Source organism: Gouania willdenowi, chromosome 16 (genome assembly GCF_900634775.1).
Source record: "Gouania willdenowi chromosome 16, fGouWil2.1, whole genome shotgun sequence".
NCBI classification, from domain to species: domain Eukaryota; kingdom Metazoa; phylum Chordata; class Actinopteri; order Blenniiformes; family Gobiesocidae; genus Gouania; species Gouania willdenowi.
In genome coordinates, this window is record NC_041059.1 from 37,510,583 (window position 1) to 37,582,671 (window position 72,089).

At 38.7% G+C, this 72,089-nt stretch overlaps 2 protein-coding genes across 4 annotated transcripts; both read right to left on the reverse strand.

Moving 5' to 3' along the window:
* Positions 1-2,366: 2,366 nt before the first annotated feature.
* thbs3a (thrombospondin 3a) lies at positions 2,367-39,838 on the reverse strand. Of its 2 annotated transcripts, XM_028470597.1 has the most exons (23): positions 39,399-39,838; positions 37,392-37,598; positions 30,526-30,779; positions 26,054-26,156; positions 25,943-25,969; positions 25,799-25,881; positions 25,197-25,248; positions 24,902-25,050; positions 23,865-24,002; positions 22,860-22,934; positions 20,729-20,881; positions 19,457-19,567; positions 18,116-18,223; positions 15,488-15,647; positions 12,825-12,943; positions 10,260-10,312; positions 9,730-9,911; positions 9,158-9,336; positions 9,030-9,078; positions 8,756-8,952; positions 8,060-8,232; positions 4,242-4,381; positions 2,367-2,865 (listed from the first exon to the last, which is right to left on the reverse strand). In XM_028470597.1, exons 1-23 carry the CDS (start codon positions 39,478-39,480, stop codon positions 2,804-2,806), a joined length of 2,856 nt encoding a protein of 951 aa, XP_028326398.1. In that variant the 5' UTR covers positions 39,481-39,838; the 3' UTR covers positions 2,367-2,803. The 2 variants fall into 2 exon arrangements, with proteins under 2 accessions (XP_028326398.1, XP_028326399.1); XM_028470598.1 differs by lacking the exon at positions 25,943-25,969.
* Positions 39,839-46,154: 6,316 nt separating this feature from the next.
* mtx1a (metaxin 1a) lies at positions 46,155-69,980 on the reverse strand. Of its 2 annotated transcripts, none has more exons than XM_028470772.1 (8): positions 69,872-69,980; positions 60,844-60,913; positions 60,695-60,774; positions 53,040-53,129; positions 52,134-52,316; positions 48,683-48,759; positions 48,391-48,548; positions 46,155-47,243 (listed from the first exon to the last, which is right to left on the reverse strand). In XM_028470772.1, exons 1-8 carry the CDS (start codon positions 69,950-69,952, stop codon positions 47,026-47,028), a joined length of 957 nt encoding a protein of 318 aa, XP_028326573.1. In that variant the 5' UTR covers positions 69,953-69,980; the 3' UTR covers positions 46,155-47,025. The 2 variants fall into 2 exon arrangements, with proteins under 2 accessions (XP_028326573.1, XP_028326572.1); XM_028470771.1 differs by having other exon boundaries at positions 53,040-53,132.
* Positions 69,981-72,089: the final 2,109 nt, after the last annotated feature.

Below are 72,089 nucleotides of genomic sequence, written 5' to 3' on the forward strand. Positions count from 1 at the left end.
GCGTAACAGGTCTGTTTACATTGTGGAAAGTGTAGTTTTCCTTTGATTTTCGGCCCCTTTCAGTGATAAAGTGCAGCATCCAGGTTGTATGATGGGAGAGGATTAAAGATCACGTTTCTCAGCACCCACTCAGCATCAGAATTAGCCTAACAGACAGAGATGTTGTTACCAGGAGAAACGAGCCATGGCTGAGTAGTTAGGTGTTGGAAGTGCAAAAATATGGCTAGCAACTGCGTGAAATGATATGTTGACGGGATGATGCATTGAGGATCAACACCTGATGGCGCCCTAACAAACCAGTACGTTCTCCAGTTCATCATTTAGCCACGAGGAAATAAGAGGGAACAATCTGGTGGGGATGTGGTTAGTGCCATGACACCCCCAATGTATCCCCTGTAAGCAGAAACGTAGTAGTGCTCTGAACACGTACGTTTACAAGCTGCATTGAAGGATTTTCTGTGAAGGAATTCTGTCGGGATCATGTTTGGTTTCAGACGTAACTTTGGCTTCGTGCCCTTTAGCTTAGCCTATTAGCTTAGCTCATTAGCTTAGCCCACAGATCCCTCTATTAGCAACTTGGCTTGAAGCGGTCCTCGTATATCACTGAATTTCGATCAAGCAGAAATGTTTTAAGTGTGTATCCCGTACCGATATTATGGAGCCAACTTCTGGATAACTTAATTGCCATAGGGACGCAAAATAAATGTTTCTGTGGATTTGTTCTGTTGTTGTTTTAACATCCATTGGCTTTAGATTCCATTGTTCAGACAAAATGGTGACTCTCCATAGTTTATGCTCGAAGGTATAAAATCATTCTAAAAAGTCCTTTTAATGTGTTTAAATAAAAAGGTGCACACATTTTGTTTATTGGTAATTCATTAAACACATTTTTGGTCATATACATTTCTACCACAGGTACTCTTTAAAGCTGGAACAGATAAGATCAAAGTCAGAACCCAGATAATCTCTATTTTCAAAAAATGGGAAAATAAAATTAAAATAACAATAATTATGAAAGTGAAAGATAAGAAATATAGTGATTAGGGACTTCCTGTTTGTACTCATTAAAGAACTAGCTTCACTAACAAACGTTACAATGGTCACCATTTAAGCCATAACACCAGCTGGGTCTCACACATACTGTTTGTGTTGTGAACCTCACAATGACATTCCCTGAGTGCTGATATAGAGCAACAGCACTGGGGATTCTTACAGACATTATCACGCCTCTGTTCAGGCGTTCTAATAGTCAATAGTCTAATTAGTCAACTTTCAGTTATGAAATGTTTACTGTATGTGTTGTCTGGCAACAGCCTCGTCTTCCTTCCAGATGAGGACCTATTTGTTTTGGCGAAGCAAAATAATTGATAAAATAAACAAGTCAATAATCTTTTGTAGCTCAATACTATTGACTAATAAATTGCGCTTGTAGAACTGTTGTATAAAAGCAATATTACAGTGCTGTTGTGTTGAATATCAGCACTGGTGTGATTATCTACGGCACAAGTCACACCGTTGCTGATATTTCATTGATATTGCTTAAATATCTGTGATTGTGTGCGTGTTTAGCTAGTGTGACCATTGTTTGATTTCCCAAAAAAAGGACACTTGGGCTGAACTCGGCAGTACGCGACATATTCTTGAATCTACCTTGTAATGGCAAAATACAATAAGTTGTTATTGTCCATAAGGCTTAAGAATGAATTTCTCTCTTTATAACAAAGACATAAAAACAATCGGAAATCAGTAGCGACTCAAGTCAATCACCTCTATTAAGATTCTAACAATCTGTCCTTCAAAAATCTCATAGAAACCTTCTTAAAATCTCTATCATTGAAACCATGAGAAAAGTCTCCTATAAACTAAAACTTTAACAAAAAACCTTTTAGAAAATTAAATAATCATTAAATATACACTTGAATACATAACTGTAGCTTTAATTCCTATAGGATAAGTTTCTCTGAACATCTATGGAGGTTTTTTATCATCCAGGAGGGTTTCCTGCTAACATTTTTAAACTATATTCACTGGTATTTGGTCTCTTTCAGTCTTTCTTTTCTCCCCGCGCGTGTGTGACAATGTCGTCAAAACAAAGTGGCATCTTCAATAATTCCATCACGTGTGAGGAAATCTTATTGTAATGAACCATATTGGCTGTAAAGAGCAAATATTGGCAGAGTTACAGAGTTTTAAATGAACTCCGAGACGCATTCAGGGTCCCTAGGAAACCCGGACATTTTCATCTATTTATAAAATCTGTGTCGTAGACGTGAAAAGAGGACGTGTCCGGGTAAATGTGGACGTATGGTCACAAAAGTTTTAGCATTTCAATAAATAAAATAGGACACGTCAATTGAAAATCAAAGCAAGTTGAAAACAAAACTTCATCTTTATTAAGTTTGAAGGAGAAGAATCCGACTGATGGAGAACATTCATTTAGGAGAACGCTACGATCAGGAATGAACTCTGGAATCAAAGCCCCGTCGTTTTATCTCCTGAGGAAGTGTTTGAGAAACGTCTCTGATGAAGGAGGGTTGGGATGCCTCATTCCTATTGGTCGTCCCTCAGTGAGGGGGCGGAGCCAACACGCAACAGGTGCATTGAGAAAGTGGACCAAAGGCAGTTCAACAGAGTGACGGTGCGTTTAGGGGCTGATGCAGTATGTCTACTCTCTCTCTCTCACACACACACACACACACAGACACACACACACACACACACACACACACACACACACACACACACACACACACACACACACACACACACACACACACACACACACACAGTCCGTCTACAGCCCTCAAACCTGAATGTGCATTAAAACTTGTTTACGGTGGATCTGGAAGTCTTCAGGCACGGTGTCTGAAACAAACAAACAAACAAAATAAAAACAACCGTTATGTTTTTTACATCGTGATGAGGAACTGAGATCCTCAACAATCGACAAACAATTACAACAAGAATATTTGCATTTCCTGAAGAAAATGCAAGTGAGGGTGCAGGTGATGGTCCGTGTCGCACTGCATTAGCTTAGCATTAGCTAGCATTAACGTTAACTAACAATAGCTAGTATTAGCATTAGTCTAGCATTAGCACCAACAAAGCATTAGCATTCGACTAGCAATAGCCTAGCATTAGCATTCACATATCAATATCATTAGCCTAGCATTAGCATTCACATATCAATATAATTAGCCTAGCTGAGCATTTGCCTAGCATTAGCATTCACCTAGCGATAGCATTAGCCTAGCATTAGCATTCACTTATCAATAGCATTAGCGCACATTAGCATTAGTCTAGCAATAGCATCAACCTAACAATAGCTGAATATTAGCAATAAGGTTGAAATGTGTTGAAGCTAGTAGCTGAACACATTAAAGGTTGAAGAATGGCTGGGGATGAAGGGGTTAAAAGTTAGAAATGCTCAAATTTCCAGTTGAAAAGAATGGTAAAGAAAAAATGTAATAAGTCAAAAAGTTTAAATGTTATAAATAATAAAAGTACAAGCATAAATCTCAGGAACTTTTTTGATAACTTATTGGTCAAAATCCTCACTCAAAGAATTACCAGTAAAACGTCTCATACATTTTATAACTGTTAATTTACCATGTTATAAATGCTTAATAACTGTTAATTTGTGCTTATTAAGCATTAATTAACTGTTACTACAGTACATTTATAAAAACTTACATAGTTTTTTGTTTTTAAAAAAACATTTCATAGCATCTTATAATTCCATATTAACAGATGATTTGTGTTTATTGAGCATTAATTTACAGTTATTACAGCACCTTAATAAACACTCAGTCTTTATTATTTTAATAAACATTTTATATCATCTAACAAGTATGGAAGCGTATTGCATTCACTGAAGAAAAGAAAGTTTTGTTTTTTCTGAATTGACGAGCTAAAAATGTTTTTCGGTTTTTATGAATTAATGAGATAATTTCACAAGGTGAAAACCCAAAAAATATTTAGCATAAAAACTTATCTCATCAACTCAGAAAAACTGAAAAATATTTCCTATAAAAACCAAAAAACAGGGACACATATTTTTATTTACTTATTTTTATCAAAAACCTAGACTTTTTTTCTTCTATGAATGCAATACGCTTCTGCTTAGGAGTTATTGATTCATTAGTAGGCCTTTAGTCATTGGAAATGTTCAAATCTGTACTAAATGTTCTGTTAACTCTGAAGGTGGGCGTGGCTTGTGTAATGGAAGTCAAAGGTCGTACCGTTACATCTGTAGCGCAGGTTGGACCAGATGATGTTTTCTTGTGAGAAGCAGAAAACGCCGAGTCGTCCTCCTCTCATGGTGGTGTCGATGACTACACCGGTGTCGGCAACCATGTCCACGCCCTCAAACAGCCGCACCCTGAGGTCACATGACCATAGAAAGCCATGAGTTAGACTGGTGATCTTAATGTTATGGCTCCTCCCTTTATCGACACTTTAAAGAAGTTGTTGGAACTTTCTTTGAATTTGAACAAATCACAGTTTCCCTCTGATCATTCTGTTTGTTTGTCGTCAATACACATAGGGACAAACATGTAGTGGGAGGATCACTGGCTGAAGCCCCACCCCCTTGGTTATGGGGCACCAATTGTAAAGTGGCTAAAAACAAAAACCACAAACCACGTTTAAAAAAACGTGAATTTTTTTAATGTTACTTTTCACCAGATTTACAGCAATATTTGTGAAATGTGTGATATTTTTTTCCTTGTAAAAATACAATTAATGTTAAATTTATTTATTTAAATCTGAATGTTCCATTTAAATTAAAATGTTAAATCTAAATCTAAATCTGAAATCTAAATGTCAAATCTAAATGCTACATTTAAATCTAAATGTTACATTTAAATCTAAATGTTACATTTAAATCTAAATGTTAAATCTAAATTTTAATCTAAATGTTACATTTAAATCTACATGTTACATTTAAATCTACATGTTACATTTAAATCTAATTGTTAAATCTAAATTTTAATCTAAATGTTACATTTAAATCTAAATTTTAAATCTAAATGTTACATTTAAATCTAAATGTTAAATCTAGATGTTAAATCTAGATGTTAAATCTAGATGTTAAATCTAAATGTTAAATGCTAATTCTAAATGTAAATTTGCAAAATAGCTCAATATTTAGTTTCACCAGTGACATAGATTTAACATTTAGATTTAGATGCATTAGTTAACATTTAGATTTATCGTTTAACATTTAACCATAACCCATTGACATATTTTTATAAGAACTAAAACTTCACACATTTCACAAATAACAATGTATATCTGGTCAAAAGTAACATTAAAAACATTTACATATGTTTTTTTAAACGTGGTTTGTTGCTAAATGTTGCAAAAACTTGCTGTTTATTTTATCATTGACAACTTTACAATCGGCACCCAGTACATGCCGCACGACACCTGCTGTTGAGTACTGACTAGTTTACTGAAGCATTCATAAAGTATTTGAGAGAGTAACACTGAGTCACTGTGTGATGTTGTGGTAAAACACCGAGTGATGTTTTTAATCATCTGGTGGCGCTGGGTGTTAGCTAGTTGTGCTAACATGCTAACGTGTCTGAGCCCTGTAACTAAGCTTTGATTCTCTTGTTGGTGGTCTGACAAATCCACAGACCACCTGCCCTTAGGAGCCTCACACTCATCTCTCTGTCTCATCTGCATATCAACAGATTCCTGCCCGGGGCTTTGGTCGCCATGGAGAGCAGGACAATGGAAACCTAGGGGGCGGAGCAACAAAAGAGGTCGAGAGAGAGAAGGAATGCAGTGAAAAACAAAGAGAACGAGTGCAAAGACGAGTGACACTGCACTACAGTATTACACAACAACAACAACACTGTACTACAGTATTACACAACAACAACAACAACAACAACAGTATTATACAACAACACTGCACTACAGTATTACACAACAACAACACTGTACTACAGTATTAGACAACAACAACAACAACAACAACAACAACAACAACAATAACAACAACAACAACACTGTACTACAGTATTACACAACAACAACAACAACAACAACAACACTGTACTACAGTATTACACAACAACAACAACAACAGTATTATACAACAACACTGCACTACAGTATTACACAACAACAACACTGTACTACGGTATTACACAACAACAACAACAACAACAACAACAACAACAACAACAACAACAACAACAACAACAACAACAACACTGCACTACAGTATTACACAACAACAACACTGTACTACAGTATTACACAACAACAACACTGTACTAAAGTATTACACAACAACAACAAAAACAACACTGTACTACAGTATTACACAACAACACTGTACTTAAGTATTACACAACAACAACAACAACAACAACACTGTACTACAGTATTACACAATGACACTGTACTAAAGTATTACACAACAACAACAAAAACAACACTGTACTAAAGTATTACACAACAACAACAAAAACAACACTGTACTAAAGTATTACACAACAACAACAAAAACAACACTGTACTAAAGTAGTACACAACAACAACACTGTACTAAAGTATTACACAACAACAACAACACTGTACTGCAGTATTACACAACAACAACACCGTACTACAGTATTACACAACAACAACAACAACAACAACAACACTGTTCTACAGTATTACACAACAACAACACTGTACTAAAATATTACACAACAACAACACTGTACTACAGTATTACACAACAACAACACTGTACAACAGTATTACACAACAACCTCAACACTGTACTACATTATTACACAACAACAACACTGTACTGAAGTATTACACAACAACAACAACAACAACAACAACAACAACAACAACAACAACAACAACAACAACAACACTGTACTACAGTATTACACAACAACAACAACAACAACAACAACATCAACACTGCACTACAGTATTACACAACATCAACAACACTGTACTACAGTATTACACAACATCAACAACACTGTACTACAGTATTACACAACAACCTCAACACTGTACTACAGTATTACTCAACAACAACAACACTGTACTAAAGTATTACACATCAACAACAACAACACTGTACTACAGTATCACACAACAGCAACAACACTGTACTACAGTATTACACAACAACCTCAACACTGTACTACAGTATTACACAACAACAACAACAACAACAACAACAACAACAACAACAACAACAACAACAACAACAACAACAACAACAACAACAACAACAACACTGTACTAAAGTATTACACAACATCAACAACAACACTTTACTACAGTATTACACAACAACAACAACAACAACAACAACACTACAGTATTACACAACAACAAAAACAAAACTGTACAACAATATTACACAACAACAGCACTGGACAACAGTATTAGACAACAACAACACTGTAATACAGCATTACAACAAGAACAACACTGTACCACAGTATAACATATAACAAACACACTGTATTACAGTAAACTGTACTACATAAACTGTAGTACAGAACTAATAAGTACTAATAAGCAATAAGTATAAGTACTGACTCTGTACTACAGTAACACACTGAATCGACAGATACTTCAGATAAATGAATTGCTTGGAAAAAGTAACAATTATTGACACACCTGGACATTGATCTCTGATTTTGTATGTGTGAATAAATAAAAGTTAATAATAATAATAATATATAAAAAACTTAATAAATAATACCCCTTTGTTCCCAGCTAAGATTATTCCCTAGAAAGCAGTTAATTCATGTATTGTTTGTACTGATCAAGCTAATAGCTCAGTTTCAAGTTTGATATACTGTATTTATTTTGATCACAAATCATATCTGTAAATATTTGTCATTTTAAAATGCATCTGATTCAGTGACCCTCCTTTGTCTTCTTAGGGTTAAAGTTTTTAGTCTGATGTTTTTGGTGGCCTTGGTTGAGATCCCCAAGTGTTCTTGATTGAATAGATTTGGTTTAGTTCCAACCCTTCAGTGCAGTCCTTGTTGATTCCTTCAACCCGCTCATGTCTTACCTGATGTATCCAACCTGTGGCCGGTGGCTCAGCTGCCAGCGGTACGAGGTCTTGTCCTGCCAGCCGATGTTTCGTGGATCTTTCCAGAGCAGTTTGACCTCTCCGTTTGTGTCGCCGGTGTGCCAGAGAGCGTTCCTCAGAAATTCACCTGGTCCGGTTCGAGACTTCACCGCCTTGGAGACAAAACAAAGTGTAACAGCTTCTATAGACCTCAGGTGAAATAATAACAAAATGTACGTTTGTTTTCTCTCAGACTTGGACGTCTCCCTTCTTGTTTTCGACAGATAGCCTGAACAGAACTTTGTGAGAACTGGATCAATCAGTATACTCTGTGTGTGTGTGTGTGTGTGTGTGTGTGTGTGCTGAATGAAGAGCTATGATCTGACACAGTCATCACAACAACTGAAACATTCTGAAATATTTCAAATGTGTCCCCACGTCCTGCTGAACTTTGATCATACTGAGTACTCGTAGTTTGTGTTTTACAGTTTAAGTTGCTATAATCTTATATTGTAACTGTGCATGAAAAGCCCATTAGAACTTTGTTCCTGTTATTTCCACCTTGAGAACAAAACCACAGTTCTCTGATGTTGTGAAGAATGTATATTTTTTTAAGAACAGCAGAGTAAAGAGTAGTTGTCTAGCTCTTAGAAGTAGAATTCCAGGCGGTAGAAACCAGGGGAGAAAACTAGAAACCTTGAGCTGCAGAGCTGGCAGTGCCGTGGCTCTGAAAGGCAGCGACTGCCAGTACGCCTGCTCCGTCTGCTTCCACATCACCACGTAGAAACTAGATGAATCCTGGTAACCAAAGATGAAGCCGGCATAGTCATCATCAGTCACTGTGTTGACATGGAACGTTCCCTCGAAGTCCACACCATTGAACGCGGTGTATCCTGCAAAAAAGGAAGGTAGAGGCAGTGAATTCCTGGGGACCAGCACCAGAGATGCAGGTTCTCAGAATATGACGTACCAACAGCTAAACCAGGGTCACTGTTCATGGTCTGGACGATCTCCATGCCCTGAGGAGTTCAGTTGGAAGAGATTAGGATTTATTCCCTTTAACTCGGCAAATGTTTAGCAGGAAAAGCTCAATGTCACCTGGTTCAGCACCACCCAGTTAGGGTCGATCTGGGCATCGCCCTCAGGGTCCAGGATGACCGTTTGATAGGCTCTAAAATCTGTTAGAGTGACCTCAGCGCTTTCCGGACACGCGTCGACCCAATCCATTACAGCGTCATTGTCAAAGTCGTTCTCACAGACGTCTCCGACGCCATTCACTGAGGGAGGACAGACACGGTCAGACCAAAAGGAGCCACGGCCCGACTGACGCTACATTAACAGTTAACCAGGACACCAGATAATCTTCCTGAACAAGTCTGCATGGAAGCTGTACTGTCTGGGTTAAAGATTCAGTTCTTACTGTCAATCTTATGTTAAGTGGTTAACGATTCCATTCCTACTATCTGAGTCTTTCTGGAAGGAGTTAGGAATTAAGCTCTGACTGTCAGAGTATTTCTAAAAGAGAGTAAAGTTTCACTTGTTATTGTCAGAGTCTTTCGAAAAAAGGTTAACGAATCAGTTCATACTGTCGAAGTCTTTTGTTAAGGGGTTAAAGATTTAGTTCCTATTGTCACAGTCTTTCGTTATGTGGTTGATGATTCAGTTTTTACTGTCTGAGTCTTTCTGGAAGGGGTTGACGATGAGTCTGCAGTTGTCTATGTCGTCCAGGACGCCATCGTTGTCGTCGTCGTGGTCGCAGTCGTCTCCAAGGCCGTCATTGTCGGAGTCCAGCTGGGAGCTGTTCGGAATGTCGGGACAATTGTCTCTGCTGTCCTGGAGACCGTCTCCGTCTCTATGGGAACCAAAGAGATGCACCATGTTTGAACTCATCCTCCATGACTCTCTACCTCTAGGGTACTGTGTGTTGTTGTTCTGGTTTGTTTAGTGATGCACATGTAGTGTTACTACGGAAGGTTGTGGGTTTTTGTTTTGTTTGAGATTTCTTTTGTTGTTAACCTGTTTGGTTTTCTCCCTGTGTCTGCGTGTGCCTTAAAGTCCCTTTTCGTGTATTGCACCCCCTGTGATGTCAGTGGTTGTTTGTATGTGTGTGTGTGTTTAGACCCCTCCCTCGATTCTCCACTCAGGTGTGACCGTCCTCCTTGCTGGTTTGTATTTATGTGTATTGGGGTGTCAAACGTACGTGTCCTGGTTTGTGTCACAAACGTCTCCAACGAGGTCGTTGTCCACGTCCGTCTGAAAATGAAGACATGATGTGATGGACAATAGACATATTGGCTGTATTTGCATTCATTGCTCAGTGTAAACTGTGAAGCTGTTTTTATAATTTAAAGTGCCTGAACCCTTCTATTATCCATGGGGTCAATTTGACCCCATTCATTGTTTATCATTCAAAACATAATTGGTGACCATGTTTTGTTTTTTTTGCGTCACAGTTCATGACTTTTTATAATTTGATGGGTACAAGTGATTAACCATAAAATTATCATGGTGAGAGTTTATCAAAGTGCTGAACACATATTGCTTGCATTGTTGTTCCTCTGGGGTCAGTTTGACCCCAAGCTGTTTTAGCGGTGTAAAACCTGTCTGTGTGTATGTGTGTGTGACTCATGTGTGACATTTTCCTCCCAACACCTGCAGGTACAGACATAACATGGGGGGGACCCTGATGAGTAGGACCCTGATTTTTATATCGTAAATGAGAGGAAAGGGGGGTCACCAATATCAATCAATACGATTCATTCCTTGGGAGTGATGAATGTGAACCCCAAATGAGAAAAGATTTGGATGAAAGATTTTCAAGATCCTCTAACTCTAAAACTGAAAGTTTGAGCGGATGGTGGAGCTGCAAGAAATGTCATATCACCACCACAACCAACAGGGTTCATACTCTTGTGGTCATTAATGTTTAATAATTCATGTTGAAGATTTGGATGAAAACTATTTAAAATAAAAAAATTATTCTAATCTAAATATTTGTCCTGATGGTGGCGCTAGAGAACAGGTCATGGTTTCATTATCAATAATTTATTTATGTATTCAACAAATAAACAAAGTGCCTGACACACAAATTTGGTCAATAATTTTTTTTAAATAATTTTCTGGGGGCAAATATCCCTGGGGTCAGATTGACCCCAAGGGTAAAATGTGTTAGTAATATTTGAGGATAATAGGAGGGTTAAGTCAATAAGCCCCGCCCACATTGTGTCAATAACTGTTCAAACGGCACTGATGCACCGTGAAATGGTCACGGTAGAAATGTGATGTACATGCTTGTAATCACAGTATTGTGAGGAGAATATGTGATCCAATGTTTGTATTGTGTATGTTCCACAGCTTTGTTGTATTTATGTTTAGCAGTTAACATTTGCTCTTACTTTGAAAGGACAATCGCCCACTTTTGGTCTCAGGCTGCAAACCAACGCCTTCATCCTTTGACTTTACACACACTCTAAGCCTTTGTTATTTACACAATTATTTTAACTGCTGCACCTTCCAGTGCTTTAAAGCACTGATAGTTTGGATTTCTCTCGTGTCTGTCATTTTTCGTACACGTTTTTGTTACTGTGACTTTTGACCCAATCCCACAATTTTATATCTAACAACAGACATGGCAACTGGAGGCTTATAATTCCCCAAACAAATTTTAAGTGAAGAACTTGGTTTGACGTGAACAGTTCTCACCACATACTGTATATTGTGCTGTTACACAGTCTGTCTGCAGGGGGCGCCACTAAACTGTATAACAAACCAACTGTGAGCTTCAGAAAGAAAATCATAAGTGATATTTACACTTTTCTCCTGCTCTCTCGAAGTCATTGTTCTTGTGAATTTTATCACTTCAAGTCTATTAAATATGAATTACATGAAAAAAAAGAAGGAATACGAAATAATACTACACATCATGACTTCAAAAATACACAAGATAAGTCTAACAGCACATTTAAAAAAATCACTAAATGACTTTACAGACAGAAGACGAAAGAAAAAATACACAAACTGACGCAAAAAAACACAAAACAACAACAAAAAAGTCACAGAATTACTCAAAAAACACACAAAACGACAAGATACACAAATGACTCCAAAAACATAACACGGCAATAAAAGAACAAGCACAAAATCCTGAGCTTTTTTCCTGTACTATTGTTCAGATTAGATTGTAAATACACAATCACCTTTTGTTGTCCCCTATGTGATCTCATTATTATTGTCTAACTGTCATGTGATTCTACTATGAACAGTAACTCAATAGTTAAAGAAGAACTAAATAACTTTCGCTTAGTGCTCCCCCTAAAGGTCCCTTTTGGTTATGTCACTGTCGTAAAAACTCAGCATCCCTGAGGCAGCAACTCCTCTCTCCTCCCTCTTCAGTGAGACGAGCAGCGAGAGGCTTCCTAAACGTACCGAGGCAAAATGAAAGCGCTTAATAAGAGTATGCACTCTGAGTGTATCCATCCTTTAGTAACTCAGTAAGTAAAACGGTGCCGTTTATGATAAGGGAAGTGATCAGCCAGTGGTCTGCCCTGTAACCCTGCTGCGCAGACGCACGCAGGCACGCACCCACGCGCACGTTCCCTGGTCATGACGTCACTGGAGCGATGAAGTGACCAAAAAGCACCGCTGTGTTTTTAGAAACGCTGCAGAATGGTCAGTGTTCTCTAACAGTGACGGTGTCACCGTTAGTGTTCAAACCCTGGAGATGCCACGGGTTCCACAAACACCTGGATCAGGATCAGGATTTTACCTGCATGGGGTTACTGAGTTCAGGACAGCTGTCACAGGCGTCTCCGACTCCGTCTCTGTCCAGGTCCGTCTGCATTGGGTTTGGGACCTTGGGACAGTTATCCAGGACATTTGGAATGCCTGAGGACAGAAATGTGATTTTTCAGCCAATGAAAAAGAACAACAAACTAGAGGCATCGCTCCTGTAACATGTGATGGAATATCATCATAGAGGCCACGGTTACGTGATGTTTTTTTTTAATTCGGAATAAAAGTATTCTGTTTCGTTTTTACATGGAAATAGTAATTCACAGTTTATGTATTCAATTCTGCTTTAGGTCAGGAGGGTTGGGAAGGGTTCTGATTGGACAGGGGGTGAACATGAGTATCAGGGACTGAAAAGCGCGTCATCATGACAGGACGAGCATGCGCAGAACGACCAGAATGATTTAAAAACGGAATTAAACATACACAAGGTCAAGGAATTATTCCATTCAAAATTTAAATCAGAATAAACCAGGCACTTAATTTGCATTTAAGTTTAATTCGGAATGGCCATTTTCATTCGGAATTTGGTGTTTACAAAGTCAGTTTAAAGATGATTTATTTTCATTCTGAATTAAAGGGAAATTAAAGTTCTCAGAATCAGAATCAGAATCAACTTTATTGACCAAGTAATGTATGTTATACACACGAGGAATTTGTCTTGGTGAACTGTGCTCTCTCTGATAGTGTAAACATTAAATAATCACCTAGAATAAAGAAAAATAAATAAAAAAGAAGTATAACATAAATATAAAGAGTAGTTAGACTAATATGTGCAAACTAAATAAAATAACAAGATAATAATAATAATAATAATAATAATAATAATAATAATAATAATATTAATAATAATAATAATAATAATAATAATAATAATAATAATAATAATAATAATAATAATAATAATAATGAAATTAAATAAAAATTTCTCCTGAAGTCCACTGTCATCTCCACAGTCTTGAGTGGGTTCAGTTCCAGATGGTTCTGACTGCACCAGAGAGCCAGCTGTTCCACCTCCCGTCTGAAGGCAGACTCGTCCCCATCCCTGATGAGACCGATGACGGTGGTGTCGTCTGCAATCTTCAGGAGTTTCACAGAGGGGTCCCCTGAGGTGCAGTCATTGGTGTAGAGGGAGAATAGAAGTGGGGAGAGAACACACCCCTGTGGGGCGCCAGTGCTGAGTGACCGGGTGCTGGATGTGATGCTTCCCAGCCTTACTTGCTGCTTCCTGTCAGACAGAAAGTTGGTGATCCACTGACAGGTGGAGGCCGGCACTGTGAGCTGGGTGAGTTTCTGGTGAAGGATGTTCGGGATGATGGTGTTGAACGCAGAGCTGAAATCCACAAACAGGATCCTAGCGGAGGTCCCTGGGGAGTCGAGGTGATGCAGGATGTAGTTCAGCCCCATGTTGACTGCATCCTCGACAGACCTGTTTGCCCGATAGGCAAACTGCAGGGGGTCCAGAAGGGGTCTTGTGATGTCCTTCAGGTGGCTCAATACCAGCCTCTCAAAGGACTTCATGACTACGGACGTCAGAGCAATGGGTTGATAGTCATTGAGTCCTGTGATGGCAGGTTTCTTTGGGACTGGGATGATGCTGGAACTTTTGAAGCAGGAAGGTACTTCACACAGCTCCAGTGATGTATTGAAGATCCGTGTGAAGATGGGGGCCAGCTGCTCAGCACAGGCTTTCAGGCAGGAGGGAGGGAAAAGTAAAAGTGGCCAATGAGGGCGTTTGGAGGGAACATAAAAACGGCCCCTGCACAGAGCGTCAAAAAAAGCCCTGAAATCTGTTACTGTTGTAATCTTAATTAATTGTAATTGTAGATTTTAACGCAAAACTGGGGAACCATGTTACAGTTCTATGTACAGATCTACACATATGTAATTAACAATTATTAAATTATGTTGTCAAGCTTTACCACATTTTATTATTTAAAAAAAATTTAATCTAGGGCTATACTAACACAAAAAAGGCTCAGATGTCCACATCAAAAATATTAAAACCTATATTTTCATTGATTAGGAAGCCTAACAAGGTAACCAATAGATATGAAATAAATTAGATGAAAGATATTTGTTTTTAGTGTATTTTACAGCTGATTTAGGACACGTTATCATCAGATATGCTAACAGAAAGCTAACACAAGAGGAAGGTTCACTTTTATTAGGTTATTAATTTCAGGCTCAGTAATAGTGATTAATTCTAATTGAACTTTAGTAATTGAGAACGTAATTGTAATTGACTTTCTGAGGATAAAAAACAATTGTAATTTAATTGTAATTGGAAAAAATGCCGGTAACTGTAATCGTAATTGAATTACAATTGAACATGGGTAATTGAAAACTTAATTGTAACTGAAAAATGTAATTGACCCCAACCCTGGCGCCTGTGTTACCCGTGCCAGTAGTTTAAAAGCTCAAACTAGTCCAGTCCAGTGAAGCGGTTGGCAGGGCAAAGGTGGGAGTAGCAATTTTGAAAATGAAAATGACCGGAACACACTTGAAATAAAATGACTTTCTTCTTTCTTTTTTTTTTAACTTATTTCCAGGATCTGATGGTTGGGAACTACTGTCCGACTCGCTGATAACTTCTCTATCCCACCTGCAGTTTCTGCGTGTGCCTGTGGGGGGCGTTACCGTCTCCGTCGATGTCCAGGTCGCAGGCGTCTCCCTTCCCGTTGTTGTCCGTGTCCTTCTGGTCGCTGTTTGGGACGTTGGGACAGTTGTCACAGGCGTCACCGAACGAGTCGCTGTCCGAGTTCTGCTGGTCTTTGTTGGGAACCAGGCGACAGTTGTCCTGAAGGAAGGACAATACGTCACATGATTGTGATCAAGGGCGTCAGATTGTTTTGAAAAGTGTGTGTGTGTGTGTGTGTGTGGGGGGGGGGGGGGGGGGGCATTTACTATTAGTAAAAGTGACTTTTGAGAAGTGCTGGTTTTACTTTAAGTAAGGCTACTATAAAATGCATCTTATTTTATGCTTCATGTGACTGTATTGTATGTATTAAATAAAAACCTGGGCTTTAAATGATTCCCACCCAGGGGCGGTGCCAGGGTTTTTGGGCCCCATGAAAAGAAGTGTTAATGCAGAGATGGGCAACTTCTATCACAGTGAATGTCTGATCCAAGGGCCACATTATCAACATTCATGTCAGCATTTGAAATAATGACCAATCTGAGCATGAATACAGGAAACAACCAAGGGTTTGTTGTTGTACTCCTTTTTTTGTCTTGGTGGTTTTGGTGACATTTCATGTGTTTTTCAATTCATTTTGTAGATTTTCTTCTAAATATGTCAATTTTTGTTTTGTTTTTGAAGTCATTATGTGTGTTTTTGTTATATTTTTGTGTTATTTTTGTCATTTTGTGCAATTTTGTTGGCATTTTGTGTGTCTTTGAAGTCCATCTGTATATGTTGTTGTTTTGTACAATTTTGTATGAGGGCCACACAGTATTGGACTGATGTCTGTCTTGCTGGGTCCCCACATTTTCATTATGATACTGTTTTACTTAAAACTATGCATTTTAATGATTATTTTTATCATATATTATTTTTGACTGTCATTAATTGGTAAGGGAAGCACTGAAAATACAATGAAATTCATTTAGATTCAATTATCTCTTTCTTTAAAAACAAAAAATGAATTTTATGGAAATACTGATTTATTTTTTGGATTTCAGTAGAAAGTGAAACATTTCAATTAAAAAAAAGAGACATTTTTGGCTATATTTAGTGTTTTCAGACTTTAGGGGTTTAAATCATTCTAAAATAAATACAGACTGACAGCTTTTTTTAAATTTCAGAATTTTTTTTTTATTCTTTAATGGGTTTTTTCTCCCTAATAATTGATTATTTTAACACAGCTGCTCACCTCCATCCTACTTGGACTTGTTCATGTGGGGCAGGGGGCTGACAGACAGCTGCTGCTACTTTTGACTGATTGAATGTGAGCAGCAGGGTTGGGGTCAATTACATTTTTAAATTACAATTACGTCTTAAATTATCCGTGTTCAATTACAACTCAATTATAATTATAATTAAAATGATTATTTTCCCCATAGTATTTGAGGTTAATTTCCCCAAACTCGCCTGTTTTCCAGAGTTTTAGCCTCTGAAAAGTCACTTTATGACCGCTCCTAAAAATCGTCTGTTTTGGGGCCTTCATGCATATGTATGAGTGGGCGTGTCTGTAGACGCTGACTTCATGCCTCGCTCTGAGATGGTGATCACTATAGTGATTTTCATTTGCTATCCACACACTCTTGTTATTGTTTTCAGCCAAAAAACTGCACATTACAGTAAAACACATGAATATTTAAGTGGCTATTGTGATTGTGAGTCTGACAAATGCTGCTTCTTCAGGGTGTGTTTATCACAGCAGCAGCAGCAGTCAGTCAGCTGTTCCAGCTGTTCCAAACACTCACCAGAGCTGCTGAGTCACTTTCTTCTCCTCCTCACCTCTTCTAACACAGGAATAGTCCATTTAAGATGATATTCATTTGTTTTGTCCTATGGCTGCGTCACAATGGCTCACAAACATGTCAGGTAATGTTAAAGGTGATATGAGGCCATATAACAGCTACTAAAACTGAAACTGATTGTGAGTGCTCATGCTTCGCTTCAGATTATCTATATACTGGATTATTTATATACTGAATGTAAATATATTATCTGTAGATAAAGGGACTAGTGGTTAAGGGAGCAGGCTTGTAATCGTAAGGTCACTAGTTCTAATCTCACTGGTCCATCACTGTGGGATGTTGAGTGTCCCTTATATTAACCCTAACTGCTCACTGGGTTCTACACCATGGCGGCCCACTGCTCCTCAGGGAGGGGTTAAATGCAGAGAACACATTTCATGTATGTAGCTTTATGACAATAAAGTATAATATATATTCTATATTAAACCACAGTGTGAGGTAGTTTGAGAGGGAGGAGCTCATATTCTTATAGGGTAGGAGGAGCCAGGATTGTCAGGAGGAGGAGTTTCCGCCTTATGAGTCATAAGGGGACAAAAATCCAACTCGCCCGTTTAAAGCTGACTTTTTACAAAATGTAGAACAACAAGGGAGGGAGGAAATAGAACTTTTTCAACTTTATCCCTCTGAATGAGGCTAAAGGGATGTTTATCACTGTAGCAAAACCATTATAAAGTGATTTATTCATAAAACTGCTGTTCTCATACGTTACTCTTACTGACACGTGAAATGTTGCCCCCTGCAGTCAGAATCGGACAGATTACAGATTATTCCTCTGACTCTCACCTCCACGTTCTTGATGCCGTCTCCGTCTGCGTCCTCGTCGCACTGATCTCCGATCCCGTCGTTGTCCGCGTCCTCCTGACCGGAGTTTGGAGTGTTGATACAGTTGTCCTTTTTTTCCATGAAGAAATAACAACTCAAATTAGGGGTGGGACGAAGCGGATACACCGAGTTATGATACGATGCATTACATCATATTGGTGATATGATGAGAGACAGTACTTTGAAAAGAGAAAAATATGAAAATCTAACAATATTAATGTACAGTTGAATGGCGCCAGATTAAAATAAAATAAAAATCAGGGCACCATGAGATTAAAGTTCGAGAATAAAGTTGTAATTTTACAAGATTAAAGTCATAATATTTCTAGATTAAAGTCGCAATATTTTGAGAATAAAGTCGTGAGAATAAAATTTAAATACAAACACGTCACTGGTGCGTTATGTGTTTCACACATGGTGAATTGCTGAGCCTTTTGGTTCATCATCACCACAATGTTATCATTACACTTTGCAGACATTTGCGTTTGTTCTAAAGAAAGAACCAGACTGATTGGGAGCAAATAACCTCTTTTATTGTGGAGGAGGAAGTGGCTGAAAGAGGTCGATTTAAGGGCTACCAGTGTTATGTTGCGTTCACTTCAACAGGGAATTCTGAGCGCTGTACCATCAATCAATCAATCAATCTTTATTTGTATAGCGCCAAATCATAACCAATGGTATCTCAAGGCACTTTACAGTAGAGCAGTCTTAAGGACGGACTCTTCATTTTATGGATACACACATATGCATATATACGTATATACACATACATATGTATCCCACACCCAACATACCATTGTTTTTATTTTTTAAGATACTGCTTTAGTCTCATAAAATTACAGCTCTATTCTCAAAATATGACGAGTTTAATCTCAAAATATTACCATTTTAATCTAATAAAATTTTTGACTCTATTTTCATAAAGATATGACTTTATTCTTGAAATATTACGACTTCAACCGTAAAATATTACAACTTTAATATTGCAGTGCTAATATGTATTTTTATTTTTATGTGGCCCTAATACACAGTCGTACTATTGTTATCAAACACATACATATATTACAACTTTCCAACTGAATATAAAAAACAAAAAAACAATAAAAGAAATAAAAGTTTTACTTTTTGAAGTGCATAGTAATGAATTAGAAATGATTAAAGCCAGAAAACACTAATTTCATCTAAAGTTTTAAAAAGAGAAGTTTTAAAAACACACATTTATTAGACCAGATTGATGTAATAAATACACACCTAAAGTCTTATATGTGTGAATATGTAAATATGTGGAGGATCTGCTCAGACCTGTTTGCAGTGTTTGTTGTTGTCCATGCAGGGCAGAGAGCGATCAGGATATCCATCAATGTCCGTATCCATCCCACACGTGTTCCCGTTCCCAGCCCAGCCCACGTTACACTGGAAACACACAAAATAATAACACAACTAATCATAACAACCTTTCCGTTCATTTCTGACTGATGTTTCCTGGTGGCACGACGTGTCCAAGATAAGAAGTGGAAAAAACCACACTCGCTTTAGTAAAACTGTGATCGTACGATGACAAAATCTCTTTATACTCAGACGATGCCATCCTCGATGCTGGGGTTCTCAACCTTGGCATCAGTACCCCATTTGGGGTCGTGAGACACTGGGAGGGGGTCGACAGATGCCTTCAAGAAACTAAGAATAATTTTTGAACAATTTGAGCCCATTTTTGGTTCTTTTTACCATTTTTCTGCAACTAAACCAAATTTTCCATATTTGAAGCTGACTTCATAACTTTTTCTTGACATATTTTTGTTCCTTTTAAGGCATTTTTGCTGCATTACTTCCATTTCTGCCACTTCTCCATCAAATTTCAATGCCTTTACTGCACATTTTTTTTCACTTTTAACACATTTTCAGTGCCTATAAGCCTTTCCACCACTTTTCCACCAATGTCACATATGTTGACCCTTTATTGTCACTTTTAAGTAAGTAATTTATTTATAAAGCGCTTTTTGCAGATAAAATCACAAAGTGCTCTACAGAGCTGTAGTGAAAATACAAGTGCAACATCAAAATAGAATAATAAAACATGGGTGCATATACATCATAAGAGCAGCAACATCAATAATCCGTAATAAATCCAGTTAACTTTTCACTATATTTCATGCTTATTTTTTTGCTAATGTAACAACATTTAACGATTAGTCATGCCCATTATTTGCCAGTTTCAAATAATTGTTCCTACTTTTAAGCCAACATTGACACTTTGAACCCTTTTTACCACTTTTCTTGTCTGTGTTTGGCCACTCTAATTCAGAAATTTAAACCAATTTCTGGTGATTTTTAAAATCCCATTTCACCAACTTTTCCGCCATTTTTGGTCACTTTTAACCCATTTTATTTCTGAGTAAAACAATGATTTACATCTTTAAGATGACTATATACTACGGCCCAAATAATAGTAAACTTCCTGGATAACAGTGGATATTATTCAAATCAATAAATAAATGTGTTTATAACATATTGTGTGTGTGTGTGTGTGTGTGTGTGTGTGTGTGTGTGTGTGTGTGTGTGTGTGTGTGTCCTCACCCTGCAGGACACGTCTCCGCTTCTCTCCATGGCACAGTGAGCGTTCACGTCACATGGGTTAAAGGTCAACGCTGCGCACGACTTCCTGGGAAAGCAACCTGCCGTCTGGTTACCATGGTAACCAGGTTTACAGCCTCCACACTTGTAGGAACCCTGAGAAAGAGAGAGTAAGCACAATTCAGCAAAAAACAAAAAACTCAGAATCATGACTCAGCAACAAATCTACTCTGGAACATGACTCAGCAAAACAGACATGGTATTAGATAGATCAGTGTTGATTTCATAGACCAATTTTTGATGACACAACAAAAAAAGTAAACTGTTACTCAGTAAAAAGCCTGTAATTATGACTCGGAAACTATACTTACGTTTGGTCAACTGCGTAAAAACAATGACTCAGCTAAAATACTATACCACAGCCAAAAATAATCAAACTATGACAAAGCAAAAAATACTCATGCTATGACCCAGCAAAAAATACTCAAACTATGACTCTGCAACAATACTTACTTATTTTGTAAGCATTGGAAACTTTGAATCTGACAGATTATTAATATCCTGTGGAGTTCCTCAGGGCTCTGTTCTTGTACCCCTTCTGTTTAGCCTTTATATGCTTCATTTAGGACAAATTTGACTTCTACTGTGCAGATGATACACAACTATATCTATCACTGAACCCAGATGACTATGGTCCCATTGAGGTGTTGTGTGACTGCTTAGAAAAAGTAAACTGCTGGATGAATGAAAACTTCCTTCAATTAAACCATGAGAAGATGGAGGTGATTGTCTTTGGTAACAAGGAAAAAAGGACTGCTGTCAGCAATTATCTTGAGTCTCGATCTTTAAAAGCTAAAGACCAAGTCAAAAACCTTGGTGTTGTGATTGACTCAGATCTTACATTCAGCATCAGATCAAATCTATCATAAAAACATCTTCTACCACCTAAAGAACATCTCCAGAGTGAAAGGTTTAATGGCTCAGAAAGATCAGGAGAAACTGGTCCATGCTTTTATCTCCAGCAGACTGGACTATTGTAATGGTCTTCTGACAGGAATCCCCCAAAAGATCATCAAACATCTACAGCTGGTTCAGAACGCTGCAGCTCAGGTCTGAACCAGAACAAAGAGGTCATTTTGTGTGTTTTTGGAGCATTTTTATGTATATGAACAGTAACTTTGCTGTCGTTTTGTGTACTTTTTGTATAAAGATTGTTAAGGATTTCTATTCTATTTTACTCATTTTGTATATTTATATTATAAATACCTTTAACAACTTTATGCTGTTTATCCTTCTATTACAAACTCTCTCCGACCGCAGACTTCATGCTGCGGACAACATTGCATTGGCACTTGTAGCACGTCTCGGTTCTAGTCCGTCTCGGTCCGCGGGTCTGCGCGTGCACGTGACTGCTCCAGCTCTTAGTGATTGATTGGCTGTGGTGAACACACGTGACTACGGTGTGCAGTGATTGACTCTATGTGCGCACGTGACTGTAATGGCTATGAAATTGTTCATTAAAATTTAACATTGGAGTCCAATAAATCCAATGTTGCACAGCTTTGAACCAAGCTGCAGGCATGTTCAAAGTATGAGCTCTGTCTGTCCCTGAACACCACAGATATTTGAGCCACAGACAGACACACAGACAGACAGACAGACAGACAGACGGACACACAGAGTTTCCTTGCTTTTATAGATAGATGTGTTTGTCAACAATTTTTAATGTTTTTGCTGCCGATTTTAACATTCTTGTTGATTTTAAGCTGTTGAATGTTTTCTGTGGCACTTTTGGATCATTGAGTTGCCTTGTGTATGAAATGCACTCTACAAATAAATTTGCCCTGCCTTGCCTAACATCTGGTTAACTGTGTTCAAACAATGACGCCAGTGCAAAAATACTGAAACTATAATCTAGCAAAAATAATGACCCAGAAAAAAAAAGACTTGCCAACAATGCTTAAACCATGATTCAGCATCAATCGTGACAGTAATTGTTTTGTATGAGGAGAGTAATGGTATTAGCATGCTACTGTGTTTTCTGATGCGTTGCTGTTGCTTTTTTTAGACGTACAGTAGTAATTGTTTTTATTACGTACGTTGCTGTGATAGTTATGAATAAAGTCAGACTCACCACAGTGTTGATGCAGACTGAGTTAGAGACGCAGGCGTCGGGAAGCTCCAGACATTCATCGATATCTGAACATTCCTGTTACACAGAGCGGATATTTACATACTTCAAATAAAACCACCACCACCTCACCATATTTTACTTTATTTACAGAAGCAAAACTCATATGTTAAGAAACGCTTTGTCTGTTCCTTTTTTTTAAAAAAAAAGAATCTAAATCTTTGTTTTTAAAAATCCACATGTGGTGACCTTGAGTGACGAGTGTGTGTGTGCGTATCTCAGTGTTGGGGTCAATTACATTTTTAAATTACAATTCCATCTTCAATTATCATGTTCAATTACAACTCATTCATGATTATGTTGATTGGCATTTTTTTTTTAAATTACAGATATTATCCACTGAAAGTCAATTACAATTATTTTCTCAATTACTAAAGTTCAATTAAAATAACTCAAAATTACTGAGCCTTTGATAAACAAGCTTATAAAACATAACCTTCCTCTTGTGCTAGCTTTCTGTTAGCATCTCTTATGATAACATGTCAGCTTTGACCCATGTCTTAAATCAACTGTGAAATAAAATAAAAAATATTATCTATCATCCATTTTGTTTTTCATCTCTTGGTTACCTTGTCAGGCATCCTAATCCATAAAAATATTGGAATTAATATATTCAGTGTGGGCATCTGAACCTTTTTTGTGTCATTATACCCCTCAATATATATATATATATATATATATATATTTTTTTTTTTAAATGGTAAAATGATCCTCAAGGGTAGTAGTCAGGTAGTCAGTAAACTTGATATTAAACATGTTTAATAATTGTTGTGTAAGCCATAGAATGTTCATGCTCATTACAAAGTAAATTATCTGAATTCAATTACAATTACAATACCAACATCTTTTTTCAAGTATGATTACAATCATAATTGCATTATGATTGTAATCGTAATGGATTGTAATTTTTACATTTATAATTGACGCCAACCCTGGTGTGTCTCCCACCTGTCTGTGTGTCTTGGCGTACTCCTGTCCAGCCCCAGACAGTGGCGCCCCCCACAGGCCTGGAGGACAGGGCTTGCAGCTGAAAGCTCCCATTGTGTTCACACAGGCTAAAGGAGAGTAACAGGGCTGCAGCTCACACTGGGGACGACAACATCAACAAATAAACAAACCCCGCCCCTTTACACCACAGGAGGCGGGGTCTGGCCCAGCAGAAAAACCAACACACTTCCTGCTGCTGTGCCTTTGATGTGTCAGTGGTTAAGTTCTGTGGACTGTGCAGATCATAGAGATGCACGATACAGTTCACTTATTAGTCCATGAGGGAATATTTCATATTTCTGAATTGGCCTGATATTATATTTTAACATAAAAGCAGAGGTGAAAGTGATGGATTATAAGTACTCATGTTTCTGTAATTAAGCTGCTTTTATGGGTACCTGTACTTTTTTTGACTATATTTCTAAATCAGTAATTTTACTTGTACTTAAGTCTGTTTTAAAAGAAGTAAAGTTACATTTCTATACCCAACTGTTACTGAGTAAATTATTTTTTCTTTTTGTTTTAAAATGATCAACATTTTAAAAACTACACAAAATTAAATAACCACACAACAATCAAATGCATCACATCATAGCCGACCAACCAGATTAAACGTAATGCAGTGCATATAAACAGCATTGAATGATGATTATTTTTGCAGCTTTAGAGTTCATAAATGTAGCTATAGATAGAGCCTGAGATTTTGTTTTCTTTAAATTGACTTCATTGATGTTATTTCGTCTTTTTAAAAATTCTACATTTTGACAGTATTTTAAGTATGAAAAACTTGTACTTGAGTACAATTTCAATGAAGTAACAGTACTTCTACTTAAGTAGGAGATATCAGTACTCTTCACACACCTCTGCATAGAAGACCTGGTAATGCCCAGTAGTTTGAGTAGTTTTCTCATTGTGTGTCTTAGTGTTGTTTTCTCGCAGTGTGTGTGTGTGTGTGTGTGTGTGTGTGTGTGTGTGTGTGTGTGTGTGTGTGTTATCACCTCGTTGATGTCCGTGCAGTGTGTGCCATTCCCAGTGGTTCCTGGAGGACACGCTCCACACATGAAGCCTGGATAGTGTAAACTCTCAGAGCAGGGAACGCCTTTGTAACACGGACTGGGAGAACACCGGGACCGAGGCTCATGGAAGCCTGGACACACACACACACACACGCACACGCACACACACACACACACACACACACACACACACACACACACACACACACACACACACACACACACACTGAGGTCCTGTATTGATGCTGTGTGTACTAGTAGTAGTTGTTTCACTCACCACAGACCTGACACTCCAGGATTGTATTTCTGATCAGAGACATTTCCTTCACCTGACGAACACCAAAGACAGGACACAGGTGAGACACCATTTACTGTCATGTGACCTGTTTAAAATGCTCTTTATGTTCCTTACTCTGGTGTCCTGTCTCACTTGTTTGTGTCTCTTTTATCTCACCTGCTCTCTGATGTCCTGTCTGCCTTGTCCCATATATCTTATCTCACCTTTTCTGTCTCCTCTGTCTTGTCCTGTCTCTCCTCTCCTGTCCTGGTCCCCTTGTTCTGTCCCTTCTGTCTTGTTTCTCCTGCTATCAAAAGTCTTCTCCCCCTTGTTCTACCCTTTCTGTCCTGTCCCTCCTGCTATGGAAAGTCGTGTCCTGTCCCCCCGGCTATTAAAGGTCCTGTCCCTCCTGTCCTGTGCTCATTGTCCTGTCTACCCTGATATCAAAGTCTTGTCCCTTCTGTATTGTCCCTCCTGTCCTGTTCCCTTTGTTCTGTCCCTTCTGTCTTGTTCCTCCTGCTATCCAAAGTCCTGTCCCTACTGTCCTGTCCTGTCTCCCTTGCTATTAAAAGTCTTGTCCCTCCTATCTTGTCTTGTCTCACCTGCTCTCTGATGTCCTGTCGCAGCTCTCCCAGGATCTGGTTGAAGATGATGAGCTGACTAATCAGAGCCTTGGTGTGATCACCTGTGAGAGACAGACAGGTAAGTTTCACAGTAAAGGTCAGTGAAGGACAAACTGCACTCACCCAGGATAGAGTTCACCTCCCCGCTCACTGAAACACAACACTTACATTATTATTATTATTATTATTATTATTATTATTATTGTTGTTTTAATGGGAGTTTACAAAGCTCACCAGAGTTGTAGGCGGAAGAATCTCCCTGAAACGGGCAGTCGGTCAGAGATCCAGCTTTAGCTACAGTACCACCTAAAGACAACCTGAGGGACTGCACAGAGCCCTGAGGGAGAGACCAGAACCACTGAGATCAGAACCAGTGAAACCAGAACCAGTGAGATCAGAACCACTGAGATCAGAACCAGTGAAACCAGAACCACTGAGATCAGAACCACTGAGATCAGAACCAGTGAAACCAGAACCAGTGAGATCAGAACCACTGAGATCAGAACCACTGAGACCAGAAGCAAATAAGACAAGAATCTCAACTTGAGAAGTTGACCAGACTCTGAGAGCAGAAAAAAGCCCTCATACCATATACTGGCAACAGCTTAATATAAGACATAGAAGTTTAAAAGTATATGAAAAAGATTAATATAAAGCAAGTATTTATGTTTAAATATCTTTTCCATAAAGATTTAATTTAAAGTTAAAATTAAGTAGAATATTGTCTTTATTTACAGGTCAGAAGAGGTTCATCATTAGTCAGAACCACGGTGACCTGATCCAATATTAATTTCTGATATTGGTCCAATATCAGCAACATTAGTCTCAGACTGGATCAGCCTGCATCTAAAATCAAAGGTTTATTATTTTTTCAGGTTCTTCTCATTTACATTTTATTTATTTTATTCAATAATTGAATAAAATAAATCAATAATACATGAGAAGAGTGTAGAACAATGGTCACCAACCTTTCTGAAACTATGGGCTACCAGTTAGAAAAGCACTTCTTAAATACTACATTATCATGGTCTCACTTTAATTAGAGGATAAGATAATAAAGAAGAATAGCAGTAACTTAAAAATTTATGCAATTGTTTTTCATTAAAATTGATACAAAATCCTCCTTGCGTTTTTTAAAACACATCTTATACACACACACACACACACACACACATATATATATATATATACATACCACTGACCATACACCAGATCTGCAACACTTAAAAATATTTGTCACAATGTTTCAGTGAATGTAAACATTTAAAGATGGTTCATTTAATATCAAGCTTTATCAGCAGTATTAAACTCTGCTAAGTACTAACTACATCTCTCATATCTATTCATTTTTGTGAGTTTGAATCCTAGAAAGTAAATCAGATTTTAGAAGGTGACTAGAGCTCCTGAGGGCCACTCACATGGTCCATAGAGCATCAGGTAGTGGCCCCTGGTGTAGAATATTTGACCATTTAAGGTTAAAGTTTATGTAACCCATTGGTTAATAATAAATATCACAGTTCTTCTCAAACCATGAGTGTTGCTGACTATTGTTCTCTGTGTGAGAAATGTCCCTAGATCAAGACTTTTTGGTAACATTTCACTTGAGGTTTTATACATAAGGCTGACCTTACGCTGTCATTATTTATTTTATTTATTTATTATGTGTTGTTTGTTACCCTAACCCCGAACCAGTGTTGTGCTAGTTACTGAAAAAAGTAACTAGTTACCGTTCCTAGTTACTTCATTCACAAAGTAACTCAGTTACTATTTTGATTACTTACACCAAAAAGTAATGCGTTACTGGAAAAAGTAACTTTTGAGTTACTTAGAATTAAATAATGTATTATTTATTTTGGGTCATTTGTGTCCATACAGCTTCATATTAGTGCTGTAATAATATAATAATGCACTGTTGATCAACTGCTATAAAACAACCATAAATGATGTGCATATAAAGCACAAAACAGCTGCCCCAAAATTAAAACACTATTTTTTCAGCCTTAGCACAGTAATGTAAAATAAGCTGTGTGTATTCCAGGTGCACATTCTGCTGTTGAAAATGCTTATAAAAATAAATGTGGAAAAACTAATTCACAGCATTTTTCTCAGCTACACAATGCTAAACATATCAGGCTAATGAGCTGCTGTTAGCAGTGACTCAGCAGCAGCGACAGGCTTCTTATTTACAACAACATACCGTGCAATAGTTTGGCTGATCTGTTCCTGGATAACAGTCACAGTCCGTTAAAATCCAGCCGCAGTGTTAGCTTAGCTTCACTGATGTATTTTTTGGAGACAAAAATAATGCGCGTATTTCCACTCTGACCCCAATTGTTCTCGCTCTCCCCAATCTTCCCCCCCGCCTCCCCCCCTCCCACAGAGACACCTTTCTCCATCAAAGAAAGAGATGTAAATAGACTTTTCAGGAGACAAAACCCCCGTAAGGCTTGTGGAGCGGACTCTGTCTCTCCCTCCACCTTAAAGCACTGTGCTGATCAGCTGTCTCCACTGTTCACAGACATTTTTAACACCTCACTGGAGACATGCACCGTACCAGCCTGTTTTAAGGCCTCCACCATCGTTCCTGTCCCTAAAAAGCTGAGGATCACAGGACTTAATGACTACAGACCCATCGCTCTGACATCTGTGGTCATGACGTCCTTTGAACGCCTCATGCTCTCCCACATCAAGGACATCACCGACCCCCACCTGGACCCCCTGCAGTTTGCCTATAGATCCAACAGGTCTGTAGACGATGCTGTAAACCTGGCTCTCCACTTCATCCTCCAACACCTGGACTCCCCAGGCTCCTACGCCAGGATTATGTTTGTGGACCTCAGCTCTGCTTTTAACACGATAATCCCAGCTCTCCTTCGGGACAAGCGTTCCCAGCTGAACGTGCCAGACGCCACCTGCAGGTGGATCACAGCCTTCCTGTCTGACAGGAAGCAGCACGTGAAGCTGGGAAAAACCATCTCTGCTTCCTGGACCATCAGCACTGGATCTCCTCAGGGCTGTGTTTTTTCTCCTCTGCTCTTCTCCCTGTACACCAACAGCTGCACCTCTTCTCACCAGTCGGTCAAACTCCTGAAGTTTGCAGACGACATGACCATCATCGGTCTCATCTCTGATGGAGACGAGTCTGACTACAGGTGGGAGACAGACCGGCTGGTGTCCTGGTGCAGCCAGTACAACCTGGAGCTCAACGCTTTAAAGACAGTGGAGATGATAGCAGACTTCAGGAAGAACCCAGCCCCCCTCACCCCCCTCACCCTGGGAGACTCTACAGTGAGCTCTGTGGAGTACTTCTGCTTCCTGGGGACCATCATCACTCAGGACCTCAAGTGGGAGCTGAACATCAGCTCCCTCATCAAAAAAGCTCAGCAGAGGATGTACTTCCTGCGGCAGCTGAAGAAGTTCAGTCTGCCAACAAAGATGATGGTGAACTTCTACAGCTCCATCATCCAGTCCATCCTCTGCTCCTCCATCACCATCTGGTACGCTGCAGCTACGGCCAAGGACAAGGCCAGAGAAGGTCATCGGCTGCAATCTGCCCTCCCTCCAGGACCTGTACACCTCCAGGATTTTGAGGCGTGCAGGAAAGATTGTGGCCGACCCCTCCCACCCCGGTCATAAACTGTTTCAATCTCTCCCTTCTGGAAGGAGGTTTCGGTCCATCAGGACCAGAACCTCCAGACACAAAAACAGCTTCTTTCCCTCTGCCACCATCCACATGAACACACCCCAAGTCACCCACTGAACCCCCCCCCCCCCCCCCCCCCACCCGATCACCACCTCCATGATGACATTATCTGCTGCACTGTATATATATATATATTTATATTTATCCTATTTATCCTTTATTCTCTATCTATCCTTTATGTATCCCTCATCCTTTATATTTATCATTTTTATTATTATTATTGTTGCTGGGTTGTTCTTTGTTTTTTTTTTTTGTTTTTTTTTTTTGTTTTTTTTGTTGTTTGTTTTTGTGCACCAACTCCCAAGACAAATTCCTTGTACTGTCCTTAAAACTGTACATGGCCACTAAAAACATTTCTGATTCTGATTCTGATTTCCACTGGATGCGGCTCCGCTGCGTTACGTCACCGCCGCGTCACCGGAGCTGATAGGTTTCCACTTTAGTCTAAGCTCGTCCTGTTCTCGCATTGACTCGCCATGATTCACGCACGTAATGTAAACAGAAACACGCTGACAATGCTTCTTCTTCTACTGTTTTACCGTGTTTGGCACGGCATCCCGTAAAAATATGTAGCGCCACTGTAAACAGGAAGTACACGCTGCTAGCAAAGTAACGGACAAATGCACAATATTGTAACGGTAACGGTGTTATTTCTTTAGAAAAATATTGCGTTACAGTACTAGTTACTGTCAAAAGTGATGCTGGGGCGGTAACGCGTAACCCTAACCCACCCCACTAGATCCCTCTACCTCACCCCAAAAAAGCCAACATAGCTCCAAAGATGTCATAATTTAGCAAACAACACTTAATGACACCTTAATGACAACTCATTCATGTTAATGACAGTGTTACCAACTTTTGTAACATTCCAAACTACAAAATAGGTCATAACAGTATGTATGATCCACACCAATATGGTATGTGATTGGTAGCGGTATGGTATCAGACGTGAAACAGTTGGATGGGGACGACCCAATAGTGAGAATCAGTCACTGTGTCCCACCTGCAGGCGTGCGTAGGCCTTCTGTCCGTGCCTGATCTCCACCGTGTCCGGCTCTCTAGGCAGGGAAACCAGCTGAGGGACGCCCTGACTGGAGTCAGCCAGCCGGCAGTCCACGTACAGCTCGGTTTGCATGTTCTCACGCTGAAGGCCGCCCAGCCGGAGGATGATGGAGTGGGTCCGACCGTCGGCCAGGTTGGCGTTCTGCAGGTTGACCGTGTGCAGCTTTCCGTCAGCGCGAACGTATCGGAGCAGGACTGAGGAGGAGGTTTAGAACAACCAAGTTAGAGAGGAAGAGACTTTACTGTCACATGGTAACACCGACCGAAACGAGCACTAGTCACAATGAAACATGTATTACGAGATGAAGTGTAACACCGACTGGTACATGGTCTGCACAAACCAGAGAGGAAAGTAATAGATTACAAGTACTGAAATTATTGTAATTGAGTTGTTTTTATGGGTATTTGTACTTTTTTTGAGTTTATTTATAAAACACTAATTTTACTTGTACTTAATTATGTTTTAAAAGAAGTAAAGTATCAGGTTCTGTTTAGTTTAGTTTGTGTGTAGCCCTTGTGGTCCTCTTAGCTTTCCGAGAGTGTTTATTTATTCTGTTTCCGAGTCTGGTCTCATGTGATAACTCTTGTCTTTGTGTTTCCAGGTATTCTTGCTGAGGGGTATTCCATAAAGCAGGTTATGTTCAAACTCTGAGTATGTTCAGGCTCAAATGAGGGAAACTCGAGTATCCCATTCCTGAAAACGAGGTACGTTCTTCCCCGAGTCTGTTACCATGGCAACCGAGTCTGTGAACTAAACCTGGTCGCTGGCAGGTTTTGTCGAAGAAACCCTGGGTTTCTACCTGGCTCCGCCCACCTGAACACCTCTTCTTAAGGAACACTTTAATGTACCTTGACACTGTTATCTGACACACATTTAACATCACACACCACAGACAAGCTCACATCATTATAAATATTACAGAGCATTAAGTGAAAGTCACGGAGAGGTTGATCTGCGTTAAAACACCTAATGACGTCTGTAGTAAAGTTCCCTGAATACAAACCTGTGGATAATATAAAGGGGAAAAAAATCAATTTAAATGAATACACATTTATGGCTCGACATTGACTTTATGCTGTTTAATACTGTAATATAGTTGGATATATAGTTATCATGGTTAAAGTTACTGTGACGTACCAAGTTAAGGCTCCAGTCTTGGGTGCATAGGTTCGGGGTTTGGTCTTGGGCTAAGGTTTTTTTTTATGACGTCGACATGACTCTGGTGACTACATTACATTAAAAATTAATATAAATGACAGGATGTTCAGCGGCCGTCGCTGTAGTTATAGCCACTGTAGCGGGAGGGCTCTCGCAGTGAGAAGTCGGGTGGAGAGTAGAGGCAACCGCTATGTAGCAGAAACTAGCACCGGTAGTATCGTAATCCACGGTAGTACCGTCATGTAGAAATTCTAGTGTAGTAGAAACCGTTACAAGTTGGCACCGCGGGGTATCGTGGGTATCGTGCAACTATACATGAGATGTTTACTGTATATACAAATTGACTCTAGAAAGCAACTTAATGACAACAAAAATACACACAATTATCACCAAAATAAATAAAATAACCGTAAAACAAATGGAAGACTCCAAAAAGGCACTTATGACAATGACAACACACAAAATGAGAGCAAAATACACAAATTGAGATGTTTACTGAATGTAAGGGAACCGTGGCAAAATTTAAGACCAAAAATAAACGTGAGGGCTGAAAGTAACTAATAACTTTTACTTTGAGTACTATTTAATTGAGCTACTTTTTACTTGTACTCGAGTATTTGATGTATGACTTACTTGTACTTGTACTTGAGGACAACTTGAATCAAGTAACAGTACTTCTGCCTGAGTAGGATATATCAGTACTCTTTACACCTCTGGCACAAACCACGCCTCCAATCTCTGACCAATCACAGGGCCCACAGACCCAGCAGAACCTTGATGAATTCTCTCACCTTGGTTTTGTAAATGATGGACTTGGTTTGTAACGTTTGAGTGGAAAGTGTCTAATTATCTGGAGGTGGAGCTCTTTGCTCAAAGTCCTTTTTGTAGTTTGAATCTATTTGATTTTCCTGAACGCAGCGTGTTTTAAACCCCTCCCTCGGCATTTGGTTTCCTTCCATTGAGCATTGATGATGAACGTTCTCTACAGCCTGTTTACTGTCAGTTGGTCTTGAATCACTCTGAGCCTGTTCTTGGCTCTGTGGGTTGGTAACGGGTTTGTGTTTCTGGATGTTTTACATCTGTTAGAGATGAAGTCATTGTTGGATCCCTTTGCTATTCTGTCACATCAGAAACATCCAAACCCTCCCAGAAAATGTTCTCACAGCTCTAAAAACACTCGTCTGAAGATACATCATGACCTAGAGGATGTCAGAGAGCCAACAGCTGAGGGGTATTCCAGAAAGCGTGTTATGTTCAAACTCTGAGTATGTTCAGGCTCAAATGAGGGAAACTCTGAGTATCTCATTCCTGAAGGTGAGGTATGTTATTCTCTGAGTATGTCACCATGGAAACATTGTCAGTGAACTAAACCTGCTGACTGGCAGGTTTTGGCTAAGAAACCCTGACTTTCTATCTGGCTCCGCCCACCTGAACACGATTCTCAAGGAACACTTTAATTAACCTTGACACACTTATCTGACACACATTAGTAACATCACACACCACAAGCGTGTTCACATCATTACAAATGTTGTGCCTCTTTACGTTTTCATTTTTTTTTTGCAAACGGTAGTTTTCTTTATAACATTGTAGATACAGAGCATTTAATGAAAGACACTGATAGGTTGATCTGCATTAAAACACCTACTGACGTCTGTAGTTCCCTGGGTACAGACCTGTGGATAATGTAAAGGGGAAAATGTCAATTTAAATTAATTCACATTTCAGGCTCAACATTAACTGTACATTATTTCGTACTGTAATACAGTTGGATGTATAGACATCATAGATTGAAAGCTATGGTGGCGCGCGAGTTAAGGGACGGCTCTTGGGAGCGTAGGGTTGGGGGTTCGGATCCAAGTTCAGTAATTATTTTTTTTGGACGTCGACATGACTCTGGCGACTATGCAGCAGCCCTCTGCAGCCCTCTGCTGTTGCCCCGGCTCCTCAGACACATTTTATTCATGTTATTCCCCAGTCGTCACGTTACTGGAGCTATGAAGTGATGAAGCGACCAAAAAGCGTGACTAATCACGGGCGACTTAAGCCACCATAGTCACTGAAGTGGTGTTCTGTGTGAACGCACTTTCAGAACAGGCTCATATTCCACAAACACCTGCTTATTTCCCCCATCAGGGTGAACTAAACCGCTCTCTTCCGGGTGGTTGCCATGGCAGCTCGTGTAATCTTTGCTCCATTGATGATGGCTTTTTATCGCGCTCGTGCACGTAAGTAACCCAAGGTTTACATACTCAGCGGTTGATTGATGGAAACAGATACCCTGAGTTTCCCATCATGGGGTATGTAAGTTTAACCCTCCTTTCTGGAATACACCCCAGGCCTCCGACTCCTTTTCACACATTTAAATCTGTTTATTTCAGTCAAATTAAGATTTAATTCAAAAGGAAATCCAGAGAAGGTACGAGGATCCCTTATGGGGGGAAATTTGTCATTATGGCAGATAAAAATATTCAGAAATTAGAAAACAGACTCAGACTTTTTGCATCCCCAAAACAAAACATACAAAATTACACCAAATACAAACAAAACTACAATAAAAAGAAAGAAAATAACAGTAAAACAAAAGAAGACTCCAAAAAGCCACTTACTGAGAACGAGAAAACAAAATGAAAGCAAAATACACAAAATGACTTCTAAAACACACAAAAGTACACGACTAAAAAGCCACTTAATGATGACAAAAACACAAATTGAGAGAAAAACAGAAACATACACCAAAAACACACAAAATTATAATGAAAATAAATTAAATAACAGTAATAGAAGACTTCAAAAAGCCACTTAAAGGCAACAAGAATACATAAACTGAGAACAAAACACACAAATTGAGAGTAAAACATAGAAAATTAAAGCTGCAAGCAGCAACCAGGTGTGTTGCATGTCGGGGTGTGGCAGAAAAGTGTTGACATTTTGACCATTTTTAAGGATTATATCATAAACTTTCCTGCAATGTTCTGAGCAAATATAATGTCTATGATTTCCTTTTACCAATATAGGTGGCTAATCACAGCATTCCGTAGCCACGTGCGCCAGAACGTTAGAATATTGGAATATTAGATGATATTGTTTGTACTGGAGAATCACAAGGCTTGAGGCTACACATGACTTACATTTCATGTTTCTGAACATTTGAAGGAGTGGCCTGATGACTCTCCAATACGAACAATGTAGACTTGTGGGATTAGGTTTGGACTGCAGTGATACCGTTAATAAATTATTTCTAACTGACATCATCACTGTATGTTACAAAATGGGTGGGGCATGGAGGTGGGCTCTCCAGTGATTGGCTCTGGCACACACGTGGCTACGGTGTGCAGTGATTAGCCAGGTCGGACCAATGTTCTAACTGATGACATCATCACTGTATGTTGGCAGAGGTAAAAATGTTTCACAAATTCCGTTAGAGTCCTACTCTACAGTGATGATGTCATCAGTTCTACCTCTACAGTGATGATGTCATCAGTACTACCTCTACAGTGATGATGTCATCAGTACTACCTCTACAGTGATGATGTCATCAGTTATACTTCTACAGTGATGTCAGAATTCTACAGAATTTCGTAGCTGTATGTGAAAGTAAATATATTTGCCCCCCTATTGAGTCACTTTGCCCATTCAAATGTGCATTTCCCCCAAAATATCAATTTTTTTGCCAGTCCTAATATGCATTCAAATTTTCATGAATTTTTGAAGGTGTTTAGGCCCTCAAAAATGTAACAACTTTTTTGTAAGAAGAATAAGAAAAACGAGGTGCATTACAATAGGGTCCTATGCATCATTGTGCTGAGGCCCTAATTACACCATAAACACACAAAACCATAATAAAAATGAATAAAATAACAGTAAAACAATAAGAAGACTCCAAAAAGCCACTTAATGACAAGGAGAATACACAAAATGACAGAAAAACACAGAAAATGATTCCTACAACACACAAAACACCAACAAAAATCCAAAAAGAAACTTCAAAAAGCCACTTAATGATGACAATACATAAACTGAGAGAAAAATATACAAAACACAAACAAAAATCCACAAAATTAGAACAAAATAGACAAAATGAAAGAAAAACACAGAAAATGACTCTAGAAAACCACCAGGTGACAATAAAAATACACAAAATGATAGAAAAAACATAAAATCAAATTAATATGGATTTGTATTTTTCCAATTTAGAGGATGAGATCATTTATAATGTCGGACTGAGATGAAAATGAAGTTGTTTTGAGGAATTTTCAGGACGTTTTCAGGTTTAAAAGCTCAGCTCCACAGGTTCCATCTCTGCTGTTTCCACTGAATGAAAAGCACACGCTCACTTTTTCCTGTTACACTGAGGAAGTGGAAACTCTGAGATGTGCAGCGAGCGCACAGTAAACCAGGACCTGAATGAAGTCAGTCTGACCACTGAAGCTGCTCTCCTCACTGATCACAGGATAGTCACGGATCACGATTTCTCAGTGAACTACTTGGACAACATTGTTACCAAAGAGGAGCAGGTTTAATCATTGACAACATGTGACTCATCTACAGCCTGTGATTGGTTCATGATTGAAGACTTTTTTATCATTCATCAGCACAAGAAATGTTTTTAATGAACTCAAAATGATATTCAAATATTTTCAAAAATCTCCAAAATGTGTGAATGAAATGTGTTTACTTGACTTTTATAGATGAAATGAGCACATGTTGATATTCTACTTTCTCACTTAAAATGTTTTCAGAACTTTCAAAGGTGGAGAATTAATTAAGATATTTAGCCTTTAGCGTGATTCTGGTTTTCTGTCGTTGTAGGTTCCAAATGCATCTTGGGAAACTTGGAAGTATACTTCTGTGGGAACGCTGATCATTGGAATCCTCCTAACCATACTTTTATTATACAGTAGACAGTATATACCCAATGAGTTTGTAGTTTATAGTGTTGCATTTCAAACACAGCCTATGTATGGTGCACATGTCAGGTCACAGAGTGAGGTATCAGGAAAACGGACTCATGACTCAGCAAAACCTCTGTCAAATGACACGGCCTCAGGCTTCAAAATAAAAGTTGTCAGACTCAACGGCTTCAGGACGTAACACACGACATGACGTTGTATTTTGAAGAAACTGGAAAAAAACATGACGTCATCAATATGTGCTGCTTCAGACACAAGAGCAAGTTGAAAACTGTTATTTTCTATTTATTTTTAACGGTTAAGATACTGTATATCAATGTTTCAATGCAACGACGTGTTTATTAATCTAACAATACGTAAATATATCTCATGTGTGTTCTTCTGGTTCCTTCAAAATAAAATGCCATGTCGTGTTTCATGGACTGAGGCCATGAGTCTGACTAATTTTATTTTAAAGTTCGAGGCCGCTTCATTTGATGGCATTTCATATGACGGAGGTTTTGCTGAGTCATAAGTTTGTTTGGTCTGATAAGTGATACCTCACTATGAGACCTAAGGATGTCCTCAAATGTGCACCGAACCTATGACACAAAAGGGGAGAATTATTGTCAAATAAAACTAGACTAAAGATATCAAGTGAGCCATCAGCTTTTCATAATCAGCAGTAAATCTGATATTAACATGAACCGTCATTAAACTATTATTATTGGTTGATGGATTGGTTGTTGTTCTCACCCTTGTTGATCTTGCCCATGACGGCCACCTCCAGGTACTTCCTGTTGTCCAGCTTGCCGTAGAGTCCCAGCAGGACTCCGCCCAGTTTGGCTGGCAGACGGAACGTGGAGACCACGTAGACGTCACTGAGCGTGCTCAGACCCAACGACAGCTTCTCCACCGCTGCCTCAGCTTGCTTCACATCCTGAAGAGCCAGAATGTCCATCACTGAGGAGGGGGAGGAGCTTCATTAGCCAGGAGAAGATGACTGACCCCCCCCCCACGAACTGATTGGAGCTTCACTGGTGTTTTGGAGAAACCTGTGTCCATTTTAACCAATGACTGACTCAGAATCAGTCACTTGTTAACATGATCACCAGTTGATTCAAAACATTGCTGGAGTCACTCCTCAGCAGGTTTTAGTGTGGAGTGTTTCAGAATGAGCCCAGCGTTGCTCTGTCTACAAACTAGTCAACACTCAATGGCAGCCTGAGGGGGCGGGGCTTCATGAGCTCACGTCCATCCTCCCATTCATCACCGTGTTGAGTGATGATGATGTCAGAGGGATGCAGGAAATGGTGGAAGTTGCAACAAATTACAGTGATTGGACAGAGTTTGGTGATTTTTTTGTTTCCTCAGAGATGGAGCCTCAGCAGAGCAGCTAGAAAGCCACATGTGGCTCCAGAGCTCCTGCAAAAATCCTCGTTTTACTTTGAGATGGAACAAAGCTCAACATATTTTCCTCTGTAACTATTATTGGTTCTAAAAAGACAGACTGTTAATGTTTATTCATCACAACTGTAACTTCCATCCATGGTTCATGGTTATGGTTCATGGTTATGGTTCATGGTTCATGGTTCATGGTTATGGTTCATGGTTCATGGTTATGGTTCATGGTCATGGTTCATGGTTATGGTTCATGGTTCATGGTTATGGTTCATGGTCATGGTTCATGGTTATGGTTCATGGTTATGGTTCGTTTTTGTCATTTGGTAATCAGATCAACACTTTGATGGTGTTGACACAGTTGTTCATGTTAAGGAATAGAACCAATAAAAACATGGAAAACTGGGATTCAAAGACTGCACGTTCACAGGTTTGCTTCTGTTTCTGAATTACTTTTTTTTCTTGGTTTATTTGAAAGAGGACAGTGCAGTTTCATATAACACATGAACAAACATGGTTAAAAAAAAAAAAGCCAGAATTAGCCAGAAGGCTATTTTATTTTAAGCCACATGTATCAAACTGAAGGCCCAGGGGCCAAATGTGGCCCTTTAGATCATCAAATTCGGCCCTCTCGAGAAAGTAAAAATGGTAGAAAAAACATGAAACATTTAGTAAATCACCAACTAATTCAGTTGTAGATATCAACAAAAAATACTATTAACATCCACAATATATGCAGAGCTCAGTTTTCCAGTTCATAAATCACATCACGGCAGTAATTTTCAATCACAAATTGTTGAAATAAGTACATTTTTCAAAAAATCTGGCAAATTTCCCCAAATTAGGGAAATTGAAGTGAAGATCCTGCAGACACTGATATATTCACATACTTTATCATTTATACGTGAAAGTTCAAACGAGGGCACATTAATGTTGAATTTGCTCTTTTTCTCACCAAAAAACTGTGGCACAGTTAAACTCTTAAAACTAGTCTGTATTTGGCCTTTAAACTAAATAAAAAGAGTTTAACACCCCTGTTTTAAACTAATGTAATGAAAATATGTGAACATTTAGCACATCTAAACGTTTGGCTTTATTTAACATTTATTACTTAAAAAAAAAAAAAAAAACATTTAAAACCGTTTCTCCGCAACTTTTTCTTATGATTTACTAAATAAACACAAGTAGTAAATATACCAAATATATACCAGCTCATCTATTTTGAGCAGAATGACTTTATTAATATTTATTAATGTCTTTACATATGGACAGTGCGACGAAACCCGCTTTAGCGTCTGTAAAGCAGATGCTGCTAAAGTTAAGTTATTAACAGTTTAACTCGGTTCGGTTCGGTTCGGTTACCTTGTACGTCCTCTCGGTCCGTGACTCCAGCTGTGAGCTGAGCGCAGAGAACCGACAGCAGAACCGGGACAGTCCAACCCATCCTGTCCGCACCGCCTGGAGACCCTGATGAAGCGAGTGAAGCCGAACCGAACCGAACCGAGCCTGGACCGGGAGCAGAGCCTGGACCGGGAGCAGAGCCTGGACCGGGAGCAGAGCCTGAACCGGGAGCAGAGCCTGGACCGGGAGCAGAGCCTGGACCAGAGACAGAACACGGAGCCTGACGGGCGCGTTCCCGAGCACAGCTGGAGCTGTGAGCGCGCTCAACCCTCTACGGACGAGCTCGAGACGCTGGATCGAGGAACAACAACAACAACAACAACAACAACAACAACAACAACAACAACAACAACAACAACAACAACAACAACCAATGAAGCGACTGTAAACACGTTTAACTGTTTATGATGTAAACAAACACAGAGGCACGTGTCATACGTCACTGCGTCACATGATCAATATAATGAAGGCGTAATTAAAGGATTGATCATTTTGAAAAAATCAAAACACATTTAAACAAGAAAGTCGATATATTATAATCTAGGGAAAATAAAGTTGACACTCTTCTGTTCATTGTTTTTGTTGAAAAAGGAAAATAAAAAGTCACATCAACGTTAAACCCTCAAAACAAACAATTTTCCTGTGCTTTGCTATACGTATAAAGAATAGATCTGTTCCTGTCCTTATTGCAGAGTTATAGGGCCTGTACTACGAAGCTGGATAAGAGTATCCGGGATATCTCTCTGTTAGCTTCATTTAACCAATCATACTGTGTCAGAGAGCCCCTGTTCTATGAAACAGGATATAAATACGTTCACTTACAGCCGCAGTAGGTAGTTTTTTTTTTTTGCTTCATTTAGTTAAAAATCCATAATCACCTTTGAGCATATTGTAATCCAATCTATATATGAAGTTTAGCAATCAAGGAATGTGACGCGACCTTTCAGCCAATCAGAGATCTTTCTACAAACAGAGGGCTCCATGAGCTGTTTTTGGTGCATTATTATTGGCTGCCCGATTAAAGTCGATGAGCGTTCACGTCCTCTGTAGTAAAGTACAATGGTGGACATTAGAAGTCCCCATCGCGGTGTCAGGCACAACGGTTACACGGCAAAGCAAGAGGAAAAGGGAAGCGAATCAGAGCAGATGTGTAAACCTAAGAGAAGCATGTCTAAGGTGGAGAGAACAGACGTCATTTATTTTGCGGTCTGGTGTGGCGAGTGGTGTGGGTCTGAGCAGCAGCTGGGATCACGGCGACAGAGGAGCTGTCATCAGCAGCCGCCATTCAGGATAGTAACTATAGTGATACATGCTTTCATGTCTCTGAAACATCAAAAAAACTCTCCAACAACACAAGATAAAGTCCCTACATCTGTATTTAGTGAGCGTTCACGGGGATACTGGTATGGGATGAAAACAGGGAGGGGAGGGGGAGTGTGGTGGTTTTCACCATTCTACATTTTTAAAGAGGAACTAAACGCCTGCTTTCTGCTGACCTGCTCCTAGGAGGGAAACTCAAAAAATGCCTTGATTACGTTATTGACAGAGACAGACAGTAATGCACACAATGATGTGTCTGTACACACAGGCTTCATCAGCTGACTGTACATCAGATTTAATCTATATCTGTCTTTAAAGATGTCATCAGTAAATGCAATGATCCATTTATTCATTAATAATCTTTCTTTCTTAAACTCAGCTGTCAGATCTGCATCAACCAGGATCTTCTAACAATGGGCAGCTCATTTTACAAGAAAACTGATTGGTCAGGAGGCGGGGCTTTAGTACTCACTCGGATCTCATCCCCTTCATAACCTGGTCCAGACCAGGTTAGGTGTTCATCCTAAGTTACCATGGCGATTTAGCCTCATAAGAAGTTAACCAGTGACATAGTACAGGCCCTTTGAGATGTATAAAGAATAGATCTGTTCCTGTCCTTTTGTTACAAATCATTCTTACCTTTTCAAAACATATCAGGCCGTTATAACAAATATTAGAATGCTTTTTCTACAATCTTTTATTTATTTGCACTAAATCAATGACAAACTCTCCAGTCAGCCACAGCAAGTCCAAACCAGCTTACCCACTAATCCTAGTTAGTTCAGTGATGTCAAACCTGTGGCCCACAGACCAAGACTGGCCCGATAGTCCAATCCAGCTTGCACACATCTACAATTCATGTATTATTCCAACAATGTAATTGCTATTCCTAATATGCCCACAGGGGGTCGCAGTGTTTTAGTAAAACACTGACCCACAGAGGGCATATGGAATTTTCTTTTATTTGGTAGAATATTTCAATGTCATATGTGTTTATCGGTATTGGCTAATATTGGGAATTAAGTGTTGGCCAATATTTGATAATACAAAAAAGCTTATATGAAACACCTTTACTCCTAATGTATTGTATATGTTGAATTATCTAATTGATTTACATTTAAACAGCACAGCCTGATCCTTAACAGTCTACACTTTGGTTTGGACTGGCTTAAAGGGGCAGTATTTTGAAAAAAAATCACTTAACTGTATTATGGTTTTGCTACAGTGATATACATCCCTTTAGCCTCATTCAGAGGGCCAAAGAGACAAAAGTTCTGTTTCCTCTCTCCCTTGTTATTCCATATTTTGTAAAATGTCAGCTCCAAACAGGCGAGTTGGATTGTTTTCCCCCTTATGAGTCATAAGGGGGGAAACTCCTCCTCCTGACAATCCTGGCTCCTCCTACCCTACATACAAATGTGAGCTCCTCCCTCACAAACTACCTCACAAGTAAAACAAACGGAGTCAGTCAAAGTCAGGTTAATATCACAGTTAATTTCTTTACGTTCAGTGTATTGTGTAGATCAGTGACGTGCTGTGAGCACTAGGGTTGGGTCGGCAGGGTGTTGCTAATCGAGACCACCAATGTCAACACCAATGACAATTTCATATGTTTCCGCTGGCAAGTGTTAATTCAACTCAACTTGATTTGTGTAGCGCAATTTCCAACAAAGTCATCTCAATGCGCTTATCAAAATATAAAATTCATAATAAGAAAAAAAGATCCACACGAACAAGTATTTAGACATCGAACAACATTAAAGAAACATAAACAATGATTTAATATAGCCTCCATACTCTCCCAACAAGATATATCTCATAACACAGCAGCGCATCTGTTGTTTATGTTGGAAACACAGAAACACGGAGAAAATGACAACAACAACAACTCGGAACAGCCTCAGTGAGGAGCATCCACAAAGTCAATCCTTCCATTCACTGTGGAAAATATGAACAATGTTCTGACCTTATCTTTGCTGAAGCTCTGGTAATTCAGGTGTTGGTCTCACATCTTTTAAAAGCTGTTGTTTTTCCTCAAAAGAAACTTTCTTTATTGTCTCTAGCTCTGTCATCCTGTCTGTAGTGTTATACCGCCCACTAGCTAAAGAACGTAGCAGCAGCTGTCACGTGATATCAATTCACTAATGCACTGTGAACGTACGTACAGCATTTAGCATAGCACGGTTACATCCAAAGGGAGCGTAGAGAGCTGCCTTTGGACGTAAATGGTTTTCATCTTGGGGAACTGACTGAGCATGCGCAAACACGTAAAAACACGCAATGGAAACAGAGGCAGAGCAGCAACGTGCTTTTGGGAGGGAGCGTGGCCTCCTCCTGCCTTACAGCGGAGTGAGACTGTGCAGCGTCTGAGCCGTACTAGGAAATAGTGATTTTTAGTCATTTAGGCTATGAAAAGCACAAAATGCGGACACTTTCAAACTTATAGGTACTGTAGGCTATCAGAAATGGAAAAATAAATAACTTATAATTATATTATAATTAAAACAAATAATCAAAATATCGATTCACCCTTGTGTAGGCACCGCCTACCTTGCCTACCCTGACTGCACGTCACTGCTGTAGATAATCCAGTATATACAGTAGATAAAGCAAAGAGCGCTCACAACAGTTTCACTTTTAGTAGGTGTTATACCACCTTGTATCGTCTTTATGGGACGATCTGACGTGTTTGTGACACAATGCGACGTCGCAGTGCTGAAGCAGCGTGTGTTTACACCCACTCGTATATGCATGAAGGCCCAAAAAACAGCCTGTTTTTATGAGCGCTCTGAAAGTGACTTTTCAGAGGGCTAAAACTCCAGAAAACAGGCGAGTTTGGGAAAATAAACTTCAAATACTATGTCGTTGGGGTTCTTAGAACAAATGGAGAAAAATAGCATAACACTGGACCTTTAAAACTTGTTTGTGAGATGGTTTGAATCGTTTTAGGACTAGTTTTGAGGTACTTTTGAACAGGTTATAGATTGTTTTTGGTCAGTTATGATTGCGGTTTCTTTTTTTAAATTTTTTTATTATAAGGGTATTTTAATATGATTTGCAGTGGGTTGGACTGGTTTGTGAGCTGGTTTAAATGCTTACGGGACTAATCCGGTTGCAGTTTCTTTCTGCTCCGACCAATTTAAGATATAAATGAGGTGTGTTGGCCTCTCCTGGTTAACTCCTACCATGAGCTCCTCCCTGGTTTTTGTTGCATGTTGTTGGTTTTACTGTGTTTGTGTTCCTGGACCATTGCCATGGAAACCTGCCTTTAACAGCAGGTGAGGAAGTAACCAGTCGTTCTCCGTCTTGAGTCTAGGCATGTGGAAAATAAACTGTGGAAACTGGTCTCGGATTAGCCCATTATCCAAGAGGAGGGGGGTGGGGGGTGGGTGTCAGGATTCCTGTGTGATGGCATCATGCAGCTGAACGTCCCTGAGGGTCGAACCATTACTGAACATGTGCTGCAGCTCCCTGTGAACACTGAGTTTCCAAATACAAAGCAAACTAAACTCTGCTTTGGTGGAAACGTGAAGACGAAAAACCAAATACCAAACTAGGGATGCACCGACATTGTTCTGTTCCCAACAGATCGTTTTTAATGATCATTGTCACATTCTCAGACTTAAAACTCAATTATTTTCAACTAATTTTGTCTTTCAAACCAAATCTATCAATCTATCCAAATTGGCATATATATATCTACAGTATATATATTCCATGTCATTTCAACAAATTTTCAGGACATCTCACGCACATTGGTGTCAATTTTTTTTTTAACCAATTGTTCTGTGAATATTCATTAGACACACTGCAACTCTTCAGTTTGATCACATCAATACTTTTTGAGATATGGCATATTTAGTGAGGTGTGTATGTGTTGATTTTCGTTCGTCCTTATTTTTCTTCCATTTTCAGCTTCCAATATCCAGGAACTACATCACATAGAAAACAGTAACACAGCTCCACCTACTCTCTCAGAACATACTAATAAACAATAAATGATACAGACACAGAGGCTATAATGACCGCATGTAAATGATTTTCAATATTGGCAAGTGATGAAATAACCCAAAGTTGGGGTCCAAAATAAAAACGAAGAAGTTGCATAATGAACACGTTTTATATCTTAATAATTAGTAACATTTTTACTATAAATTAAGACAGGGATGCAATTTTTTTTCCTTCCATTCCCAGATGCAGTTATAGGCCAACGAAACTAGTAAAAAAAGATTTTTTATCAGATTTCAAGAGACTGTCACCCAAGAACCAATACATATGTGTGACTAATCATTAGTGATGTGAACAGTCTATGTTCATAGCTCAAAGATGATTAAATTACAGGGAGATGAGACATATAAGTTTTTTACTGAAGGCACAAACATGTTCCAGACCCAAACCCACACTAACTTTTTTCCAATTTTGAGAGGCTGACATGTCCACCAGATAGGATGTATAGCAAATATTTTTGTATATTCTGAGAACATTAGTTTATTAAAGTTTGAAAAAAAGGCTTGTAATTAGGAGTCCAAATGCTGAGATATTGACATGAAATTAAGGAACAATGAGATCTGTGTGTGTTTTTTTTAAAGTGTCTATTTGTACTTTTGCCGAACAGACAACCCCTGGTGCTATTGGTACGGTTACAGAAGTACAAGTACGTAGCATCATAGGATTAGGTTTAGTCTTACTCACGCAACCTAAACTGGCCAATGACTGACCTATCACGTGACCTAAACTGGCCAATGACTGACCTATCACGTGACCTAAACTGGCCAATGACTGACCTATCACGTGACCTAAACTGGCCAAATAGGGGCGCTGCGTACAGATTGAATGTCGGTATATTGATATGGCAACCTGCCTCTTTTTTGCCTGCACATGCTGTCAAAGGTCAACACTATACAAGAAGTGCAATCTTTTCATGACAACTATGCATTTTTTTGTCACTGCAATTAAATAAATGAATTAATTGTATTGCATAATTGTGACCATCACCAGCCCTCCCTAAGGAAGGGTAAGAAACACTTTATTTTAAGGAGGATATAAAAAGAGAGGGCAGTGTTACACCTAGGTGAGGGGGAAGGGAACAGGGAAGAGGGAGTCAAGGTAGGAAATGGAAGGGGTGGGGAAGAGATGACTGTTTTAAACTGAGAGTGAGATGTGATGTTATAGTTGTGCATGTTGTGTTTATTGTGTTGTGTAATCAGTACAATCAGTCTGGTGACAAGTGTAGAGAAATGTAAAGTGGTGACACAGCACCCAGTTTGTGTATAAAGGTGGTGGCTGTGAACAGAAGGAAGGAGTGAGTGGTTATACCTAAAACTGGTATTTGGGATCAACGTGTCTAAGGTTAAGCCCAGTACGAGTTTAGTCAAAAAAGAAACAAATAGGGCAAACACAGATTAAACTTCTTACTTTTATTTTGTAGAGTGGGCATTTTTTTAATGAAGAACAGGAAATAGCATTATGAATATACAGTATAATATGAAGTCTTGTTTGTCTGACGGTTGTATGAAGCTGCCCTGACTGTAAATCACGATGCCTTAGGAGTGAAGTTCACAAACAGGAAGGAAAGGCTCCGCCCACATAAGAAAATAAGAACAGCTGTACAGACGAGGAGGGACCATTCTGACTGTTGATATTTATTTGATTAAATGTTGCTTTTTCCTTAGAGTTCTTAGATTGAACTGAAAATTTTAATTTCTTCCAACATTTCTGGGAATTAGATTTTACTGAATTTTGAAATTTGAGGTCAGAATTCTCACATTTAACTACAATTTTTTTTAACACATTTTGGAACCTTTTGATATTCTAAGAATACATTTAGAATATGTTTGTCTTTCTCAAAACTTTCAAATACTGATTTCAATTCTCATAACTTTTTATTCTGATAATCTTGACATTTATTATCAGTATTAAACTTTTTTCTAGAAATTCTTGGGATTTAAATTATAAGACCTACATGCCTTTCTTCAAATTTTAAAATTTGAATAAAAATATAGGTTATTTCTTAAAATTTTAAGATTCCTTATTTGTGAGATTGATTGAAATCAAAGGTTGGGATTTTTCTCTGAATTTTGCAATTCAAATGGATTATAAATCCTTTTATTTCTGAGAATAAATTGATAGTTTCTTACGTTAGTCCTCTTTGTGTTCTGAAGCGTCTCTGCTTTGCTTCATTAACGCTTGTTTGTTAGCGACTAAATCTGTGTTTGGCTGAAATTTGATTTCGATTTTTAAATCCTTTCTGTACAAAAACAGACAGACGTCAGCCGTCTTCCTCGTCCTGCTCTGGGTTGTGATGCGGCGGCTCCAGCAGCGCCCCCTGCTGGTGTTGGATGGAGACAATGCCGGTGAGGAAGGCGTAGCTCAGCATCGCTCCGAGGGCGAAGAGCGCCGACAGCAGCTGCTTCCTGCGCTTGTACGGAACCTCGTCACCGTCACCGCCGGCTTCGGCAGCAGAGGACGGCTTCTGATTGGAGTTCTCTGCGGGAGAAGGAGGAGCTTAGCTGTGCTGTGTGATGCTTTATAGAAGCTCAACAGTTCTCAGGAGAACCAACGTTGGTCAGGGTTTCCTTAAAAATCCTTCTTTACGCGACAAAAACTAAACAACGCGATATTTTTTGTGGATTTTTCATCTGGCAGCTCCATTTAATGTTTAAACCTTTAATTGGCTGTAAAGTGTTATAAAACATGCTGGTAGTGGCTTGTACTCCTACTAAGAAACATAGCTATAGGGTTAGGGGTTTTTAGAAAAAAAAAGAAAAAGCAATAAAAACAAATTAATGACATACAGAAAAGTATGAAAACAGACTAAACGAAAAACCAAAATAAATAAAAACAGACTAAAACATAGCAAAAGGAATAAAAACATACCAAAACAGAGCAAAATTTATAAAAACAGACAAAAACATACAGAAACATATAAAAACAAAGTAAAAACAGACCAAAGTGAAAAAAAAAACAACAAAAAATATACAAAAATGTATAAAAACAAAGTAAAAACAGACCCAAAGGAATAAAAACAGACCAAAATTTATAAAAAGAGACAAAAACATACAGGGAATAAAAATTGACTAGAAATATACAGAAATGTATAAAACAAAACAGAAGACCAAAAAGAATAAAAACAGACAAAGACATACAGAATCGTATGAAGACAGACCAAAAGAAAAACCAAAATAAATAAAAACAAACTGAAAACATAGCAAAAGAACAAAGACATACAGAAAAGTATAAAAACAAAGTAAAAACAGACCAAAAGAAATAAAAAATGACAAAAAATATACAAAAATGTATATAAACAAAGTAAAAACAGACCAAAAGGAATAAAAACAGACTAAAAACCTACAGAAATGTATTAAAAAAAAACAAAATATAAAGAGACCAAAAGGAACAAAACAGATTAATAAAAATGAAACGGACTAAAAACATGCTACTGTATGTTTCAGTGTATCAGTCGTATCCATCTTTAATTTCAAAATGAGGGTGTGACTTATTTACCAAACAGGAAACTACAGTCATGTACAGTACGTGTGTTAATGGTTAAATGTAATATCCAGTAATCATGGAGAGCTGATGTTAAGCCTGGTGTTAACGGGCGTGTGGGTTTTCTTTGGAAAGTCTTTCTGACCTCGGGCGTCTCTGGGGAAGTACAGCAGCAGGATGTCAGAGCAGAAGTGTGTGAGGTTCTCCACAGACTTTAGGTGCTGCTGCAGCTTGGCGTTGGGCAGCCTGGACTTGAGCAGTGGAGCGAGGTGTCCAAAGACGTAGGCGTCCAGGGACGAGGGCCTGAGGAGCACAACCCAGGACCTGAAATCTGGGCTTTTAATTCCTGCTGTGAGTGTGTGTGAGTGTGAGTGTGAGTGTGCGTGTGCGTGAGCGTGTGTGTGTGTGTGTGTGAGAGAGAGAGAGAAGCAGCTTACGAGTCTCCAAAGAAGAACTTCTGTGAACCGAGTCTCTGCGAGAGCAGGTTTATACATTCCATAGCATCACGGTACAACTGTAGAAACACACAATCATCACAGAATCACCAACAACACGTAATAATAATACATATAATAACAGTGAGGAAACACACAAACGCACAATAAACAGTGAAGAAAAAATAAATAAAAAGAAGTTTACCAAAAACACAGAAATTGATTTAAAAAAATTTTTTTTTTTAAAAACACACAAAAAAATAGTATAAATAGATTCAATTTTAAAATACAGAGAAAAATAGTTAAAATAAATACAGAAAACTGAAAAGTGCCCCAACCACAAAAAATGCATTGATTATGGGCATTGCTGTATCAATAGGACACGCCCTCTCAGATAGCTGGTTAACGCTGTGTGCAGAGACAGACGGTAATACACACATAGTGAGTTCATAAGCTGAGATGTGTCACTACAACCATAGGCACATACAATCACAAAGTGAAGCTCACACAGCCTTACAGGGGTAAAAAGCTCTGCTCTCCGACCACCTCACGCACACAGCGATAAGACGTACACACACGTTCACGCAGAGACAGATGGGAATACACATATAGCATAAATGTGTCTGTAAATGCACACACAGCATAAATGTGTCTGTAAATGCACACACAGCATAAATGTGTCTGTAAATACACACACAGCATAAATGTGTCTGTAAATACACACATAGCATAAATGTGTCTGTAAATACACACATAGCATAAATGTGTCTGTAAATACACACACAGCATAAATGTGTCTGTAAATACACACACAGCATAAATGTGTCCGTAAATACACACACAGCATAAATGTGTCTGTAAATACACACACAGCATAAATGTGTCCGTAAATACACACACAGCATAAATGTGTCCGTAAATACACACACAGCATAAATGTGTCCGTAAATACACACATAGCATAAATGTGTCTGTAAATACACACACAGCATAAATGTGTCTGTAAATACACACACAGCATAAATGTGTCTGTAAATACACACACAGCATAAATGTGTCTGTAAATACACACACAGCATAAATGTGTCTGTAAATACACACATAGCATAAATGTGTCTGTAAATACACACATAGCATAAATGTGTCTGTAAATACACACACAGCATAAATGTGTCTGTAAATACACACACAGCATAGATAAACACACTGATTAGACCAAAATCTGCTCTTTATAGAAGCACAGAGTCACAAACATCACCGCTACACCATCTGTTTCACACAGAACACAGTGGACTTCCTCATTTAGGCTGTCAATCAAGGCTCACTGAGGGCTGTGATTGGAGGAAACCCTCCTCCCTCCTCTCAGCTTTTATAGGAGGGGCGGGGCCAACAGTTGATGACACAGGGGAGTCCAAAGAACCCGTCTCAGCCAATACCAAAATGTAATTGTAACAGCCAGCGTTCAACCTTAGAGTCCAGTATATCTGACAATTTAAAACTAAATACATAAAATTTAAATACTTTTACTAAAATGTGAAGAGTGGGACTAGGATTAATAAACAGCACTACCTAATACCCAAATACATATGTATTTAGCAGAAAAAAGTGGCTTTGGGGTTTAGTTACTCTTTAAAAAAACACAGTGTAAAAATAAAAAAATCCTGGGAAAAAATACAGAATCAAAATAAAGAACACTTTAAAATTAGAGAAAAATAAAATAGTTCAAATCAACTGGTGATCATTTCATTACGTCACCAGTGAATCTCTGACTATATCTTCATATTTCCAACAAAATTAGTGTAATTTTCATGGTATAAGTCGTGACTGTTTTCATTGAATATTGAGGGGGCGACTTATCCAATGATGCAAGTTATTTGTACATTTTAAAGCCAGTAGCATCATCTAGTGAGTAGGGTTGGGCACCGAGAACCAGTTCCAAATAGGAACCGGTTCCTAACGTCCGGTTCCAGAACTGTTACGAAGATGTTTGCATTTTGATTCTTTTTTCGATTCCTAAATTCACGTACTAGGTTGTTTACGTGGCTCGCTGTGTTTGTTTCCGCAGGGTTTGTATAAGATACGTTCATAACATATGTGTGTGTGTGTGTGTGTGTGTGTGTGTGTGTGTGGCTACGGTTTCAGTTTGGACCGCGGAGCAGAAATGAGATAGAAATTAATCACCAGTAAAAAGCCCAGTAAAACTCTGGAAAACACTCACCAGTAATAAACATTATCTCCCTGGTAAAGATAGTAGCTCTAATAACTGGTAAAATTATAAACTGGTGATATTACAGCCTGTACATGCAGTACGGGGACGTATTCACTCCGTCCGGTGAAGCCTCTTCCGTTTACCAAGGTCTGTGTGTGTTTAATAAGTCCGTGTGTGTCCGTGTGAAAGTCTCCATGTTTATGCCTCTGTCCATCCACTCTTTTCATTATATCTATGTCTTTTAAGGCTTTATTACATAATGTCGGCTGTAGTCCGGGCCGCCACCATCTTGGTTTATGTCGTCACCAGCGCGTCATCACCGCAAGTCGCACAAGCGCAGAATGAGTCAAATAACTGTAAAGAGGTCTTATATTAGTCTATTTTCTTTTTAAAGTGGTGTTTTTTGTGTCTTTAGACTCCAATTACAATTTACAGTTGGAAACCTTTGTTAATTGAATATCCTAGTTACATTACAGCAACCAAATTAAACTATATCAACTAAGTGAATTAATAAAAATGCCTTTCTTGTGAAATCTGTGACCTGTTGACCTGCACAACTCAAAGAATTGGAATCGAGAATCGTTTAGAACAGGAATCGAAATAGAAAATCGGAATTGGAATCAGAATAGTTCAAATCCAAACGATGCCCAACCCTACTAGTGAGTCGTCTGAAGGAATTCTTGGAGCATGTTGACCTTTGACCTCTGATGTGATTGTTCCACTGCAGCAGAACATCGTTCTTCTGTTGCTGCTTCTCGACACATGGAAGTGATTTCTGACAGCGTGTCAATATTGGAACAATTAGTTTAAACTGGCAAATAATGTACATGACAAATTGTGAATGTGGTTAAATTGGCAAAAATAAGCATGAAATATGGTGAAAAAGAAGTTAAAAGGGACAACAATTGGTCAACATGTGTGACAGCAGAAGGGCAAAGTGGTGGAAAGGGTTTATGGTTTGTATCGAAAATTTCTTGAAAGTGGAAAAAATGTGCAGAAAAGGCATTAACATAAGGAGAAGTGAAAGAAATGGGAGTAATTAGCAAAAATGCATTAAAAGGAGCAAAAATATGGCAAGAAAAAGTGATGAAAATAGATTAAAATATGTTTAGTTTGGAGTAGTTGCAGAAAAAGGGTAAAAATAAGCAAAAATAAAATTCTTAGTTTCTTCAAGGCATCTGGTAACCGCCTCCCAGGGTCTCGCAACCCCAAATGGGGTCCTGACCCCAAGGTTTAGAACCTCACCTCCTTCTCCAGCTCGTCTCCGGCCTCCAGGCTGGCGTCTTCTCGCAGTAGGCGGAGCTTGTCCAGCTGGTGGCGCTGCATGCGGCCAGGCAAGAAGAGACTGAGGGGGAAGGGCATGTGCTCAGAGTACCAGGACCGCGTCAACTCCACGTAGTTCTTGGGCTCCACCCAGAAGGTGTAGATCTACACAGGGAGGAGGTCAGAGTAGAGTATGCGTATGTGTGTATGTTTGTGCGACACGATTGGGGTCAATTAAATTAAAAAAGAATTATACTTACCTCTTCAATTATTCATGTTCAATTACAACTCAATTATGATTACAGTAACTGGCATTTTTTCAAATTACAATTAAAAGGAAAATTGTTATTTTTCTCCTGAAAGTAATTAACAATTACATTCTCAATTACTAAAGTTAAATTACAATTAATCAAAATTACTCTATAAAACCTTCCTCTTGTGTTAGCTTTCTGTTAGCATCTCTAATGATAATGGGTCAGTTTTGACCCATGTCTTAAATCAGCTGTAAAATACACACAAAAATATGATCTATCATTTTATTTGATTTAATCAATTGGTTACCTTGTTAGGCTTCATAATCAATGAAAATATGGTAAATATATTTTTGGTCTGTCACTATACCCCTAGATTTATTTATTTTTTTATGGTAAAATTCTCCTCGAGAACTGACAGGAAAACGTGATATGAAACATATTTTAATAATTCTTAACCATGTATGTGTGTAAGCCATATCACTGGAACATGGTTCCGCAGTTTCAATTACAATTCAATTATGAATAGTAGCAATAGCAATATATTTTTTCCATTACAATTATAATTACATCATAGTTGTAAATGATGATCATTTAAGCGATTACAATTATAATTGATATAGATAGTTTGTCTCACCAGAGCAGGAACTAGTTTCTCCTCCATCAGAGAGATGAAGGCCAGGCTGTCGGCTCCTTCTTTGGCCGACAGGTCGTAGTCAGCGTTAAACTTCTGAAACACACACAGACAGACACACAGACAGACAGACAGACACACAGACAGACACACGCACGCACATTATTTTAAATCAGATAAACTCTGAGCAGAAAGACCATTTAAAAAACAAACAGGCACATTTATTAACTATCAGTTGCACAAAATGTGCCACTTTTGTCTTTTGCTTCCATAAAGGGACAGCACGTGTGAGTGAGTTCTGTATTGTGGCTTGTTTAGGGGAAGGTCTGGGTTAGGACTAGGCTTTACACTAATCTGATCAGCTATATCGGATCGGCTGTAATGTCTTAATTCGTCGATCTGATCAATGACGTGTCGTGATGAAACTTCCTCTCGATGTTTCCATTGCGTTGTTTTATCGAAGAGTTGCTTTACGTGACATGACTTTATTTCACTCGCATTTGTGCACAAAGGTGAAAACCTATCAGCAAAAGGCAAAATGTCACAGTTGGAGCAAAGCGGCTGAACTTCTACCCCAGCTACTGGCCCTGAAAGCGCGCGTGTGTTTTTACGTGCACGCGCTTGTTTTCTTTATTTGTTTATTATGCACGTTAAAAAAGAGAGTCCCTGAGCAATGCGCTACCGTTTACTTTCACACCAGGCACTTCTGTCCGTTTCAGTGTGATGGTGGACACAGAAGCGTGCACGTGTCTGTGTGTGTGCGCCACCTCCGCTGTGTACCTGTGAATACGGACTATAAGCAACAGCAGGTTTTGCAATGCCACAGTCAGGAGATATGTCTTTGCTCCACTAATGCTAATGCTAATGCTGATGGAGGCTTCATGCAGTTGCAGTGTAGTTTGCCTCCACAGCTTCATCTCCAACTCTTGTAGGTGAAGCCATCCTCAGCTTCACGGTTAACTGCCTTGCTTCACGGCAGTCATTGAGTATGGCATGGGACTCCAGTTCAACAGCTGCAACGTTTATTTTGCCAATCACTCAAAAACAGTATACAGCTTATAATTGATCTGCTCCAGTCACACACTCCCTCACTCCGCACACTGGTTCAGCGACCAGCACATTCATTTGCAGTTTATGGCTGCGCATACGCACGCACACACAACTAATGTTATGTTCAGGTCCTGCATGGAATTTCTTCAACTCTTCCACTCCCTCACAGTAACAAGGCTGTGTTTAGGTCCAGAAAAATGGTACCGTTTCATTTTCCGTAAATCTGTATCAGGTAGTACCGAAGGCCTTGCAATCAGAGGGTTGCCGGTTCAATCCTCACCTGGGCCATCACTGTGGGATGTTGAGCAAGTCCCTTAACTCTGAACTGCTTCCCAGGCGCCGCAAAATGGCTGCCAACTGCTCCCCAGAGATGGGTTAAAATGCAGAGGACAAATTTCAATATATGTGTAACAACATATACATGACCAATAAAGGCTTAAAGCCCAATTTAATTTATTTTTCTTTTTATTATTGATTGCATTAATAATGACACAAATATAGCCAAAAGTACAAAAAAAAGCCATGAACTGATACAAACCATTACACACAGATGTAAAAAAAAATTGAGCCAGTGAGAAACCTGAGGATTCACACTGAGGCGACAACAGAAGTGGAAAAACCATCCCAGATCTGCTGGGAGTCATGGCTTCTTCGGCAGCTGCACACCTACCGCAGAGTGCGCCCCCCACCCCCCCTCTGAGCATGCTGGGTAATGATTTCCAGCTGCTGAAGGCCTCGCAGGGCTCAGAAATCAGACTTTTTCTGAAAGGGAATGTTTGTCCGAGCTACTCAGAGGGGATTCAACTTAAGTCCCACGAAAAACATTAATGGAACAGAAAACAAGGTCAATTTGTTATCTCGGCTCTGGTTTCTGACGTATTCATAACTTTAACGTGATCTGACACGATGAGTTGGTGTAACGGTCTGAGTAGTGATCGAGTTATGTTCTGTTCTGATTATTAGGACAGATGTCGTCATATGTGGAGTTTATAATCTGACTGAACGAGTGCTTCAGATTAACGTCAGCATATAAGCCTCTCTTCTGCTGTGATGCGTCACCAGTTATAATGATCACCAGGTGAAGTAACACACTGACGCAGAGATGAGCAACTTTCATCACAGCGGGGGGGACAAAAACATGATTTGGAGGACCAATCTGAGCAATAATACAGAAATAATAATAAAAAATGTTTGGGCCGTGGTGGCCTAGTGGTTAAAGAAGCGGGTTTGTAATCGGAGGGTCACCTTAGCCCCCAACTGCCCCTCTGGAATCCGTGTATTAGTGTTGTGGTAGTCGAGACCGGTCTCGGTCTCGAGACCAAATTTTAAAGGTCTCGGTCTCGTCTCGGACTCTGAAGCATTTTGACTCGTTCTTGTCTCGAACTCTGGATTTTCCGTCAAGACCGTTTGAGACCAGCACTAATTCCTGCTATTTTTAAACTTTTTTATAATGTGATAATAACACGGAGAACAGGATTAATCCACCCCGTATAATGACCACAACCTTCCTTAATGTGACTGAGTGACGTGTGTGACACACTCGTGTGTGTGTCTGTGTGTGTGTGTGTGTGTGTGTGTGCGCATACATGGTTTACAAGACCAATTTTCAGGTTTACTCACCAGCATTACAGACCAATCGGGTTAAGGAACCAATTTTGATGGTCTCGTAAACCTAAAACTTTATAATGTTATAATTATTGAATATTAATTGTAAAAGTCATTATAAATATATGTGTGAATACTTAGTTTATAGTGTAATCAGTTAATATAGTTGTTCTAATATTATGACACGCCCCCTTCCTTTCTGAGCTTCACACATATTGGTCTCATAATGTAGGTTAGGTTTGTGAGACCATGACGTGTGTCTAACAGCGCCCCCACAGGCTGCAGGAGACATTGCAAGTTACACACATTTGCGGGAAAATACACACAATTTCCCGCCAATAATACACACAAGGCGGGAAAATCATCAGCTGGTTTGTAATTCAGTGTGAACCAGCCAGCACTGCAGTTAGCTGCTAAGCTAATTTTGTCATCACATGTTCCTGGCTTTAGCACTTTAGCTAGAAGCTAAGCTAATGCCCAAGCCCATTCATGACTGCCTTGAAATATTTCCCATCATGCTTTGTGTTTTCTACTGGCGCCATTTACGGTAACTGTGGCTCGCCATAATAGAAAAATGCATATAACTAATATACAAAGTTCAAAATGTCTCATTTTTGATACACATGATGACTGTCCACCCCTAAACAAGAATCAATGTGAAAACTACCCATCATGCTTTGCATTCTCGACTGGCGCCATTTAGCACGTCATAATATAAAAACCATTATAACTGTCATATACACACTTCAAACTGCCTCATATTTGACACACATGATGGTTGTCCATCCCTAAACAAGACTCAATGTGATGATTACCCATCATGCCTTGCATTCCTGACTGGCGTCATTTAGCACGCCATAATAAAAAACTCGCTATAACTCTAATTTACAAAATTCAAACAGCCTCATATTTGATACACATGTTGACTGTCTATCCCTAAATAAGACTCAATGTCAAAATTACCCATGATGGCTTGCGTTGTCACACTGCGCCGCTTTTAGTGGCATCCAACGCTAACAGCTCCAGCAGAAAGACAATATGTTATGTTGACTTCAAAATAGTGTTGGATGAATCTTATAAGATGGGAGCAGGTCACTGATGAAGAAAAAACAGGCTGTGATCAGTGGGAGGGGCCTATAATGTCACTGGAAAATCCTTCGCCATCACATCTAAATGCTGTATCTGTGTAGCTATTTTTCAATGAATTTGCATCAAAATTTTAAACTGGTTTTCTTGTCATACTGGGTTTTTAACTAATACTACTGGGTAAACAGGCCTTCTAATTGGTTTTACTAGTTATACTGTTTTTTTTTGTGTTTTATTGCAATATAATTGCTATTGCTAGACTAATGCTAGGTTATTGCTACGTTAATGCCATTGTTAGGTTCATGCTAATGCTAAGCTATTGCTAGCTAATGTTAATGCTCGGTGAATGCTATTGCTAGGTTCATGTTAATGCTAGGTTAGTGCAATTTTTAGGCTAATGCTAATTCAAGGTTATTGCTAATAGTAGATTAATGATAATGTTAGCCCAATGCTAATGCTAGGTTAATGCCAATTCTAGGCTAATGCTATTGCTAGGTTAATGTTATTGCTAGGCTAATGCTAATGTCAGGTTATTGCTAATGCTGGGCTAATGCTAATGTTAGCCCAATGCTAATGCAAGGTTAATGTTAATGTTAGGTTAATGCTAATGCTACCTTAATGTTAATGCTAGATGTATGCTGATGAAAAGCTAATGCTATTGCTAGGTTAATGCTATTGCTAGGCTAATGCTAATGCTAAAACATTTTAAATGCAATAACCCTAACCTGATTCCCAACATTGGCATACGCAACCATGGGCTACCAACCCGGCCACTTCTTTGAACCCTAAGACACCGCTCGCAGCTTTAATTTTTGCTGTATTTTAGACCAGGTCTGGCTGATTCGATTGATTTATAACAGAAGTAGCCAACTTTTATCACAGCGGGGCTACAAATTGTGTTTGTTTGATTGGAGGGTCACATTATCAACATTCATGTCAGCATTTAGTATAATGAGCAATCAACAAAGAGTGTTTATATAAAGTTTGTGTTTTTCTATCATTCTGTGTATGTTTGTTGGCGTACTCGTTTTGAGGTATTTTGTGCATTTCTGTAATCCTTTTGTGTATTTTTCCTGTAAAATATATTTTGAATCTATAATATGTTTTTGAAGTCATATTGTCTGTGTGCTATAATGTTGTGTTTTTTGCAGAAATTTTTGTTTATTTCTGTTGTCGTTTTGCTTGTTTGTTAGTGTTGTGGGTTTGCAGGGTCATTTTTTGTGATTTTTCTAGTATTTTTGTGTAATTTTATTGTAATTTTCTTTATTTATTTGTTTTTCTGAGTAATTTTGTGTATTGTTGTTGTCGCTTTGTTCATTTTTGTAGTATTTTCTGTGTTTTTCACACATCTTTTTCTGTACTTTCCTGCAATGTTTTAATGCTGTTTTTGCTCTTGTTTTGAATACATTTACTTTGGGGGACGTATAAAATTTGACTGTGTGTCAAATTTCACATCATTTTTTCATCAAGTTATGCCTTTTGTCATTGAGGAAAAACAGTAAATATTGTGAATCTGTACAGTATAATAGTAGATATTTGATGAGTGAGTTAGCAGATCTTGTGAATTTCACCTTCTTTCCTCATGATTGTCATTTTTTATCAGAATTTCAGTTTTTTTTTATGATGCTCGTTTTCCTTAAAGAAGCATAGGGCAGGATGTATGAATCAGACTCTTTAGTGACACCACGGTGGTTAGTGTAACTACAGTCATCAGCCAAGCTAGCGCAGTGGCGTGCAAAAGCTGGCTGGCACCAGAAGGTGCAGGAAAAGCTGATGTGCTTCCCTGCTTGTTCTCTGCTTGAGTGGAATACAGCTGGTTGTTGGTAGACTACCGACAGACCAGAGCATCGGGGTCCATACGCTGCTCTGGATGAGAATAATTTGTTTGTTTTGTTTATTAGTTAGGCTTTGTTTTCTTTGTTCTAGTCCGCCCTGACACGTGAGCCGGTCAGGGGCAAATAGCTGGGTTTTGCCCGTGGAGCGGGCTAGTTCCTATTTTTTTTCTTCTCTTTATTCATTTTTTGTTTTGCGTTTTATTTGAACTTGTGCTCCCCCTTGTCACCTATACCCGGTAAGCTCTCAGTCAGGCATTCAGGTGGGGCCTTAAAGGTGTAAGTGTGCCGTGCATATTCACGTGTGTAAACTCTTTGAGAGGAATATTTGAATTGCAGTGTGTAATTGTTGTGAAACCATATCACCCCCCCAATCCTGTTACCATAATTGAGAGTTGAACTGGGAGTCTGGTATAGTGAGGCTTATTAATCTTTATGAACTGGTTTTAATAATAAAGATTCTATCTCCCTACCTATTTGACTGCTTCTTTTGTATTGCTAAATCCTTAAGCGGGTGTAACAAAATGAATACTTGAAATTGTTTAAATTGTGGACCTTGAATCTATAATCTATGATTACTATGAAACACTGATCAACATCCCACAGTGATGGACCAGGGAGATTAGAACCTATGATTACAATCATGCTCCCTTAACCACTAGTCCCTTTATCTACAGATAATATATTTATGTTCCATAAATAGAAAATCCAAATGCGCAGTGGGAGCGCTCACAATCAGTTTCACTTTTAGTAGCCGTTATATCACCTCGTATCACCTTTGACATGATCTGACGTGTTTGTGACCCAATGCGACGCAGCAGTTGAACAATACAAATAATTATCACCTTAAATGGACTATTATTGTGGTTAGAAATGTTGCGGATGACAAAATAGTGACTTAGCAGCTGAACACTACGGTGAGTGCTTGAAACCGCTGACTCAGACGACTGACTCTGCTGCGTGCACACATGCACCCACACAAAAAACAATTGGTATGTGATCAGCTGTGGCATGAAGTTTGTGTCTACAGACACGCCCACTCATGCATATCCATGAAGACCCAAAAACAGCCTGTTTTTAGAAGAGTCATTTAACTACGCTGTTGGGTTCTTAGAACAAATGGAAATGGGTAAAAATAGCATAATACTAGACCTCTAAGTGTGCCTATTGGTCCATATCACCTAGCACTAGAGTAACTAGCTTTATATGAATGTATCTGTCAAGTATTGGTGGACTTTGAATTATAAGTTTGATATTTACATGTTTATCTTTTCTGCAGTTAAATGGTAAATTCAGTAGAAACCAAGCATGTGGTCGCCGGGGGCCCCTAGATTGCCCGCTCTTGCTGCTGGCCTGGCTGCTTCTTCGGGCCCGGGGGCGGCTCGTGGGTTTTGCAGTGGCGGTTCTTGGAAATACATTTGTCATGGATGCACTGGCCTTGGGCTGTGGGATAACACTCATACTGGGCTCAACCTTAGACACGTTGTTCCCAAATACCGGTTTTATGGAATTTCCACTCACTTCTTCCTCTGTTCACAGCCACCACCATTATTCCTAAGCCGCACACTGGTCACCAAACTGGCTTGATAACTCAACAATAAGCACAATATACACAACCACAACTTCACATCGCATCACTTGAAACCTATCGACTACTCCCCACCCATTCCATTTCCTATCTTGTATCCCTCTTCCCTGTTAACTTCCCCACCCCTCTCCAACCCCTCACCTTGGTGTAACACTGCCCTCTCTTTTTTTACATCCTCCCTTTAATAAAGTATTTCTTACCCTTCCCTAGGGAGAGCTGGTGATGGTCACAATTATGCAATGAAATAAATAAATTTATTTAATTGCAATAACAAAATATGCATTGCTGTTAAAAGATTGCACTTCTTGTAGTGTTAACCTTCAACAGAATGTGCAGACAAGATAAAAAAAAAATAAATAAAAAAAAGTAGAAACCAAGCATTGGGTTTTTCTCACGTCAGCGACGAAAACAAGAAGACGAAACACACTTAGAGGGGGAACGAAGGGACCAAATTAGGATTCTAAAACAGAAAGCAAGAACGCGGTGCGGCGGCTCACCTGTTTCCTGAGGTGGATGATGATGTCAGCGGGCCGTGTCAGTGTTTCATTCTGATTGGTCCTCAGAGCTGGAAGGCTGCCTGCAGCAGACAGAGCAGAGCTTTAACAGTGAGCTCATTAAACACGTTGTTTGGTTTGATCCGACTCACCACTTGGACTCCTCCACGGGTTGGAGATCTTGTGGACTTTGAGAGGAGCTCCAGCAAACTGTGCATACGCCTGAAGAAGAAACGTTTGGCTCGTATTCACAGAAGTATCGTTTCAAACAGCTCCAAACAATCATTTTACACCAAAATGGGACTTTTAAAAAACAATCCACTAAACATTTTTAGAAAGGGAATCTTTTATCACATTAAAAAAAACAAAAAAACAAATATAGTTTGTACCAGGGTTGGGATCAATTATAATTGTAATTGTGTAATTGATAATAATTAAAATAATAACAGTTCATTGTAATTGTAAAAATATGTTATTATTGTAATAGTGATTGAATTGTTATTGAGTTCAGATAATTGACTTTCTAATTGTAATTGGAAATGAAAATTTTACAACAACAATTTAATTAAAAGCAAAACTGTGTCTTACACACATATGTAGTTGAGAATTATTAAAATATGTTTCATATCAAGTTTTCCTGTCAGTTCTCTACAGGATCATATTATCATTAAGAAACTAAATCTAGGGGTAACCTGACCTAAAAAAAGGCTCAGACACAAACACCAAAAATATGAATGCTAATATTTTCATTGATTAGGAAGCCTAACAAAGTAACCAATAGATGAGAAACAAATTAGATGATAATAATATTTGTTAGTGAATTTTACAGCTTATTTAAGACATGGGTCAAACGGACCTGTTATCATAAGAGATGCTAACTGAAAGCTAACAGGAAAGCTAGAGGAAGGTCACATTTTATGAGCTTCGTTATTAAAGGCTCAGTAATTGTGATTAAATGTAATTTAAGTTTTGTGATGGAAATTGACTTTCAGGGGAAAAATAATAATTTTATTGGGAATTGGAAAAAATGGCAACTGTAATCATAATTAAGTTGTAATTGAACATGGATAATTGAAGACGTACCCCAACCCTGGTTTCTACTTCATTTATTGCTTCTTTAAAATTAATTCCTGTGTCTCCGATTTTCCAGAATCACAGAAAACGGATGGAAATCACCAAAAACTCACTTCCTAAAACGGGAATGACAAAGACGTAGAATTCACCCGCACATGTATGTTTAATATCACATTTACACACTTCTTTGCTCAGTAAAGAGACAAATATCCAATCTCGCACAAATTCTTGCAACAAAATCTTGCTTGATTTCAGTGTGACGTTCCCTTCATACAGCTGAAGTATATAAATATTACTTTAATAACAATAGTTGAATCCATTAACTGTATTAAGCATGTTGGACACAATGTATGGAAGTTTAACAGTCAGTTATGGTATCAAAGTTGGGGAGAATTGTGAAATGGAAAACTCTGTGTTTCCCCTAGCTTTGTTGCTTTTTGAAGGGGGGGTGCCCCTCGGTGCCCCACCCATTTCCTGACAAACTCAACTTCAAAACAAGAGCTTTGTCACAATAACAACACTTTCCAACGAGCAGCGAGGGCAGAGCAGTAATCATCTCTTACTCTTTTACACGCACATTTAATATGTATTAGGGGTGGGCGATATGGGAAAAATATCATATCCCGATTTTTTCTTTGTGAAATCATGATCACATCAAGATTTTTTTCATTCAAATCATTTAGACTATTTTAAAGTTATTTACCAATAAAACAAATTAATTGATTGTATTTAAGCAATTCATTAAACTGGTTCCTAGTATAATTAACATCAAACAAAAAGGATGACAAGTTATTTTAGTCACAGTCTTTTTACTTTGTTTAACTAAAGTGTTGTAGCATTAGCATTAGCAACTGCTACATTGCAAGGCAGCACATCAGTCTAGTGATTTCTTTTTGTTATTGAGGCAAAACACTCATATTAATAAAATCCTACTTTAAGCAGTGTTTGAATATTCATATCTCTATATTTTTCCTCAAAATGGCAATAAGTGATATAAACTCTTTATTTTACTTTTTTCTTAGTTTTACAAGAAAAACCATAATGGGTCAAAGTCAGTGGATAAAAATGCCACAAAGACCCTTTTATTAATCACTAACAGCACAAAAACAACATTTTGTGTCTCTTTTGACTTTTTCCTTCATTAAGGCTGAAATGTGATTAAATGATGTAGTGTTGCTTTTTTTCAGGGCAGCTCTGAGTTGATGAAAGTAGTTTTTAAAGTAAATCACATTCAGGACACTGTCTCTTTAAGAATGTGTAAACAGCCCTGTTAGCTACAGCAGCAGCTACAGAGTTAGTTAGAGAAGAGAAACACATGCAGTGTTTTCTCAAACATATTTCAGTGCTTCAACACTCAGAACTGATGGAGTTTAACAGACAGACACACATCTGCACTGACCCTCTCACAGATAGTCGCTAACACGGAGGAAGAAGCACAGCTAACTCTGTGTGTCCGTACACTGGGGGGGAGGGGGTGGAGCGTACTTCTGACCCGTTTAAGCGCTTAATAATCTGTAATGTCTGTAATGCTGACATGTTGACTAGCAAATGGTGTGATTTGGCAGAGAAAAAACATTGCATGTTCTGTGTATGGACCACAGACATATGACACAGACACGACACCTCAAGGGTTAAAATGTGAACTACAGACGATTCTACGATCTCCGTGATTTGGGAGATTGTCGTCATGTTTTAATCCTTAACGATCCAATATCGTCAGATTGATATGTATTAACGAAGTAGGAAAAAATCGATTCGGCAATATATTGCAATATTCCATCGCACGATTATCGCATCGATCATCACTATGTGTCAGTGAACTACATCAGACCTTGTTGAACTACCTCACCACACATAGGGGACCCACAGACGGGTGCAGGACTTTTACTACCGGACCATAATAGGAGCAACGCACAAGTCACATTACTGGTGAACTGAAACGTTATTAATACATTTAATAAACAGATTCAAAGACATTCTGGAACAAATGAAAAAACTAAACGTTATAACGCCATTTCTAAAGCTTTGGGACTGCAGCGAACCACATTATTCACAAATGCCATAAACACGGAACAGTGGTGAACTTTCCTAGGAGTTGCCGGCCGACCAAAATTACCCCAGGAGCGCCACAACATCATCTAAAGAACAGCAGGCATCACTTGCCTCAGTTAAAGTCAGTGTTCATGACTCCACCAAAAGAAAGAGACTGGGCAAAAATGGCCTGCATGACAGAAAACCACTGCTCAGCAAAAATAACTTTAAGGCTTGTCTCACCTTTGCCAGTAAACATCTTGATGATCCCCAACACTTTTGGGAAAATATTCTGTGGACTGACAAGACAAAAGTTGAACTTTTTGGAAAGTCTGTGTCCCATTACATCTGGCGTAAAATTCCCAACTGTAAATATGGTGGTGGCAGTGTGATGGTCTGGGCTGTTTTGCTGCTTCAGGACCTGGAAGACTTGCTGTGATAAATGGAAGCATGAATTCTGCTGTCTACCAAAAAATCCTGAAGGAGATTGTCCGGCCATCTGTTTCTGACCTCAAGCTGAGGCCAACTTGGGTTCTACAGCAGGACAATGATCCAAAACACACCAGCAAATCCACCTCTGAATGGCTGAAGAAAACCAAAATGAAGACTTTGGAGTGGCCTAGTCAAAGTCCTGACCTCAATCTTATTGAGATGCTGTGGCATGACCTTAAAAAGGTGGTTCATGCTGGAAAACCCTCCAATGTGGCTGAATTACAAGAATTCTGCAAAGATGAGGGGGCCAAAAATCCTCCACAGCGTTGCAAAAGACTCATTGCAAGTTATTGCAAACGCTTGATTGCAGTAGTTGCTGCTAAGGGGGGCCCAACCAGTTATTAGGTTTAGGGGGCAAACACTTTTTCACACAGGGCCATGTAGCTTTGGATTCTTTTCTTCCTCATTCATAAAAGCCTTCATTTAAAAACTGCCTAATGACTTGACTAATGTTGAAATTTGTTTGATGATCTGAAACACTTAAAGGTATTGTAGACGATGTTTAGCTTCTGGGTGGATCATCAAGACTATTGGTCCTCGTAATTGTCAATCATGTTTACGAAAGGCCGTCGTACGTGCTGGTGCTCACCGGGTCCTTTGAAAATAGATTTTCACTTACCGGTGGTGAGTCTGACATAGTGGGAAAAGTGAAAATCTTCTTTTGTAAGGTAAGCTTGTATGACCGATATCCACACCAACTTGTAAACAGAGCTGTGCACGAGGAAAACGGGGCTCGTGCACGCTCTCCCGCACACGGAGGGCATGTTGTGCATGCGTGTTTTTTTTCAAAATGTGGAGAGGGCCTTTCTTTTTTAAACATCGTCCACAATACCTTTAAGTGTGGAAAACATGCAAAAAAGAAAGAAATCAGGAAGGGGGACTAACACTTTTTCACACCACTGTAAATCCTAAACAGTTCTATTGTTTAAGGAGACCTGGTCCAGGACCTGAGGAGGGAAACCAGGTGCAGCAGACTTCAGTTATTGCTCTAACGTCCCTGTAAATATCCAAATATCTCACAAACAGGACAGTTTTTTTTTTTAAAAAACGGAAAAATGCTGCTTATCTGGTTTTTAATTTTACTGTATTTCTGTTTTGTTTTTTAGCCAGTAAAACAAAATAACCACACTAATCCGTGTATTTTTTGTTTTATGGTTATTCCGTTTTAAAACCAATGCAAAATAACAAATAAACAGTGCGGTTATTTTGTTTTACCGACTTAAAAACAAAACAGAAAACCAAAAAAAAAAATATTTTCTCTTTTAAAATGAAATCTGTATTGTGTAATATTTTGATATTTACAGGAAAACTATGGACAAGGCTTCATGTTTAAATCTCACCACACCGAGGGACCCAAAGATGGGGGAGGACTTTTACTCTGCTGCGTTTGATAAAATGATCTTGTATCATATTGTCCACTTTACACTGACGGCAAAGAGGCATAATTTGTGTGTCAATGACGTTTGGTTAAAGAGTTATTGATGCTGAAAGTCTGAATCTGTGAATATCTGCCAACTTTACTTAACAGCGTTACGGTCCAATTAGTATCCAATTAAACTGGTGACAATCGACTGTGAGGTTGGTGTGCGGAACAATAGATGCTAGAACTTCTACGAATTGACAATTTGCAAAAACAATTACAGTTTTTTGAGGGCAGGAAAAACATATTTTTTGCACGTTAAAATACTGCTAGCCACTAACAGCAGCCAACTACACAGACGGAAGTTGATCACAAGAAACAAGGAGCTTCAGTAGATTAATTACCCCACCTCTGGTTCCTTTAATCACATATCATGTGCATGTTTTACCTAAGGTATTTTTCAATTATTTATGTATTAATAACATTTCAATTCACCAGTAATGTGACTTATGCGCTGCTCCTTTTTTGTCCAACAGTAAAGGTCCACCCCGTCTGTGGGTCCACTCTGTGGAACATGAAGCTGTCGTCCATAGTTTCCAGAACAATATTTAATTTAAAAAAAGAAAAAACGTGGCTTGTTTGGTTTTTCTTTTTTCAGTATTTCGGTTTTGGTTTGAAATCAGTAAAACAAAATAAGCACACTGTTTATTTGTTATTTTGATTTGGTTTTAAAACAGAATAACCAAAGAACAAAGGTTCCACAGATTCATTTTGTACTTGTAAAGGTGAAATTTATGATTATTTATTATTGCAATACCTATCGTATTGTTTAGTATTTAGTGGTGCAACGAATAAAGAAACTCATGGTTCGGATCGTATCATAGTTTTGAGTCACGGATCGGATCATTTTTCGGATCAGCAGAAAGTCAGAGATGTTCCTTTCTCTCTCTCTCTCCGTGTGTGTGTGTTCTTCAACTCTCCCACAATCACACAGATACACAACCAGGAGCGCGACGCACGCACGCACGCACGCACGCACGCACGGAACAGGCTTCATCAAAGCATTACTAATAATGTGCGAATCCTTATAAAAAGATTTTTTTTTCCCGTCAACCAATCCGCGGACCACGTGCGTGCCGAACCGTGGAGAGAGATCCGAGCGGATCATGGATCAATTATGATCCGTTGCACCACAATTAGTATTGTGATATTTTGTATCATGCAAATCGTGAATTGTATCGTATAGTCAGATTCATAGCAATACACACCCCTACTATGTATGTTATCTTGTTGTTGTTATTGTTTACTAAGGATGCATTAACACCAGCACTGTGTGGATCACCTTCCTCCATTTCCTGAAAACTTAACTTGATCTGAACAGGAAACGAGACTAAGACCAAAGAAGCGGACTCTGCTCTGCTAACTGTGAACTGAACTCGAGCTGGAGTTCTTCATGCTGACATAGGGACAGACGTGGAAATTAAAAAAAAATACAGAAAACCGCTGGTACGCAGACATGGAGCAGAGAGGAGGAGTGGTTTTCCTCTCCTTTTATTTGACGTAATGACGCTTATCTCTGCTGTGTAAAGTAGAAAGTGACGGACAGAAGGCGGTTGGAGGTTAATTGTCCCGCAAGCCTCTCACAGAGTGACTCAGTTCTTCTAGAAGGGAACAAGGCGTTTGGAGTGTTTACACACAGGAAATGTGAGGAGGTGTTTCCCCCATAAACGACTAAGGAACGACTGAGGAGACGTTTGTTCCAGTGAGAGCTCGCAATTTTAAAACGATGCAGAGGCCAACATTTACTTTAAATGGATGACATCATCATTACTCAGCTATGAAAAGAAAACCATAATATGTGCAGTTCTGTCTTTATCAGAAGCAGATGAGCTGCTATCATTGGGACGTCGTCGGCTTCAGGACAAAAAGAAATGTTTATTTTACAGCCTAGTACATCAATTTGCACCTTAAGTAATAATAATAATAGTTAATATTAAGGGTGTAGGAAAAAATCGATTTGGCGATATATCACAATAATTTGTAGCACGATTATCGTATCGATCCATAAAATGTACAAATTGATTTATAATCGTGTTTTTTCACAAAATACAAACGTTAAATTGCGCAAACATAATCATGGCACGTAAACAAACGATCACTACGTCTCAGTGAACCACTTGTTTTGATATTGGTACTTGAATTACACTTAGTTACAATTTACTTCTTCTTTAAAGTTTAAACCAAAATGAAATAAATTGTATTTCATTCCATTTTGTGCTTATAAATGTGAAATGTGTAATTATTGATTATGCGATGTATATCGTATTGTGTAGTATCAGGATATATTGTATCGTGACATGCAAATCGTGAATCGTATTGGCAGATTCATGGCAATGCACAGCCTTAGTAACAATAGTTAATTTAACTATGTATAAAAGTTATCTCATAAAGGTTATCTTAATAATAGTTTGAAAAAAGAATATATATTAGGGCTGCTTGATTATGGCCAAAATTATAATCATGATTATTTGGATCAATATTTTAATCACAATTATAAAATTATCATTACAATTAGGAAAACATCTGTATTTGTATTTAACTACTTTTTAGCTTTTCTTTTGCACTCTAACCTGTTCACATATCGTAAGAATAAGATAAATAAATAATGATAAATACTCAAATTTACCCAAGAATTTAAAATGTACTATGAGCTAACTATATAAATACATTGTTACAGACTCAGAGTGCAACTCCTGCAGCGTATATAGAAAAAAAACTGAACAAAAACAAAAAACCTCATCAGGTCAACTTGTTGCTGACCTCAGAGCCTGTTGCTTTCTCTTAATAAAAACTAGTAAATGAAGCCTTAATCACGTGGTCGCCCCCTGGTGGTTGAGAAAGTGCCTGATTAGAAATGCAGCAGAGCCCGATTTTAAATGTTAAAATTGCAGAGAATCAGGTAAATTTAATCATGTCGGCCAAAATCGTGATCACAATTAAAATTCAATTAATTGTGTAGCCCTAATATATATACAATTTTCTTTCTCTTAAGTTCTTTTTAGCTTTTCGTTGAAATACATCCTGAGTTGTTTTTTCCCCTCTCCAACATCAAAAACCTTCTCAATACTTCGGTGTAACTTCACTTTTCCTCTTTGCAGGTTATTATATAATGTTTTTCTCCTTTTTTGAATGTAAAAGATTTAATAAAACTTTGATGGGATTTAATTTAAAGCTTTACATTTTTTTTAAATGTTTTAGCGTTGTTATTGGTCAGAAAAATGCAGATGAGTCAGAAAAACAATAAAAAAACAAAACACGTACAAATAGAGCTGCAGCTGTCACTTATTTTTCTAATTATTCAACTCTAAATAAAACAAATGTTTTGTTTATTTATTAAAATTTACTTGATATTGTCATCCAATTCAAATTAATGATGATACATATATTTGTCGAATTGTTTCGGTTGCAGCACCTACAATTCTTCACTGTGGGACTGACTGAGTACTGTCTTATAATTTATTTATCTACCTATTCTAGAATATTGTTTTATTTTCCGGAGCATTATGGCGCCCCCTGCAGCTTTAACAAAACATTACAGCTGATCCAATGATATCTGTGAGCTCCGAGGAGCGGAGATGATAAATAAACAAACAAACAAACAAACAAACAAACAAACAAACAGCTAATGGAGGAAACCAAGACGCTGACAGCAGCGAGAAGGAAAGCACTCATACAAAGACCATTTATACCGGTTGGTGTATCACCTCAACTGGTGACCATTGCAAATGGTGACGAGTAACATGTATAACTATAAATGAATGCGTAGCTGTCATGTGAAGTGTGTTTTTATTGTGTTGTGAATGAACAAGCAGTTAAAAATAGTAGAAACACTGTGTGGCCGGTTTAAAGCCTCGCTTCTTAATGTGACATGTCACCAGATATAATGATGACCAACTGAACTTGTACACTAAAAGGTATAAACTTAAATTAAAGTGGTTCTAATGTTATGGATGATAACTAAACTTCACAGCGGGGTCTATAATCTGTGTCAGACTCGTTGGTTACTGCAGTCGAAGCTATTCAATCGATTAATCATCGGTTTTCATTCAGCCGATAGCATTTAGCATTGAGAGCTAATTAAGGCTAAGACTAAACCAATAACACGCGCACAGCATGTAACGCGCGTCCCCGTCACACAGACACCGGTTCGGACGAACACTGACCAGAACCAGCAGGCATTCAGTACTGACGGAGGGCAGACCGAAGTCTCCTTCCCAGCAAAACAACTCGTCGGGCGTCGCCATCTTTACACCAAGTGACCTCTGACACCGGAAGAAGATGCTATTGTTACTGCAGACTGTCAGAATAAAGGTCGCGATTTTATTCGTTCCCCCCCCCTCCTAGACAGACAGATAGACAGATAGACAGACAGACAGATAGATAGAAAGATAGAATGTTTTGTGAAATAACTATTGTTTTTACTTTTTGTTTATTTGAAGATATATCAGAAATTTCTATAAAAAAACACAATAAGATACAAATTACAAACATAGGTGCACAATGCGTTTTACATGATCAAAAAGTGTCACAGAAAACATCAAACAGCTTAAAAATCAATAAGAACATTAAAATCAGCGGTAAAAAAACATTTAAAATAAGTAGTAAAAACATTAAATAAACAATCTTATGATTAAAAATCTCCCTCTCAGTCATACGCAGTAGAGAAAAAGAGTGTCTTTATCTTTGATTTAAAATTCACGTTCACATTGGACGCCGATTTTGCAGCATAACAACTAAAATCAGCATCACCATGTTTGCTGTGAACTCTGGGCTCCACTATCTGACCTGCGTCCATTGATCTGAGAGACCAGCAGGGTTAACACCTGACTAACATAATAATAATAATAATAATAATAATAATAATAATAATAATAATAATGATAATGATAATGATAATGATAATAATAATAATAATAATAATAATAATAATAATAATGCTGTCATCTTGTAGTTCTTTATTAATTTAAACAAGTTTTGTATGTTTTTTCTGTGCGGAAATTATGGTAAAAGGTTTTTAACAGCCTGGTGTTTATTTACATTTATTTAATGGTTCATATTTTCAGTTTTTGACTCAACATTGAAATAAAAATATCCAGCATTTATGTTGCGCCCTCCACTCCAACAGTGTGGGAGAGGTAAGGTGGTTGCTTTGGAACAAATAAAGGGACAGAGAAGCAGTCGACTTCCAGCTTCCTCGTTGCTTTATTCCAAAGAGCACACACACTTTTTTGCGCAGGCGCAAAGAACACATCGCTATGCACGTCAGCAGCAATCGATCTACAAACCATCGAACACTCAAATTGCAAATTACACAGTATTTACCATATATTAGTAATATTTCAGCAATTCTAGAAATATAATAATTATGAAATATATTCTTTCTAACTCCAATTTACAAAGATTCTACTTTTAAACCGTATAGAATATACTTACAACGTAATTTGAATAATAATTCCAATACCTTACCATTTTCAATATTAACCATTTTTAACCTGTCACATACTCCCCCTCAAAATATATGTTGTCCCCAACATCAGCATTGTAGCACATGAACCACTGGCTAATCACTTGCTTCGTGCAAAGTTCTAGTGAACAGTCAAACTTATTAAAAAAAAAAGGATACAAACTGGAACTCTTTTCATACAGTCTATTTGAGTTGGAACTCATTCATAGTCTCAAGTTTCCACTTCACTCACAAAAGTGAATCCAGTGTAATACAACAACAGAGTCCAAGTCTGTTATACAGTTCTCCCCCATTCATTTTTCATAACCGTGAGCAGTTATATTGATATATAATCTCAAAGTCAGCCCATTAAAGTGAGCGTAATGTAGGTACACATTCTCAACTTATAACAGAATAATTGTATCAACACTGACCATGAAACTCCTGGAAATAAGGATACACACTGTATACCCATGGCACAGTCTGTTCCGGATAGTAAGGTAACGGCTGAACGTTGTAACAAACGGGTGTACCCAGTCTATCATGAGTGAATACCTTTGGTCGTCTAGATTCACGTCTAGGTCTCTGATTGACTGCATCATTAGGATCACAGGAAGTAGGAGAAGGAGGTGGATGAGGTGAAGGAAGGCGCACCTCCACAGGCTGATCCTCTACCGGGTCGACCGTGGCTCGGGTGGTAGTGGGTCGTCTTCTGATTGAGAGGTTGGGGGTTCGATCCCAGTACCTGACTATGTGTCGAAGTGTCCTTGGGCAAGACACTGAACCCTAAGTTGCTCCCAGTGGTCGACTAGCGCCTTGCATGGCAGTCCTGTCCCACTGGTGTGTGAATGTGAGAGTGAATGGGTGAATGAGCTGATATGTAAAGCGCTTTGAGACTGCTTCAGTGTGGTGATAAAGTGCTATATAAAATCAAGTCC

What these genes read in the sequence shown, in the direction of transcription:
- thbs3a (XM_028470597.1), bottom strand. Translation starts at nt 39,480, where the DNA reads ATGGGTTGGACTGTCCCGGTTCTGCTGTCGGTTCTCTGCGCTCAGCTC. An exon ending in GACAGGACATCAGAGAGCAG is followed by an intron (nt 25,249 to 25,798) that starts GTGAGACAAGAC and finishes GGTGTTCGTCAG; the next exon opens with GTGAAGGAAATGTCTCTGAT. An exon ending in ACGCCAAGACACACAGACAG is followed by an intron (nt 22,935 to 23,864) that starts GTGGGAGACACA and finishes TCTGTGTAACAG; the next exon opens with GAATGTTCAGATATCGATGA.
- mtx1a (XM_028470771.1), bottom strand. Translation starts at nt 69,952, where the DNA reads ATGGCGACGCCCGACGAGTTGTTTTGCTGGGAAGGAGACTTCGGTCTG. An exon ending in CTGAATGCCTGCTGGTTCTG is followed by an intron (nt 60,914 to 69,871) that starts GTCAGTGTTCGT and finishes TTTCTTCTTCAG; the next exon opens with GCGTATGCACAGTTTGCTGG. An exon ending in AAGTTCTTCTTTGGAGACTC is followed by an intron (nt 48,549 to 48,682) that starts GTAAGCTGCTTC and finishes TGTGCTCCTCAG; the next exon opens with GCCCTCGTCCCTGGACGCCT.